The 69384-nt window shown below is 44.2% G+C and overlaps 1 protein-coding gene across 2 annotated transcripts; it reads left to right on the top strand.

Moving 5' to 3' along the window:
• Positions 1-11792: 11792 nt before the first annotated feature.
• Positions 11793-52239, top strand: ABRAXAS2 (abraxas 2, BRISC complex subunit). 2 transcript variants are annotated; one of them, XM_027855913.1, is made up of 10 exons: positions 11816-11894; positions 15742-15832; positions 22588-22624; positions 23240-23363; positions 25579-25645; positions 32919-33109; positions 38966-39085; positions 39794-39878; positions 41587-41701; positions 50042-52239. In XM_027855913.1, the coding sequence occupies exons 3-10, from the start codon at positions 22600-22602 to the stop codon at positions 50500-50502; spliced, it is 1188 nt and encodes a 395-aa protein (XP_027711714.1). In that variant the 5' UTR covers positions 11816-11894; positions 15742-15832; positions 22588-22599; the 3' UTR covers positions 50503-52239. The 2 variants fall into 2 exon arrangements, with proteins under 2 accessions (XP_027711713.1, XP_027711714.1); XM_027855912.1 differs by lacking the exon at positions 23240-23363 and having other exon boundaries at positions 11793-11890.
• Positions 52240-69384: the final 17145 nt, after the last annotated feature.

Below are 69384 nucleotides of genomic sequence, written 5' to 3'. Positions count from 1 at the left end.
TGCTCTAAATCACTATTGAGTAGAGAAATGCAAATTAGAATAACTCCGAGGTATCACCTGATACCTATCAGATTGGCTAATATGACAAAAAAGGAAAATGATGAATGTTGGAGGGGACGTGGGAAAATTGGGACACTAATGCTCAAAAAACAAAAAGGAAAAGGACCCATATGTACAAAAATATTTATAGCAGCCCTTTTCGTGGTGGCAAAGAATTGGAAACTGAGGAGATGTCCATCAATTGGGGAATGGCTGAACCAGCTGTGGTATATGATTATGATGGAATACTATTGTGCTATAAGAAATGATGAGCTGCACATCAAACAGATAAGAAAAGGTTTTTACAGTGGAGGGGAAGTGGGGGAAAGTGAGCAGGAATGAGTGAATCTTATTCTCATCGGATTTGGCTTAAGGAGGGAATAACATACACACTCAATTGGGTATGGAAAGCCGCCTTACCCTACAGGAAAATAAGAGGGAAGGGGATAAGAGAAGAGGGGGATGATAGAGAGGAGGGCAGATTGGGGGAGGGGTAATCAGAAGGAAACATTTCTGAGGAGGGATAGGGTCAAAAGAGAGAATAGAATAAACGGGGATGGGATAGGATGAAGGAAAATATTGTTGGTTTTCCACAGCATGACTACTATGGAAGTGTTTTGCATGACTACACAAGTATAACCTGTATCAAGTTGCTTGCCTTCTCAATGAGGGTGGGTGGGGTGGGAGGAAGGGAGAAAATTTGGAACCCAGAAGTTTTAAAAACAAATGTTAAAAAATTGTTTTCATATGCAATTGGGAGATAAGATATACAGGCAGTGGGGTATAGAAATCTATCCTGCCCTACAGGAAAATAGAAGGGGAAGGGGATAAGAGAAAGGGGGGATGATAGAAGGGAGGGCAGATTAGGGGAAGGGGTATTCAGAATACACAGTCTTGGGGCTGGGGGAGGGACGAGATGGGGAGAAAATTTGGAACTCAAAATCTTGTGGAAATGAATGTTGAAAACTAAAAATAAATAAATTAATGAATCTTAAAAAAAAAAAAAAGAAAGAGAAAGAAAGAAATGATGAGCTGGCTGGTTTCAGAAAAGCCTGGAAAGACTTACATGAACTGATGCAAGGGGAAGTGAGCAGAACTAAGAGAAGCATGTGCATAGTGGTAGGTTGTTGTCCTTTGTTCTCGAAGAGGACCACAATGACATCACTGTATTACAGTCAAGTTCCAATGCGTCTGTGTATATAGTAACAGCAATAGTGTCCTATGGTCTATGGTGAATGACTTAGTGATTCTCAGCAATACAATGACAATTCTGGAGGACTTCTAATGAAAACTACTAACCACCTCCAGAGAAAGAACTGAAGGAGTCTGAATACAGACTGAATGCAGAAATATACTTTTTTAACTTTGTTTTTCTTGGGTTTTTTTTGTCTGTATTTTCTTCACAACATGATCAATATGGAAATAAAATAACTACAAAATCTTCAGCCTAGTGTTTAGTAATAGCTAGCATTTACTTAGCACTTTAAGGTTTGCAAAGCACCTTACAAAAGTTTAATATCACTTGATCCTCACAACACCCTTTAGGGGTAGGTGCTATTATTATCTCATTCAACAGATGAGGAAATAGAGGCAGACAGAGGTTAAGTAATTTGTTCAGGGCCACATAGCTAGTAAACGTCTGAGGCTATTTTTGAACTCATGACTTCCTAAACTCCCACCCAACACTCCAGCTAGGTGTACTACCTAGCCACCTCTAGATATATAAAAGCCTAGACAGCAGGACACTCACCTACTTTCTAGTATTTTTTCATATTATCCCGTTGATTATGCTTCGTGCTTCATTCAAGCAGGCCTGCTAACTATCCTCCGCAGAACATTCCATCTCGGGGGCAGCTAGGTGGCATAATGCATAGAACTCCAGCCTTGGAGTCAGGAGGACCTGAGTTCAAATGTGGCCTCAGACACTTGACACTTAACCTTAATCGCCTCAGCAAAAAGGAAAAGAAAAAAAGAACATTCCATCTCCCATCTTGGTGCTTTGGCCTGGGTCCCAGGCAATGTCAAGAGCGTGCTCCTTTTTCACCTCTGCCTCTTGGAATGCCTGGCTTTATTAAAAGCACCGCCCACTTGCCATAACCTAAAGGAGCCTTTCCTGATTCCTTGGTTATTGTTTTTTCTCTCTTCAGATTATTCTGTGTGATGGGAGTTTAAGAGGGCAGGGCTTTGGTTTCCTCTCTCCTCACTCCCCTCTTATACCAGCCAGTTATTATCAATCAATACACATGTATTAGCACTTCCTATGTTCTAGGTACTGTGCTACGTTGTGGAGATACAAAGAAAGAGCAAAAATAATCCCTACTTGTAAAGAACCTGCACTCCAATGGGGTGGGGTGAGGAATGTAGATAACTTGGACATGCCAGATAAATATTGAGTAAATGGAAGGTAGCCAGTGAGGGTTAGGCACTAGCCTCTTTCTCTCTCTCTCTTTTTTTTAGGCAATTGGGGTTAAGTGACTTGCCCAGGGTCACACAGCTAGTAAGTGTCAAGTGTTTGGTCTGAGGCCGGATTTGAACTCAGGTCCTCCTGACTTCAGGGCCGGTGCTCTATCCACTGCACCACCTAGCTGCCCCTACTAGCCTCTTTCTCAAAGATGGCATCACCTTCCTGAGGAGCCACCTTGCAGACCTGTGAGCTGAGAAGGCAGGTGCCTATGGGGCTCCAACTGGTGTATGAGTCCTGAGAGGCTGTGTGCTTGGTGACCCTCTAGAAGCAGGCCTGCAGGTGTGGAAGGAAGAGGCCTCGCCCTGCTCTTCAGTTCAGAACATACCTAGGAATTCTTACTGTTCCTGATCCATGCATCTAGTGGTGAGGAGGGGCCCTGTTGGTTGGACTCGGGAACTGAGAGTCAGATGAAAGACACCCACTGGGGCAGCCTGCCCTCTTTCCTGCCTGGCTGGTTCCAGTGAGGAAAACCATTAAAATGGGGGCCCAAGTCAAGAGCATAAGAGAAGAACCCCCCAACTCAGAGCCAGCCCTAGAACGCTGAGGAGGAGACGTAGCCAGCCTCACTATGACGCACCCAACATCTCTGCGCTCATTGGCGTAACTGGGCTATCAAGGCTACATTTGCATTTACTTGCCTGGGTAGATGGTCTGTCCCCTCAGTGGGCTCCATGAAGGCCGGAAGTGTTTCGCTTTCCTCTTCATGTCCCTGGTACCTTACACATAGTAGGTGCTCAGTTCAGGCTCTGCCTCACTTAAATCCTGTTCACTCTCAAGTCAAGACATCGCCTTGTGACGTCACTGGTCCCCTTTGTGCTGGCCCCCTCCAAAGGGAGTCAGTCCTCAGATCAGGCTCACACCTTTGGCTTTTGTGTTTTTCTGGGAAGACCCAGGTGAGCGGCAGAGGAAGGAGTGGAGCTCAGTCTCAGATAGGGGAGGTGAACGTTCTTCCCTGGAGTCGTTACTGACTGACTTTGAACAGAGGCACAGATGCAGGGTGATGGGAATGAGGATCGTCTTTCTTTTTTAAAATTAATTAATTAATTAATTTTTAGTTTTCAACATTCACTTCCACAAGATTTTGAGTTCCAGATTTTCTCCCTATCACTCCTACCCCAAAACAGCGTGCATTCTGAATACCACTTCTTCTATCACACTTTCCCTTCTCCCCCTTCCCCTTCTATTTTCCTGTAGGGTAGGACAGATTTCCATACTCCTTTGCCTGTACATCTTATTTCCCAGTTGCACATAAAAACAATTTTAAAAATTTTGAGTTCTAACTTCTCTCCCTTCCTCCCTCCCCACCCACCCTCACTGAGAAGGCAAGCAATTTGATATAGGTTATACATGTGTAGTCATGCAAAACATTTCCATAATAGTCATGGTGTGAAAGACTAACTATATTTCCCTCCATCCTAAGAGGATTGTCTTTCTTGAAAACCCATGTTTCTCAGACTAGTCCAAATCACCACATGGTATTATGAATGTGAAGAATTTTGGGACATGGGGAAAAGGGGGCCTCACCAGAATGAGGGGAGAATGATAATGACCATTTATGGGTTACTCTCAGTCCTTAAGGTTTTTTTCCCCTTTTCTGTAGGACAGAATAATAGATACCCTTTATCTGACATATGCAATTACTTTGGATGCTTGCACTGAATTTGGGGACCTATTTATCTACCTATGCATAAGCTATATTGGAGCTATATTCTGAAACCTTCCACAGACAACTCTGAGTAGGGGAAAAGCCATCTGAAGAAAAGAGCCCCTTTTTGGGATAGCACCCAAGACTGAATTCACTCATCCTGCAGAAACCCAGCGCTGGAGGGTTCTGATCTATGAAGTCAAACACAAAAAATATTAGAATCATTTCTATACCTCTTACATTCATGTAACTTTACAAGTACCACATGTCAACAGGCAAGATATTTCACATATGTGTGAAATGAAGAAGTGGAGGCCAGGAAATAGGTGTGAAGTAGGAAAAAACAGGGAATGACTGAATGCCTCAAAAAACGGGAGGGCATGTTGCATGAGGCTCTTATTTCAAAAGTATCCCCCAAACTGCCCAGGCTCCTCAGGATAATGAGAAGAAGGTTGTGCTTCTGCAAACAGAAAACTTGAAAACTTTGGCAACCATCGCCTCTTACTTCTCTATAGAAAAATCCGTGAGCTCTTCATTTCAGGCAACATTCTCTGTCTCTCTCTCTCCGTCTCTGTGTCTCTCCTTCTATCTCTCTCTGTCTCTGCGTCTCTCCTTCTCTCTCTCTCTGTCTCTCTGTCTCCCCCCAGACTTGCAGCATCCCACCAGTTAAGAGCAGGTAAGTTCATTTAGTCTTTTTCAACCATCAATCATGTACAGATGATCTTGAAACTTCAAGAAAATACGAAGACTATCAAGTTCATTATGGGATTGCAAGGCTTTCTGCTCCCAGGAAACAATGGTGTATTGTGCCCAGTGCCCAGTGGTTGAGCAAATCCAGCAAATGTTGACTTCATCAAGAAGATAAACATGGGAGGCAGAACTGAAGTTAATCTGTTTGTGTAGCTGGGCTGAATCAACACCCAGAAAGGAACGAAGGAGGGGATCCAGTCACTCTCGAGAGAGAGAGAGAGAGAGAGAGAGAGAGAGAGAGAGAGAGAGAGCCTCGGCTACCTTGGTGCTGCTCTGCACCTTGGCTAGAAACACGAATTAGGATTCTATTTAATAAACGTGTATTAAATGGCACTCCTGGTCCTGAGCCAAAGGCTCTAGTTCAACACTTTGGTCCAGTTGGGGGGGAGGGGGTCCTCCCAAATCATTCTCTTTGGTGTCTTTTGTTTCTGCTCAGAGTTCCCCCCCCCCCCCGCCCCGGGGAACATAATAATCTGGCCTCTGAGTCCCTATCAATCAATCAACAAGCATTTATTAAGGACCTGTTATGTGTCAGGCACTGTACTACTTGCTACAGATGCAGAAATAAATGAAAAGATTGCCATCTGCAGAGAGCTTGTGTTCCATTACAAGAAACAAGAATATATATAAGTATTGCACCCCAACCCCCAGTCACTCTCCCATCCCCCACTAGTACTGGCAGGCTGGGTCCCCAGAGGACTTTTGACTACTCCTATCAAGGTTCTGGCGATGTGGATAGAGCGCTGGACCTGGGGTCAGGAAATCTCATCTTCTTGAATTCAAGTCCAGACTCAGACTTTTATTAGCCATGTGACCCTGGGCAAGACATTTAACCTTATTTGCCTCAGTTTCTTCATCTGTAAAATGAGTTGGAGAAGGAAATGGCAAACCACCCCAACATCTTTGCCAAGAACACCCCAAAAAGAGTAATAAAGAGTCAGCCATGACTGATCAACAACCACGCAAGGTTTGATCACTGGCAATCCCGAGGGGCTGGAGTATCTACCGCTGTCACTCACAAGCCCCCATCTAACGTACTGCCTCCCCTCAAAATGAATCAAGCAGTTGACATTAATCAGCTTTTCCAAAAGAGTATTTATTGAGAAAGTATAGCAAGGACAGAAACCCTAAAAATATCCCTGTACTTCCCAAGGGAGCGCACGTGTCCAAGTTTAAAGTATTTGGACAAAACATTCCCCTGCCCCCACTGCAGAGCACGCTCTTCCTCCTGCACATGTCAAAGGTCTCTGGGGAGAATGGGTTCAAACCTGAAACCCAAAGGCACTGAGGCACACACATAGGAGGTACCTTGAGATTCCTGGCTATCCCTTGGAATCTTTTTCTCCTCTCAGGGAGTCCCCACCAAGCTTGATTCTGGGTGTGGCATCCCCAGTGGATTAGTCAATCCCTTCTTCAGCTGGGTGACTCCTGGCAGGATGTGATATCTTAGTTTATTGCTTCATGTGCTGTTGCTAGTCTCAGTGAAGCAGGCTGCTCCTTGGTGCTGGCTCCTTAGTGGACTCAGCTCCAGCTGCTACCTGCTCTGGTGGTCTCTGCCAAGGCTCCATTTGCTGAGGAGACCTCTGATACGTCCTTTGGACACTCACAAGGCCATAACCTGGTCTATTCTGTCTCTGGATACTCATTCACCTAGGATCAAGAAGGAATAAACATAAAAGAAGAGGCAACATGCATTAGGGACACAAGGTAGCTGAAATGACTGCCCTTCTTTCCACCTGGAGTCAGTTTTCCTTACTGGAAAGCTGCCATAGGCAGAAGGGGGAGCCAAGATGGCAGAGTAGAAGACAGCAAGGACTCACAGCTTTTGTATGCACTTTCAGTTCTGGCTTAGCCTGTCCATCATCGGTACTGGCTCTTCAGTCAATGGAAGGATTCTTTCTCTTCAGAGTAGCTGTTCCTCAACCACTCGCGACCATGCTTCTCTGCACTGGATTGGTAGGAGGCACAGAATATTGCTCAGCCTCTGAACTACCCATCAAGAAGGGAATATCCACATATGTTTCAAGGGCTGGCTAGGCTCTCTTTTGGCCAGTCATCCCCTCCCCCTTACCCAAGGACAGAGAATAAGTAACAATAAAAAAGAGAATAATCAGATACAGATGATTTGAGAGGATATAGAAGGTAGCGCTCGAGGTGAATTTTGAAGGAAGTGGAGGCATTCTGTGACGCAAGGGTGAGGAGGGAGGGCATTCCAAGCACAGGGTATAGCCGATGCAAAGACTTGGAGTTGGAGAAATGGAGAAGGTCATTTTGGCTGACCTTAGAGTCTGGATATAGAGTAATGTATAATGAGGCTGGAAAGGTAGAGTGGGGCCAGGTCGTAAATATCTTTAAAAGCCAAACAGAGGAGAATATATTTGATTCTTAAAACAATAAAAAGCTGATAATTATTGAATTGGGAAGTGACACAGTCAGAGCTATCTTTAAAGAAGACCATTTTGACAGTCATGTGTAAGATGGACTTACCTGATGACAGTCTTGAGGCAGGGAGGCCAAAGAGGAGGCTACTGCGATAACCCAAGTGAGAGGTGATGATGGCCTGAATTGAGGGAGCTTGTGTGAGGGGAGAGGAGTCAGATGTGAGAGAAAAGATAAAAGGATCCTCGGTTCTCACGTAAGCACTTTGAACGTAAAATGGGCTGTATTTTGTGGTTGTTGTTCAATTGTTTCAGTAGCATCCGACCCTCCATGACCCCATTTGGGCTTTTCTTGGTAAAGACATTGGAGTGGTTGGCTATTTCCTTCTCCAGGTCATTTTACTGATGAGGAAACTGAGGCAAACAGGGTGAAGTGACTTGCCCTGCTAGGAAGAGTCTGAAGCTGGATTTGAACTCAGGTCTTCCTGACTTCAGGCCTGGCACTCTATCCGCTGTGCCACCTAGTTGCCTGGGCTGTGTTTAATACCCCCCAAAATGTGAAAACCAAAAGGGACTTACAATCTAGGCCAGGAAAAGTTTAGTAGTTTTTCTTCCCTCTCTGTTGATGCTAAGTTGCCCTCCAGACTTATCTAGAATTAAAGATCCCCTCCAAGGGGAGGCTCATGAGTCACGGGTCATCCTCTTTCTCCCTGGACCCACACCATCTGTATCCCTCACAGTCCTAGTGGCACTGTCCTTGGGCACAAGCTATGGTAGCCTTCAAAGGGCTTAGAATCACGGGAGCACCAGGGAAAAGGTCACATTTATAGCAGCAGGGGAAGCCCCAGTGAAGATGCCCACCATGAGGGCAAACATCCATGGGCTTCAATGGACCAATTAGGACAGTGCCTTCTCATTCAGATCGCCCTTAAGTGGGCAACCCAGAGAATCAGCAGGTCTCAGGTCCTCATGTTAGACGAGGCTCACCAGGCAGAGAGCTGAGGTTGTTCTAGGGAGTGGTTGCCTTCTCTTGGGAACTTCATGTCATGGTTCCTTGGAGTAGCTGCATGTAACCAGAAGGTGTCACTGTACAACAAAGCTGGTTGGAAATTTTTTTTAACTCCCTCCTCCCTTAGGAATTTGGAAAGGAGCTAAATCCTCCTAGAGTCCACATTCCTGACCCCCACCTCCACCACCACCACCACCATTGGGCAGCCCAAGGGGCATGCCCTTCCCTTGGCCTACACCTCCACCCCAACTCCTCCTCCTTGTTCTGAGCCTGGAGAATTGCCATTTGAAACTGGATCCGTAAATGACTCCTTTTCTTAGCCTAAGAGAAATATAGCCCTGGTCCATGTGGTGCCCTTCCTTTGCTCTTTTAGGGAGCTTAGAAATAAAATTAATTCACTTTAAAGATCACCTTAAAGTTCTCTCATGCGTATATAGCTCTTGAACCCCCAGGTCAGGATCAAATTCTGACCATCACTCAACAAGTCAATCACTAAACATTTATTAAGTACCTACTTACTATGTGCTAGGCACTGTGCTAAGCACTGGAGATACAAAGAAACGCCAAAACCATCCCCAAATTCATAGAACTCACATCCTAATGGGGAAGTCAACATGAAAACACTTGGGTATAAACAAGACCTATACAGAGTAAATCGCAGGTCATTTCAGAAGGACCCTTAAGGGGGAACAAGTAAAGTTTCCTATGGAAGGTAAGATTTTAGCTGAAGAAAGACAAGGAAAAGACAAGGAAGCCAGGAGGCAGACACATCTCTCCATCAGGATAAAGTTCTGATCCTCTGACCCATTTCCTTTAGATCTATGTAACCTTTGCTGTTGAGCTGTTTCAGTCCTGACCCATTTGGGATTTTCTTGGCAAAGATACATTTCCTTCTCCAGCTCATTTTTTTTTTTTTTTTTTGGTGAGGCAATTGAGGTTAAGTGACTTGCCCAGAGTCACACAGCTAGTAGGTGTGTCTGAGGTCGGATTTGAACTCAGATCATCCTGACTGCAGGGCCATTGCTCTAACCACTGTGTCACCTAGCTGCCCATTTTTACAGATAAGGAAACTGAGGTAAACTGGGTGAAGTGACTGAGTCTGAGGCTGGATTTGAAGTCACAAAGAGGAGTCTTGGCTTCAGGCCCAGAGTTCTATTCACTTCGATACCTAGCTGTCTGATTCTATGCAGCCTCGCTGGTTGCTAATGTCTCCTAACATAGAATGAATACACAGACATTCATAATTGGCCACAGATTTGATGTGAAGCAAAATAAGAATACAGAAACAACTTAAAGGCACAGTAAGAAAAGCCAGAAAGGGTGCCTCCTGTCAGCAAAGTGGGCCCGAGAAGCTCAAAGTGGAGAAAGGAAAGCTTTCCCAAAGCCCTGCAGGGACCAGCATTCTGGGGCTGTCACTGCTGACCCTCTTTCTTCACTCCATCTCTCACAAGTGGCCTTCCTCTGACTAGTTCTGTCTGTGACGGTGCAGACTCGCTCAAAATCTCCCTCCAAACCGTTTCCACAACAGTAAATCTGCCCCCCCCGACCAAAGATGGCCACTATGCCCATCTTTGTCTGAGACTACCAATGAATGAATGTGCTGAATAATCAAGTGTTTATTAAACTCTTAGTATTATGTGCCAGGCACTGTGCTAAGCACTGGGGATACAAATATAAGCAAACAAGACGCTTGCCTTCAAGGAGCTTCCATTCTAATGGGGGAAGATAATAAATCAAGGGGAGCTAGAAAGTGTGAGGGGGATATAGTATAGGAGGGTCAGCATATGCCCAGTAGGTTGGGAGTGAACTGAGTAGGGTGGCAGGTGTAGAAGCAGCATGGTCTAGAAATCATAATATAATGATAACACTCAGCACTTAAAAGTTTGTAAAGCAATTTACAAATACTATCTTATTCAATCTTCACAAGAACCCTAGGAAGTAAGTCCCTGTTATTATCTCCATTTTACAATTGAAGCAGAGAGACATTAAGTGAATGGCCCAGGGTCACATAGCTAGTAAGTGTTTGGGGCTGAATTTAAACTCAGTTCGTCCTGACTGTAGTCAGGAAGTGTTCTAACGACTGTGCCGCGGATGACCTGGGAGGGAGATCTACGCCTGTTCCTGGGCAAAATGAGATAAAAGCCCACCTAACAGGGCCCAGGGACTAGTATGGTTCTAGTGGGAGGGTGGATGGCCAGAGTGGAGGGAAGTCCCAAGGAGGGCTCAGACCTTCCTTGAGCGCTGGGTAGACAATTCCTAAGTGGCCCAGAACCTCCATTCTAGGAAGTGTCAAGGCAGCAGTGTGTCCTTCACTCGTCCCCTGGCCCTGCTCTGGGCTCTAGATCTTTCCATCTCGTTCTTGTGGCCTTCTCACCCTGGAAAATCCCTCCATTCCTGCTTTCCAATTGGTGACTTCCTCCTGGGACTTCCATTTTGAAGAGGTGCCCAAGCTCCCAACTCAGTTCTTGAATCTCCAGCATTGTCCCCGAGAGCATATCTTCTCCTTTTGCTTTGTGTTTCCCTTAGGATGTAAACCCGAGGGCAGGAACTGTCTCTTTCTGCTTGTATTTGTATTCCCACCCCTAAGCCTAGGGCCTGGCACCTAGTAAGTGCTTAATAAATGCTGGTGAAGTGACTGACATGCTCCGGGAATGCCTTTACACTCACAAGTGCAGTCTTCTCCAACAAGGACGCGATAGAGGCTTAGTACAGCCCTTCACCTAACTGGGTCTCTCTGTTCCAGTTCTCAGTTTTTCTGGTGGGGTTTGCCCTCCTCTTCGGGAGTTGTCCTGGCTGGGCAGGGGCCCGGTTTCCCCTGTGGGGCATCTTGGGGAGGGAATGGGGGTGGAGGGGAGAGAGGGCCTGGCTGGGCAGGGGCTGGTCTCCGCTTTGGATGCCGTCCCAGCTGGCCAGGGGGCCGGTCAGGGGGCTTGTTTCCCTCGCGGGAGCAATCCTGGCCAGGCAGAAAGCTGGTCAGGGGGCTTGTTTCCCCTTCGGGGGCATCCTGACTGGGGGGGATGATCTCCCCTTCCGGGGAGTCTTGGCTGGGGTGGGGCTGGCTGGGCAGGGGGCCGGTCTCCCCCTCGGGGGCCGTCCTGGCTCGGCAGCGGAGGCTTCTTCCTGGGAGGTGGCAGGACGGCTCTTCGAGTGCGGTCTCGGGTCAGCGTGCAGGAGGACCCATCAACACGCCGTTATCCCTCCTACATTACCCCCTGGAGCTACACCCGAGCAACACACAACAGGCTCTTCCCCGTGACAGCCTTAGGACCTGGGGCTGAATCAGAACCACAAGCCTGGAGAGAGCGCGGGGCCGCGCGGACACCTCTGAACGTGGGGTCAGTGCACCTGGCTTACCTAACCTTTCTGAGTCTCTGTTTCTTTATCCTTAGAGCTCCAGTCCTGGCCTAGACCCCTCTGCAGACTACATTCCCCAGGATGCCGCGCGCGCCGCCGGCGGAAGAGGCGTGTGCGCGTGCGCCGCGCCCCCGCCCCCGCCGGCGCGGTGCATCGTGGGAGAGTTGGCGATCTCCATCATGGCGGCTTCCATTTCGGGCTACACCTTCAGTGCGGTGTGTTACCACAGCGCCAACAGCGACGCGGACCACGTAGGTGCCCGCCGGGGCCGGGGAAGCGGGGAGGGGCCCCGCGCGGGTCCGAGGGAGCGCCCCCCAGGCCGGCCCGGCCTCGCCCCGCCCCCCCCGGGGCCCGCCCAGGCCCGGCCCTGCCCGAGGCGGCGGCCGCTGTGGTGGCGGGGAGTCCGCCCCGCCCGGGCCGGGGGCGGGCGCGGGTCCGGGGTTGCGTGGGGTGCGTGGGGAGCCGAGTGTCTGCGGGCGGGGGCGAGTGTGTGTGTGTGTGTGTGTGTGTGTCCCCGTCCGTCCACACCTGCGAGTCTGTGCTCGGGTGCGTCTGTGTGCGTGTGTCCACACCGGTGTGAGTGTGCCCACGCCCGCGTGTCTGTGCCCGGGTGCGTGTCTACAGTCGCGAGCGGATGCCCGGGTGCATGTGTCTGTGTGTGCCCACGCCCCTGGGTGTGTGCTCGGGTGTACGTCCACACCCGCCAGTGTGTGCCCGGGTGTGTGGCCACAGGTTCGCTGGGGACTCCTCGCGTGGGTGCCCGTGGGCCTAAGCCCGAGGAATGTCTGCGGGAGGCCGGCTCTCGCTGCCCCAGACGGGGAAGGGGTGAAAGCTGGGCTGTGGGGGAGCGATCCCCTCCACAAACGACCCCCCCGGCCTGATCCTGGGAGGAGGGGGAGGGTCTGCGGGACTGGGGGCGCCCCGTGGGCTTTGCCACTGGAGTCTGGGCAACAGGTGCTCAGGGTGTGAAGGAGGGGAGCCTGCTGCCGTCCCGGCTCTGGGGTCCCTTCCCTTCTGCAGGCACCCAGTAGGCGCCTCGTGAATGCTTCCTCCCAATGTTATGGGGGTGAAGGCTACTGAAAATGACGGCAGCCTAATTGGTTTAGCCAGTGGGCGAAAGAGGTCGTTAATTGAGACCTGTTAGTCTTAAAAAATTATGGGTGCAATCTTGGCCGTATTGGGTGCTGTGCACAGGCAGGAGGAGGTGTCCCTTTGGAGAACTGAAGAAAAGCTTCCCCCCTCCCCCCAAAAAAATGGGACCCTAAGCATGTGGGGTGGTGTTCCTAGAGGGAAGCGTCACGGAACCTTGATAGGTGCTGAGAAGTAACTTGGGATAAGATAGGGAGGCAGGAGGAAGGAGAGGCCGTACTTGGAGGGGGAAACACCAGACTCTCATAGATAGTAGGTGCAGCCTTGTGGAGCTGAACTGGCAATAGTGTGATCTTCCTCAGAGGGCTCGGAAATAAAACGGGTCTTAAAGCATTGACCTGAAGCACTTCCTGGAAGCTCACGGGTTATTGTGGGGAACATGTTTTGTAACCGCCTGAGTTGTTGTTAGTCACAGAATCAAAAATGGGAGAGCCCAGAAAGGACCTTGGAGGCCCTCTCATGGGACAGCCCCTTTCTGAGCTTGTTTCCTCATTTGTGAAGTAAGAGTTGGTCCGCCTGTGGAGGTCTTCCTGGCCTTAGATCCCATAAGCAGCTGGTGGCAGTGAAATCGGGAAGTGGGGGGGGGGGCCTGAACCAGCCAGCAAGAGATAGAGTCAGAGACTAATAAAGTTTTAGAGCCAGAGAGACTTAGAAGTCATTTTATTCAACCTCCTCAGTTTACAAGCAGTCATAGCCTCTGGGGAGTGGATGAAAATCTTTCTTAGAGGAAGTTTTGGCTTTAGTACGTAGAACTTTTCCTGAATTGAGTCCATAAATCATTTACAATATAAAAAACAACTGGTGCGTACTTTAAAATAAGTATTTACATTGTATTTCATTGTAAAAGAAGTATTTTGTTGTATCAGTATATCAAAGCAAAAAGAGCACTTCAAATAGAGTTTTTGGTAGATGTCTGGCACTGATGGGAAATTGGTGTAATTGGTGAGCTGAAATAGTGAAATACTGTTCTTTTCGCATGATGAGGGTAATGATTATGGTAAATGACAAAGTCATTAGCTCTATGGTTCCAAAGTCAGGTAACTTGAGGTGAGTCATTTAACCTTTTCAAAGTTCCATTTTCCTCATCTGTAAAGTGGAGATGGTGTTTTCATTCCCTGCCTAGATCCTAGTATGTTAGTGTTGGAAGGGAGCTGAGAGGCCACCCGCTCCTACTCTGGCGTCTTCATTTTCCAAAGGAGGAGGATGAGGCCCAGATAGAAATATGTTGGCCTGGGTCACCAGACCAGTGAGACTCAGAACGGGAATTCCAACTTGAGTCCTTAGCAGTTGTGATTTCTCCTGCACCCACACAGGGTGCTTGGGAGAAAAGAGCTCTACAAATGTGCCCTTAATAGAATGCTTTGGACTCTCCTCTTCAGCTGTTAGGCACCATCATCAGGAACCATTTACACTAGGGGAGTTGTTTCTAATTTTCTTGAATATCTGTGAAAGCTTAAATAGGGTGAGAGATTGTGGTTAGGTCTTGTATTTCTGCAGTGAGCACTTAGTGGTTGCACAGCTATTGGACAGAATTGACTTCCAAGGGGAAAGTGAATGGTTTAAGCTACACTGAGAACAAGGAGCTGTAGGTAAAAACCTAAGCTCACTTGAGAGCTGCTGTTGATCAGCTGTCTTCTGTCTTACATTGTTCTTCATAGTTAGGGTTGGTTAAGTGGGGAGTTTAGAATGGTTAGAATAATTAAAAGATTTAAACTTTTTCTGATTGGACAACTTGAACTTTGAATCAACATTATTTGCTCTTAGACTGCAAACAATTAGAGACAATACTCAGTATTCTGAACTGATGGTGAATGGCAGTGGCTTAGAAATCCAAACAAGAAAATAATTGAAATTCCTTCTGTGTTAGTGTTTGGAAGGTGTTTTGAATGTAATGGCGGTTTATAGTACTAAAATTCACCCTACTCCAGATCAGATCATGAAACTGTACTGTAAAAATCTGTTCATTTGAGCTCCCTGGTTCCCTGCTTCCTTTTGGGAATGGAGTTCATGCTAGGAAACCTAAGGTCCTGCAAAGGACCAGGTGGACCCTCTGGACATCTTGCTGGCTAATTTTTTTTCTGCAGGGAAGTTATTTTGGTGTTTATAGACTCTTCTAACTTTTGTGAGGCCAGAGCAAAGTACTTAAACCGGGGATGACTTACTAAGTGTTCCAGAGTTTTGTAGAGTAGTAATGCTCTCTCACCAAATGTATAAAAAAAGTATTCCAAATGTATAAAAAAAGTATTCTGGTTTTATGAAAGTCAGAACTCCTGTACAAGCCATTTGAAGTTGATTTGCTGAGGTCTTGATTTTCTAAGCCAAGTCAGAAGAGGAAATAGCATTTTTAGAACTTTGAAAGCCAGGGTGGTATGATGGAAAAGGGCCAGATTTGGAGTCATACAACTTGAGTTTGAATTCTGACCCAGCTCCCTGGGTTGCCTTGGGCAGCTTGTGCTCTCTGAGCTTCATTTTCCTCCTCTGTCCATGGAGGGGTTTGGCTAGAGATCTCTAAGATCTCTTTTCTGATCTAAATCCTACGATTCTTCGTAATTTTTATCTTTTGTTGTGCCTTCCTCATTGGCAGTGATTTTGTAATTATGATTTATAAGTGGTAGCTGTTATGGCCAGAAAGAGGATTGTTGCTTTCTGCAAGTATGTGTAGATAATGTAATTTTATTCTTGTCCTTTATCAAGTAGTTTTCATTTTAATTGAATATTTCCTTTTAAAAATTTCCTAATGTGGTATCACTGCTTTCAACCATCCACTTACACTGTAGGCTGACCCTCAGGCTACCTTGGTCAGTTTTTCAGAGACTGTTTATAATGGACTTGCTTTGATTATTATGTTTAACAAATTAAGATTCACTGTACAATGACAGTGGATTAAGTTACAATGTAAGTTTCATTCTTATTTTGAATCTAGAGCGAGTTGTTTTTTTTAATCACTTTTTAGGAAGGATTTTTGCTAGGAGAGGTAAGACAAGAGGAGACATTTAGCATCAGCGATTCACAAATCAGCAACACTGAATTTCTGCAAGTAATAGGTAAGTAAATTTAACTTTTACTTTATGGTTGTTTTTGCACGTCAAATCTTTGGCTTATTTCTTATCTACCATCATATTATTTTGAAGAAAAGCTCCATGAAAATGAGCTTTGGATGTTTCCTGTTTCCCCCTGTGCCCTTCATGATTTATGCCTTAAGATTTCTGGGGACTGAAAAGTGCGCCTGCCAACCCAGTGACCTGATGCGTGGGACTGATAGAGTAAAGTTAGAGCCTGTGGTTCTGGTCCAGATCCTGAAACAAGTGCAGCCCACACAGGGCACAGTTTGCCTCTCTAGACCTCTCTAACGTGAGGGCTGCTGAAGGGACCTGTGAAGGTGGTCAGATCTTGTCCCTTGTGTCACTTGGTGTTGGGCTTGGGCAGTCTGGACAGCCCTGGTTAGCTCTGCATTTCTGATAGTCTGAGTTATACACAAATCGTACATTTGTGCCATATGTGCATGTATGTGCATGCGCACACGCACACACACACACACACACACACACACACACCCCAGATGTTTTTAAACGGCATCTATGTTTGCATTTGTGGTGAGGAAGAGGGAGCATGGAGATCAGGGGTTCTGGACTTGGTCACTCATTGTCTGACCTCTTCCAAGGCACTCCCCAATCTGGGCCCCTACGGGTGGAGTTTGGAATAAGTGACGGCTAAGGTCGCCTTCAGTTCTGCTAGACTAATTTAAGTTTTACATTTAATTATAATGATAATAGCTAGCATCCTTATAGTGCTTTAAGGTTTGCAGGCACTTTACAAATATTATCTCGTTTGATCCTCATGATAACCTTGGGAGGTAGGTGCTTTTATTGTTCCCATTTTTACAGATGAGGAAACTGAGGCATAGAGAGGTTAAGTGACTTGCACAAGGTCATTCAGCTAGTAAGGCTGGATTTGTACTCAGGCCTTCCTGCCTTCAGGTCCAGCACTCTGTGTATCTGTGTCACCTCACTGCCTTTAATTAATGATATCAATACTAGGACTGTTTATTATTTGTATATGTGGCTTAGCAAGTATTACAAGAGGAAAGGTGACTTTGTGGCTGGAGCCAGAAAGCTCTGTGTCCACACCCTGCCTCTGGCCCATCCTGGCTCTGTGATCCTGGCCAGGGCTTTTAGCTTCTCAGGGCCCTGGGCAGCTTTTCCATTTGCATATCTGCTTTGGGAAAGGGAATGCACCATGCCCATGATGCCACTGGTCTAAATGAGATGTTATAGGTTATACCTATTTCTGAGCAATCTCCTCTGTGGGTTGCTATGGTGTAATAGACAGCATTGGATTGGGAGACAGAAAACCCTCGCTTGAGTCCCCACTGTGGCACGACATCAGGGTGCCAGCCATGCCCCTCCTTCCCTGGGCATGGGACCCCCTGGCAATGTGAGGGCTTTGGCCAGAGAGTTTCTAAGGTGTATTCTGGCTCAGTCAGTCCATGAAGCTAAGAACTATAAGGTCAGGTACTCAGCAAAGGGCTCACAGCTGACAGGCCCCATTCTTAGGCTTTTTGGTTTCTGAATTTTAATTTTTTTATTCTTAACTTATCAGACACCACCACCCCCACCCCCCCAGGCAAGCTACAGGCATTTCGATGTGCAAAGTCAAACACAAAAAGAGAATCATCTATGTTCTGGTCTCTACTATTTGTTTTTAAAGCATGTAAGAAGTTCTCCAGGTCCCTTTCACACACCTCCTGCTTGCTTGTGCTTTCTTCTGAGTGTCCTCTGTGCACTTTAAGATATTTCAGAGACCCGTCTCCTTTTTCTTTTGGGCATAGTCTGTGAGAGGCCCTGGTCTTCCCCACCTCCCTCTGCATTAAAACAACAGAAAGTCATCCTTTGTAACAACTGTGTGTGATCAAGCAAAGCAAGGCCAGCCCAGTCAGTGCTCATTCCCAGGACATCTGTGTCCTCCCGCCCCTTCTTGAGAGGAAGCAGGTAACATGCTTCACTTCAGGTCTTCTGGAGACGTGCTTAGTCATTGGGGGACCTTGCTGTGATCAGGGTCTCTAAGTCTTTCAGGGTTGTCTTCCTCTGCAATGTTGTTATCCTTATATAAATTATTCTTCTGGTTCTGCTCCTTTCCCTCTGCACCAATTCATACTGCCCAAGGTTCTTTGACATTGTCTCTTTGGTCATTTGGTACAGCCCCTCATCCGTTCATGTTCTGTTACTAGTTTACTTAGTTTATTTGCTGAAAGTCTTTTCGTGGCAATTTAGCAATCAGTCTTAGGTCCAACCCTGAAGATTTTATACACATACCTGCATGTGTGCTCTCTCTAAATCAATCTCTCTCTCTCTCTCTCTCTCTCTCTCTCTCTCTCTCTCTCTCTCTTCCTCTCTCTTCCTCTCTCTCTCTCTCTCTCTGTCTCTCTTCCCTGTCACTCTGTCTCTCGTACACCCTGTTCCGTATGTAAGATGCATACACATATCTACATGTGTAGACACACACACACATACACACGCAGCCACTTCTGCTTCTCCAAGTGTTCAGGCATCTCGGGATTTAATTCTAGTCCCAGGTTTCAGCAACAAACAGTATGATCCCTTAGACCTTGGAAGAAAAGAAACAGACTGTCAGAGGTGCTGTGAACTCCATCAGATCATTAATTTTCAGCCTCATCCTCTCAGAAAATACCGAGAACCGTGAGAACCTGTGGGGAGAGGTGAGGGCTCATGAGAGGCTTGGAAATGGATCAGCTCCAGCCTTAGGAGAGAGTGTAGGAAAACCTTGAATCAACCAGAATATTAACTTTTAAATAAAGACTTTCATTATGACTGTGTTCAAATTATCTAGCTCCTGCACCTCTAGGAACAACCTTCTGTACACTATGCTCAGGGAGAATCCCAGATGCAGTTGAGCGGGAGGCCACCACTGATGTAGCCTTGGTCTAGTCAGTTTATCTCTCTTGCCCTCAGTTTCCTCATCTGTACTTAGAGAGACTTGGCCTCGGGCACCAAGATTCCCTCTAGTTCTAAGGCTGAGATCCTTGTCTTTGGGAGCAGCATTGTGTGGGTCGTGTCAAGTGACGGGACTTCAGGTAACCTCTGGAGCAAGAGTTTGACTGCATGGGAAAAACCAAATGGATGAGACCAGCAGAGAAAGCTTGTCCCTCAGTGTGTATCTTTTGGGCTGCTGCTGCTGCAAATGGATGATGAATTGAGCCCATAACTGAAAAAGGGAAAGAAGCTGTGTTGTCTTGGAGAAATGGCAGTATTTTGTTAATGATCCTAAGCTCTTCCTGAAACAAAGGCTCCTCTTCTTAAGGCCGATAATCTTCTAGTGATATAGGACTCTGAGTCATGAAAAGTCTTAGTGTCTAAAGAATTGAAATTTAGGCTCATTCAAAGGGCCGTGGGGAGACCTATGGCCAGTGGGAGCAGACTGGATCCCATTACAAACCAGGAGTGGCATAGGAGAAGCAGATCCTCAAAGAAATTGCATGGCCTCAAAAAAAAAAAAGACAGCTGGTCACAGAGAGAGAGAATAAGGGATAATGAAGTGGTGGCCAGCCCACATATTCCATTAGCACTTACTCAATGTCAGGAGACCTAGGAAGGCCTCCAGCTCTTTGGAGGGGCCCTCCCTACCCATTACTCCCCTTGGCAGATTTGAGGAAGGTCATGGACAAGGGTCCACAGGATGGCCAGGAGGGGAAGATTCTGATCCATAATATTGAAGGAAATACCTACAGTGATGGGAGGGTGGTGCTGTTGTTATCCTCATTTTACAGATGGAGAAACTGAGGCTGAGATAGGTTAAGTAACTTGTCACACAGCTAGGAAGTATCTGAGGCAGGATTTGAACTCAGGTTCTCCTAGCTCCCAGCCCAGTGGTCTCTTGACTGTGCCACTTACTTATTCTGTGTCTCTTTGATAGAGGCTGAGGAACAAGAAAGCTTTTATTTTGTAGGTTATGAGGATAGGTTTTAAATAAATCAACGTTTATAATTTATTGATAACCAGAGAATGAGCCCATTTTGAGAATAGTTATGGGTGTGGGGTTTCCCGAGGTTCTTAGTCTTTCGTGTACAGTGGCAGTGCCCATATATGCGGCAACTGCCAAGTTCTGAGGGCCCTATGAAGAGGAATAGAGCAAGTCTGTTCTCAAGAAATGGAGCACCCAGGAGGAAACATGAGGCTTATTCACAAATGTAAGACAACGTAGAAGTAGAAAACACGGAAGAGAGGCACAGAGAGGGTGTTAGAAGAGTTCAAGAGAGGGAGGGAGTCTTTCCAGAAGTGGGGCTTTTTATTTGGGGTAGGGAGGTGATAGGGAATCAGGGCAGGCTGAAGGGAGGGGAGGATATTTCAGCTGGTGGAGCTGCAGAGGTGACCAGAGGCCGGGAGGTGCAGAGTGGGGTGTAGTTAGGAAATGGTGGGTGGTCCTTTTTGGGGAGTGTATTAGATAAGACTACAACATTGACTTAGAATCAGATGATGAAGGGCCATGGCTGCTGAGCAAAGTCGGGTAGGATTTTGGGAGAAAACAGTTTGAGAGAAGGATGAAACTAAAGTGAATAATAAATAGTGAAATGTTCACCAGATGGAGGTAACTGGAGAGGATTTGGGAAGGTGAGGTCTGTGTCCTAGCAAGCCGGCAGAATTGAAGGAATGGTTGTGGTCCCTCAAAAGCCGCCTCCTGAGCCTGTGAGGCCAGAGCAGATACGCAAGGTCTGAGGCCTAAAGGAGGCACCATAGAAGTTAGCACTCTGTCTCGCAGGGTGGTCACGTCATTGACTTTCCTTGACTCTCCCTGGAGCAGCGCCATCATACATGCAGCTTTGTCACGTCCGGGAACACTCCTCTGGGGTTAGTGGCCTGGTAGCTGGGCCTTCAGGGTCTAAAGGAGTGGGGTAGAGGAAGTCTCTGGGCAAGTGATCTGTAGATCTCTGGATTTCCGGCACATTTTTAACCCGTTTGTCAATCATAAAGGAACTAGTGGATCTAGTTTGTGACAGAAAGGCATTTCAAGTTCAGCATCAGCTTTGGGGCGGTTTTCCTGAAGCGCATCTCCTGTCCTTGAAGACAGAAGGCAAGTTTCCTAGGGTGCGCAACTGCAGGACTGCAGCACAAAATGGGCTCGTTGGCTTTATTTTTCAGGTGATTTTTGCACAGTTTAGGGCCACATGTTGCGTGCGAAGCTTGGGTTAGGAATGGGGTCTTGGGCTTGAAAAGAATTAGCTGTTTCTTCATTAATTTTCGCAGCTGCGATATTGCAGCCCTAGCCAAAGATGGCAAGAGCTGCTGTTTCTAGACTGACAACATTTTCACACAGTCTTCTTGGGCAGTGAAGCTCGAGTGGAACCCATCGTTCTTGAGACCCTAGATTTGATTCTGATTGAGCTAAAATTGCAGTCTTGAGCACAGAGGGTTTGGCTCTTTGGACGTAAGTGATGAGTCACTCCACTGTAGAATGTATGAGATGGAATCACGGTCAGGTTGGCCAGGATTTCTTTTGCAGAAACACAGTCCTTGAGCCTGTTGACGAGGTGGAAGTCTGTTCACTTTGGGCAATCAAATTACTTCCTTTGAAGTCAGTAAAGATCTGTCTAGTAAATCACTGTTTCCCTGGGGATCCAAGTTGTCTCTGAGATGGTTAATATCCCTCAAATAGGAGGAAGCTGTTTCGTCCTTCATAACATCAGGCCCACCGTTGGAGATTTCCTCACAGAGGCCTGTTTCCAAACTGAACATTTTCCCCATCATTTCTGTTTAGTCACAAATGGAAGAGGGGCAGCTAGGTGGTGCAGTGGATAGAGCACCAGCCCTGAAGTCAGGAGGACCTGAGTTCAAATCCGGCCTCAGACCAAACACTTCATACTTACTAGCTGTGTGACCCTGGGCAAGTCACTTAACCCCAATTGCCTAAAAAACAAACAAACCCAAAAAGCAAATGAAAGAGCAGTTGAGATACATTCTTGCTTCATCAAACTCTTGAACATTTCTGTCTGTTTACCGGCTGCAGCATTAGGAATGAGATCTGGTACAATACCTTCTAAATAGAGATGGAGAGAGTGAGGCCCCAAGAGGTTAGGTGATTTCTCCAAGGTAACCTTGGTGCAGGTGGTAGAACTGAACCCACCTGGGGGCGCCGTGAGTACAGCTCTGGGCCTGGAGGCCTCAGACACTTACTACATGGGGGACCCTGGGCAAGTCCTTTAACCCTGTTTGCCTCAATTTGCTCATCTGAAAAGGGGATCACAATAGCACCTACCTCTAGGGTTGTTGGGAGGATCAAATGAGATAATGTTCATAAAGCACTTAGAGCACGGTGTCTGGCACATAGTAGGTGCTTGTTCCTTTCCCCAAATGCCTTGCTCCTGTCACTGTCCTAGGACGTCTTTGCTCATGATTGAATGTAGGCACATAAATCCCTGGATGGCAGATGAAAGGCTATTGGCAGCGTGTACTCATCGAATGCAAAAAGGGGTGCTTTAATACCTTAGTTACTTTTGCAGTGAAAATATGTTCTCGAGTGCAGGCAGGTAGGAGGTAGCCCTGTCTTTGTGAATGACCGACATGGGCCTCGAGTGAACTTCGGGACCCTCCTTGTTGCCACTTCTCCCCTAAGGCAGCTCAGGACCCTCCTTCGCCTTGGCAGGCAGTCTTTGTTAGTACTTAGGAAACAGAAGAAGCTCCTTTGAGTTTCCTGAGACTTACATTTCAAAGGGGCGTGAGCTTCTCTCTAGCTGCCTTTTCATCTTTTGTGACTAACTGAAATGACTGTATCTTTTCTCTAATTCCAGAAATCCATAATCATGAACCTTGTCCAAAGCTGTTTAGGTAAGTTGTCTTTCTTCTCTTTATGACATAGCAGGTAGCTCACATTTATAACCTGTTTGATTAGAGCCTGGGTGAGTTGAGGCCCATCTATGATTATGGAGTTCTAGGAGTTAGAGATAGAAAGGTCCTTAGAAACCACCCTGTCCCAACCCCTCCTTTTACAGATGAGGAAAACAAGGCCCAGGCAGTGAGGTGGCCTGGCCGAGATCTCAGGGGACAAGCGCAGGCCTTCCAGCGGCCTACATTGTGTGGTCTGGAGGAACTGAGCCCTGCCTACCGTCAGTGGCATTCTAGATGACCCCCAAGCCCCTCTTAGGTCACCAGTTTTATAGGTGATGTTTCTTTGAGTTCCTATTCAGAGGGAAGGGCTGTTGGAGGTGGAAGGAGTCGTCTTCCAGTCAGGAGATGATTAATCTTCGGAAAAGGGGAAGAGCTTTTATTCTGCCAGCACTATTGAACCATAAAGGAGAAAAAAAAATCAGTTTAGTGCCACAGAGAAGTAAAAACTTTCTATAATTTTGTTTTTGTTAGAAATATGATTTTGTTTACCCACCTTTTTAAAATTAATATGAGGGAGCATAACCTTTTTTGTCTTATCTATTACATATATTTCAGTTCCATATTATGGTCAGCTAAAGGAGAGACAGATGGGGAAAGAGAAGGGAGGAGACCTAGAGACATTTGAAGGGAGAGAGAAGCCAGATGGAAGAGAATGTGAGAAACACCCAGAGGGAAGAGGGTGAGAGATGAAAAGGCCCCTGCCTTTTACCACGAAGGTGCCCCTCACCACCATGCCAGCCCCGCTTCTGCTCCAGGGCCTCTTCCCTGGCTTTCCCACCGGCCCCCTAACTGATAGCTATGTACCCTAGTGCCCCTCCAGAGCCCTTGCATCGCCTTAAGATCTCTAGTCCCTTGGCCATGACGATATCACCTCTAGCCTTGACCCAGTTCAGCCAAGCGCTTTTGACCAGCTCTCTCCCCACTCCCTCCTTAGGGGCCTGCATAGGCCACCAAGCTGGCCTTGACTTTGACCTTGACCTATGACTTCTAGCCCTGAGGTTTGACCTGATGACCAAGCTAACTTTGCACTCCCCAACTGCCCACACTATCAGTGTGGCTTCTTCCAGCCTCCTCACATGGTCAGGGGCCCGTGTCCCCTTTCATCCTCTGCTGGGGACTTGCCCCCCTTTGCGCAGCTAGGGACACCCTGCAGAATGTATGGGGACTTAACTTGGACCCAGAGGTTTTACTTAGCCCTTTGGCAGCAAGTTCTTTACCCCTCATCCTAAGATCACAGAAATCTAGAGCTGAAGAGACCCTAGAAATTGTTTAGTTGAATGAATGGGCTTCTTGTTTTGTAGATGAGGAAACTGAGGCCCAGGAAGGGAAGTGACTGGTCTGAGGTCATACAGGTACCAAGCAGGAGAGGAGAGCTCCCTTTAGGATATTCCAGAAGTTAAGGATTCCTTCTTGGCCAAGTGGCCTTTGCCTGCTGTTCCTGGGACACGAGGCTCTCGGGACACTTCTCTTCCAGTGTCCATGGTGTTTCTTCTTGCTCCTCCTGGGAGCTTCCCTATGGGGTGGGTACGGGTGGCTCCTGACCCAGCAGGTTCTGTGTGGAGCTGCCTGTTGCCCTTGTACCAGCTGGACCCTCCTCTGGAGGAGCCCCTGAAAGCTGGTAGGATGCCTCTCCTGGAGGAGCACAGGTCTCACGCTGCTTCGGGAGGCCCCGCCAGGAAGGGCCCCCACTTTAACCTAAGCTGAGCTGAATAGCTGGGACACTGTTACACGCGCTGGGCTTTTGCTATTTAAAGCAAACAGCAGATACACAGTGATTTGTAACAGTCTATTTTGTAACGGAGCTTTTGTGTAATAGTGACAGATGAGTGAGATGTATCAATTTCCATCTAAGAGTTCTTTGAGATAAAACATATCCTCCATTATTAGGACATTTAAAATAATTTTTATCTAAGATAACACGTGGAGGGGAAACAGTTTTTCACTTCAAGGGTTGGGGTCATGGAGATAGCAAAATCTGCCTCTTGGAGTTCAGTGTAGCAGACCTTTACTGACCGTCTCCCATGGTTCAGTTCAGTTCAATAGGCATTCGTAAGGGCCGTCCCCAGACCTGGCCTGGCTGGCAGGAGACCACGCGTACACGGACAGAATACCTACAAGGAATGGGGAAGGGGAGGCTGACTTGTGATTGACCAGTAGGGGAGCTTCCTTCTGCCCAGGCTCCTCCATTTCCAGTAACAGAGTCAGACTGCAGTCAGCCTCTCTTGGTGTGGTGACAATGAGTGTGGACATGAAGGATTTTCTGTCGGTCGCTTTTAATGACTAAGGATTCACCCTCACTCCACTCTTCATCTCTTGTCCCTCAGGGTATCACCACCCCTAACACTGGGTGTGTGATAGGAGGACTCCCCAAATTGCCAGACAGGTGTGGATGCTTTGACCACATCTTTGGGTTAGAATAAAACAGAGCATTTACTCTGCCCTTGCAAGCAGATGTGCAACATTTACCGTTGTCTCATAAAATGACCTCAACATGAACCCTCTCCGGTGTGTCCCTCCGCTGTCCTTTTGACATTTTTTCTCTTTCACCCCATCCTAGCTTTAGTAGGTTTCAATTCAGCAGTCATTTATTAAACTCTTAACATGGGCTGGCAACGGGCTTCGTTTTTCAAAGGTGGAAAATGAAATTGTCCCTACCTTACTTCAAGTGTCACCAGCCAAAAAGAGTTCGAGGTGGGGAGGACTAGGCGGAAGCATGGATGGGGCTTCGGTGAGGTACCACTCCGGGGCTGAGACCTGGTTTGAATGTCATTGAAATTTGAAATGTAGCATTTGAATTGTTTCGTTCATGGCTGTTAGCTAATTGACAAGGGGTGTTCTTGTGAGAAGTCGTTTGTAAACTCTGTCTCACTTTTTCTTTTTTTCTTGAACTTAAGCTTTTATGATTATGCTGGGAAAGTTAATGAAGAGAGTTTGGACAGACTTCTTAAAGATCGAAGAAAGGTAAGTTTTATTCCTTGTGCTCTTGTTACCTCAGGGGATTGAATTAAACCTTGAGGCTCCTTTTAGCTCTAAAACTGTCCTCTTCTCATCATAGACATCTCGCTACAGCAAGAAAGGAGCTGAACAGTTCATTTGTTGTGTTTCTCTTAAGAGTTTCAAAAGGAAACTGTGTAATAGAGTTTAATGCTCAGCTAAAAGTTGGTCACAGCATCTTTTCTGTTGATGTCACTGTGAGTGAATGACAGTTATTCTTTTAATCCCAATAAAATTCAAAGCAAACTATCACTCTCTTACAGTAGTCTTGATCTAATAGTCTCATAAGCTCTTAAGCAAAAACTAACTTAAAATATTAAATATTAATTTTGAGGAAATTAATTGGTTGTAAAATGACCATTCCAAAGATTTTGAGAACGTAAGAAAGGAACATAAGATGGAATGCACACAGTGCCATGCCTGGAGGCAGGAAGGCTCATCTTTCTGAGTTCAAATATGGCCTCAGACACTTACTAGCTGTGTGACCCTGGGCAAGTCACTGGATCCTGTTTGCCTCAGTTTGATCGTCTATAAAATGTCTCATTTGAACCTCACAGCCACCCTAGGGGGAGGTGTTATCGTCCCCATTTTACTGATGAGAAAACCAGCAGGGAAAGGATAAGTGACTTGCCCAGGGCCACACTGCTAGCAGGTAGCTGAGGCAGGATTCCAGCTGAAGTCTGGTTTCCTCTCCAGTATGCCACCTATTTTCCACAATAGTTCCCTCATGGTCACTCAAGCAGGAGAGCTGGGATTTGAACCAATTCCAGTGTACTTTCTGCTCTGTCTTCCTTTACTTTTGCCTGTGTCTCCCAAGAGGATTACAGCTAAGTTTTTATGTATGTGATCAGAGACCAGCACTGTCTTTTGTATTGTGTGTCACTATGGGAGCACAGCAGTATTTTATTGGCTGGCCTAGAGTATTATGGGAAAGCATAAAAAAATAAAAAGAAAGGAAGAAATGGATGAGAGAGGGGAAGATCGGAAAGAAATGAAGGATACGGTGCTCTGCAAATTATTCTCAATAGTTGAGTATGAAAGCAGTCTCTTTATATGACATATGATAATAATACCTATGCAATGGAGGGCTAATCAGAGAAAGAAAATTGGAGATCAATTTCACTAACAATTATTCATGCAAAAAATTTTAAATCCTAACAAAAAGATTATACCAATATATCTACAAAATTATTCACTGTAACTAAGTTGGATTTATGTCAGGGATGGTTCAACATTAGGAAAACAATATAATCACCTTAAAACAAAAACCACCAGGATAATGTGTGAACAAATGCCTTTGACAAAATGTAACACTTATGCTAAAAATCTGTAAACATAGGAAGACCCTTTTTTAACATGAGAAAAAGTATACATCTATACTTTTATTTTTTTACTTTTTTACATCTATACTCTGTACTTGCATCACTTGTCATAAAGAAACACCAGAAACTTTTCCAGTAAATACAAGAGTAAAGCGATGTTAACATTTTTCTAGAAATGTTAGCAGTAAAAATGCGATGAGAAATCAAAGGCATAAACACCATCAAAGAAGAAGTGAAATTATTCCCTATTTGCAGATGGCATGATTGTTTGCTCAGAAGGTCCCACAACACCAGCATACTAATTGAGATAATTGGTAATTTCAGTTAAGAAGAAGAATACAAAATGAATCCATTAAAAAAAAATTTCTGTAGGGGTATAACAAAAACAAAGAGGAACTGACGAATAAACACCGTTCAAAATAACTTTGAAACAAATATTTGGGAGACGTTCTACTAAGACACTTAAGATTTGTATAAATATAATTACAAAACAATCTTTCTAAAATGAAGGAACATTTAAATAACTTAAGCCACTGCTTTTGGTTGAACTGCAACAATATAATAAGAATCACCACATGGCTAAGATTTGGAAATTGAAGGAATGCCCATCAGTTGGGGAACGGCTAAACAAGCTGTGGTATATGATTGTAGAATATTACTGTGCTATGAGAAATCACATGAACTGATGCATAGTGAAGTGAACAGAACCAGGAGAATGTCGTGGGTGGTAACAGCAACATTGTAACAATGATCAACTGTGAATGACTTAGCTCTTCTCAGCAAGACAGTGATCCAAGACAATCGCAAAGGACTAATGATGAAACATGCCACCCGCTGCCAGAGAACGCCCTGATATTGTTTGAATACAAACTGAAGCCTGAGATTTTTCACTTTCTTTCATTTTTTTTCTTTTATTTGAGTCGTCTTGTACAAAATGACTAACATGGAAATGTTGTATGTAATTGCACATGTATGACCTATATCTGATTGCTTACCATCTCAGGGAAGGGGGAGGGGAGGGATAGAATTTGGAACACAAAACTTTAAATAAAAATGTCAAAATAAATAAATAAATGGCTCACAAATCAAAAGACAGGGAGAGGTAATCCTACCTGAGCTAGCTATATGCAGTCTTTTCCTTACAGCCACCACCTAGAACAGCAATTTCCTCACATTCTTTTTGAGTTTTGCAGGCATGTGCTTTCCAAAATAAAGAAAGAATTTTTGCATTTATAGGAGACTTTATGATGTGTAGAATAAAACGGTGATCCTGAAAAAAAAAATCACCATACTGTCTAAAGTGACTTAAGATTTAGTACTATACTAATTAAGTTACCAAGAGGTTCCTTCATAGTTGGGGCTTGGGACCAGACATGTGATTGCAGTGTTATAAGGAATTCCCTGATGAGGAAGCTGCCATGGGGTGGTTTTTGTTTCTTGGTTTTGGTTTTGGTTTTGCAGCTGATAGTCTTCGTTGCCCAAAGCACAGAGAGGTCTAGTGTTTTCCCAGTATTACGCGGTCAGTACATGTCAGGCAGTCTTCTTGTTCGTGAGACTTGATTCTCTGTCACTGACCGTATCCATCCAGTTCTAACTTCTGTCCTAAGCCGTGGTCTCTCCTCATCACCTGTTTCTTGGTGTCTCAAACTGGATGTTCCAAAGGCATCTCAAATTTAACATGTTTGAAACAGAACTCATTATCTTTCCCCACAACCTTCCTCTCTCCTGCACTCGCCTCTTACTGCTGAAGGCTCCACTATCCTCCCAAGTTACCCGGGCTCAAAACTTTAGTATCACCCTCAGTCCCTCCCATATCGTTAGTGCATTGCCACGCCTTGTCTCTACTCTCACAACATCTTTCCTGTGTGTCCCTCTTGCCGCTCCCCTGCTACAGGCCCTTATCACCTCATTGCCAGACTCTTTTGTTTTCACCCTCAATTTTTTCAGTAGTCATGTTGTGAAAGAAGACACAGACCCAAAGAGGGGAAAAAACCCAGCCTGAAAAAAGTGCAGAAAATGAAAAGTAGAATGCTTTGATCTGCATTCAGACTCCTCCCGTTCTTTCTCTGGAGGTAGATATAGCATGTTTTCATCATGAGTCCTTTGAAATTGTCTTGGATCTTTGTATTGCTGAGAATAGCTAAGTCGTTCACAGTTATTCATCATACAGTGTTGCTGTTACTGTGTACAATGTTCTTCTGGTTCTGCTCACTTCACTTTGTATCAGTTCATGTAAGTCTTTCCAGATTTCTCTGAAGTCTGCCTGCTTGTCATTTCTTCAAGCGCAGTGCTATTCCATTACAATTGTATACCACAACTTATTCAGCCATTTACCAGTTGATGGGCATCACCTCAGTTTCCAATTCTTTGCCACTACAAAAAGAGCTACTATAAATATTTCTGTGCAAATAGGTACTTTTCCTTTTTTTTTTTTTTTTTTTTTTTGTTTTGGTACAGTTTTATAGCACTTTGGGCATAGTTCCAAATTGCTCTCCAGAAGGGTTAGATCAGTTCACAACTCCACCAGAAGTATGTTAGTGTTTCAATTTTTGCACATTCCCTCCAACATTTATTATTTTCTTTTTCTGTCATATTAGCCATTCTGATAGGTGTGAGGTTATCTCAGAGATATTTTAATTCACATTTCTCTAGTCATTAGTGGTTTTTTCATGACTATAGGTAGCTTTGATTTCTTCATCTGAAAACTGCCTTTCATATGACCATTTATCAATTGGGGAATGACTTGTATTCTTATAAATTTGACTCGGTTCTCTGTGTATTTGAGAAATAAGACCTTTATCAGAGACACTTGGCTGTAAAAATTGTTTTCCAGCTTTCTGCTTTCCTCCTAACCTTGATTACATTGGTTTTGTTTGTGTAAAACCTTTTAAATTTTTTTTTTTTTTTTTTGGCTAGGCAATGGGGTTAAGGTCCACGGTCACACAGCTAAAAACCTTTTAAATTTAATATAGTCCTAATTGTGTATTTTACATCCAGCAATGCTCCTTGGTTTATATATTGGACTTAGAGCAAAACATAATTGTTTTTGAAGGAACCATCATCAGAAAGTGTGTCAGTCATTCCAGGAGAATTGATTAAGTCCTACATGGCCAGTCACTGTACTTGGACCTGTGGAGAGATGCAGATAAAAAGGATGCACTCTTGACCTTAGGGGACTGATGCTCCATTGAGTGATACAGCCTCCTTCTAGAGAAGTACATACAAGCTGATTGGAGACCCTTTGTGGCGGAAGCTCTGCTTTGGGGTGGGAGTGGGGGGATCAGGAAGCATCTCATGAAGGAGCTGGCCTTTGAGCTAAGCTTTGAAGGAAGCTAAGGATTCAAAAAGGTGGCCATGAAGAGGAAGAGCATTCCAGGTGGGCCAAGGGAGAGTGGGGGTGGGGCCCCCAAATGAGGACAGTGGAAGGTGGATGCTCGGTAGAGGGAACAGCAGATGGGCTAGTTGGGCTGCAGTGTAGATGGCATGAGGGGGTGCAGCGTGTAAAAGCCTGGAAATGTAGACCATAGCTGGATTGTGAAGGACATTCAATGCTCCAGAGAGGAGTCTGCATTTTATTTTAGAGATAGCAGGTGATATGGTGAGACCCAGCTTCAGGAATATCAATTTGGCAGCTACGTGAGAGAGGGATTAGAGAGAGGAGAGACTGGCATGTCAGGGAGGTCAGTTGTTGTGCCGGTAGAGTCTGCCATTGATCATTTCATCATCGATCTTATGTAAGTATAGGCCCAACAGGGGGATTTCTGCATCCAGTGGTTCTAGAAACTGCTAAGTCACTTGTCTCCCATCATTCCAGTTTCCTGTCATCCTGGCAGCGTTGACTGTTTTTGGTTTTGGTTTTTGCCTTGGCCAGTTTCATGGGTGTGAAGGTTGATAGCTCAGAATTGTTTTAATTTGCATTTCTTTTAGTAATTTGGAGCCTTCTTTTTGCGTGTTTGAGAACAGATTGCACTTCTTTGAGAACTGTCTGTAGCCTGTGGCCCCTTATCTGTTGGGAAATGTCTTTTAGCCTTATTTGTGTAAATTTCCTATGTATTTTGGATGTCAGACTTTTATGTAAAGTTTTCTCTCTTTTTGCTAGCTTATCTTCTTGTTCTAGCTGTATTTTTTTTCTGTACAAAAATTTAAAAAAAATTATGCAGTGGAAATTGCTTTATCTTTTGAATTTTCCTCTTTCCTTTGTCATCTTATAAATTCTGCCTACTTGGTACCTTCTTCAGTTCTACTCTAATTGTTTAAAACTGCTTTGCCCTTGTATAACTTATCCAGATAGTTTGGAGCTTATTATGATATGGTATAAGATTCTGATAGCACCCTTTTCGCATGGCAAATTTCTGCCCCCACCCATGATAGTAGTACTAGTTGGATCTTTGAGAAAATAAATAGACAAAAAAGCCACTGTGAATTCAGTAACACATTGAAATGAATATTATAGTACAACAGCATCTACACATTTTGAAAAATAGTAATATAATTTCAGACATATTCAGGCTACAGATGGTGGACTTGCTTACTTATAGATTCCTGGATCCCTTAGTAGTCCTTCTGAGGTCCCCCAAGGTTGTGAAAAACTGCCCCGGGGCCACCTTTGTTCACAAACTGTCTGAGTCATTTTGTTGTTGCTGGCTTTGTAGGAAGTGTACGCTGCCTGCCTGAGATAGGTCACCAGGCTAGGAAGTTATCACGTGACTGTCATAAGAAGTGAGGTTTCCAGAAAAGCAAGGCATTAGGTTCTACATACTGTGTACAGGGAACATAAGTTAAAGTATATTTGTCATTTGGACCATCTGAAATTTTTTTGGTACTTTTTTAAAGTAAGTTAATTTGATGCTTTGACCTTCTTTAAGTAATCTGCTCGATGTTATTACCTTGTTCTAGTTCAAGTCAGCAAATTTTAGTCCCGAAAGAAAACGGGCAGAAAACAGGAAATCAGCATGTGTTTCGATTCCGTTTTCTTCCGTTTTCCTGTGTAGTTTTCTAAGGCTTGTATTTTCTTCCTGCTGCCTCATATTATAAAGAGCAAGGAAGACGAAAGATGAACAGTCATAAGGCTAGCTGTTGTAAGAGAAAATCTTTTAGGAGAACATTGGCAGTGTTTTGGCTGTTTCTTAATTGAATGATTTACAGACGTCACCCAATAATAATTCAGTGTTGAAGAAACAAAAATGATGTGGTTCCAGCATCAGTTGGTTTATGTTGCTGATATTAAATGTAGCCCATGCAATGTCATTAGTTTTAACCCAACCCTCCTTTAAAAAATTGTTAACATTAGATTTCTTATCCTCTATATGATTATATGAGTTTAACTGTTCATTTTAAGAGGAGGCTAAGAGTTTAAAACTACATTTAACTTTTTAAAATTTTGTTTTTGTATAAAAAAACATTTTCAAAAACATTCACCACCCAAAAACCAATGTCTGCCATACCTCTTAATTCAAATCGATCTAACTGAAGCTGCCTCCAGGAAGGTTTTCTTTTCTTTCTTTTTTTTTTAATTAATTAATTTTGAATTATCACCAATCACTTCCATAAGCTTTTGGGTTTTAAATTTTTCTCCCCCTCCCTCCTCACCTGCCTCCCCAAGACGGCGCACAATCTGATAAAGGCTATACACATACATTCCTATTAAACGTATTTTCACATTAGTGATGTTGTAAGTAAGAATTAAAACCAATAGGAGGAACCACCAGAGAGAGGAAACAAAACACAACAGAAGAAAAAAAATAGCAAATAGTACGCTTTGATCTGCATTCAAACTCCATAGTTCTTCGAGGAAGGTTTACTAAGTTTGCTAATTTATCTTGTTCGGTGACCTTGTAGTTAGAGATGACAGGTGCTCCGTCATCTTCTTTCTCTCTTTTCTTCATACTTTGTTTTCCTTTCGTGTGTTTCCGTTGCAGAACGTCATTGGGTGGTACCGATTTAGGAGGAACACTCAACAGCAGATGTCCTACAGGGAGCAGATACTCCATAAACAGCTGACACACATCCTGGGAGCACCTGACCTCGTCTTCCTTCTCGTCAGCTTCATCTCCACTGCAAATAATTCCACTCATGCTTTAGAATATGTACTTTTTAGACCAAACCGAAGGTAAAGAAGGAAGATTTTCCTCCCAGTTAGTTGTGTCTCGTGCTGACGTCCATTGTGAGAATATGTACTGTTGTGTATTTTAGAGCATAATTCAAGAGAGGCTTTGGTTATTTTAGAGACTCTGATATGTCAGTAGATTGATATTCATCCTCTGACAGTTATTACGATTTGGATGATAGAGATATAACCATGAGAAATGTTTTTTACTGTCAAGTTCAGATTTTGAAAAAAAAAATTTCTAAAACCAGGTAGAAATCAGGTCTTCTGTATTACCGTTAGTAAGGATACATCTTATTGCTGTGGTTGTCTCTTGTTATAATAGTCTGATTAACAATTGAAATGGTAGATTTAGGAAACAGTATTCTAAAGTGCATCCACCGACTGAATAACGAGGGTTTTACGTGATTAACTTGTGAAAGCAAAACTACGTTAACATTTTAGGGATCTCTGATTTCACTGGTATTGATACTTCCTCCTGGACAGAAATACCGTTTGTGTTAGTATTTTCTCCACCTCCCTGACGATTTTACGAGTTACTGTGGCCACCCTGTGGCCACTGTGGTAATGAGCCTGTCCCAATTTAACGAGGTTGGCTTTCGGATGACACGCAGTCAGTCCGTCACGGGAGCCATGTGCCCAGCTCTTCCAGCCTGGTGGAGGACCTAGGAGAGATTGGGCTCTGCTGGTGTAGCCTGGAGAATCTGGGATCACCTCCATTCCAGGCTCAGGGAGGGGGACTTGAGTCTTCTTTTTGCCCTCACTAAATATGATAGGGCAGGTTTGCAGAGAGGCAAAACAATCACAAAATTGCCATGTCCACAGGAAATCTACACGTAATAAAATAAATCTGCATTGTCTAGTGCAATGATGATGTTGAAATGAGATAATATATGTAAAGTGCTTGGTAAACTTTAATGTAGCCTACAAATAACAGTTGTTCTTATCAAATAAGTAAGTCTATCAGCTAGATGAAGCCTTCACTGAACATTGTGTGTTAAGCATTGTTCTACTTGCTGTGGGGTTACAGAGGAAATACACTGATCTTACCCATAAGGAGTTTACAATTAATGTCTGCTTAGCTGACCGTGACTTACCTTTAATTCACTTGTGATCTCATTAGCCTAGGTACTCTTTCCAGCAATGCAGATTTCATCCCTTTCTAACTTTTTCCATCCTGTGCATCTCTTTTGTCCTCATGTGTATCTTCCACGTCAGGTACCCCAAGCAGGCTGGGAAGATATTTGTGTCTGTTGACGTAACGTGGCTACACTGGAAAATGTGGACTGTCTGTTGATTCTCCCTTGCTTCCATTATGGTGGCTGGCCCCCCTCCTTCTCTGGCCATACTTCTCTCTGATGGTCTGCTTTGGCTCAATTCTTCCTCGGTAATAGGATGCGGGACACTTGTGCCTACGGTGGCCTCTCTGCTGCTCTTGGGGTGACCCACAACTCTTAATTGTTGAATGACTGGTGTTCCTTTTCTCCTACCTATTCAGAATCACTGGAAAATACTCATGTTAAAAAGTTAGACCTTCATTTCAGGGTCATTTAAAACCCTGCACAATTTCCCAAAGTCAGTCCAGCCTTCTCAGGCCCTCCAATTCTGGGCCCATTTCATTGTTTATGAGGTAGTAGGTAGTGATATAAATATATAATCCACCTCTGTGGGTTACCTATCCAACTGTATATCATAGTTGGACAATAGACATTCTTCATCCACTTGGTTTTTCCCACGTGAATAGTTAGGCCATACTCTTTTGAATAATTAAAGGTCTCATTGTGGGGTTAGGGTTGGGGAGTCTTACACTGTGCTGGGGCTTTATGCATTCATATCAATGTTCTCAGCAAATAGGAGCGTCTGCAGGACCTATCTATTGGAAATATCGCTCTTTCATTTGGATTTTGCCCTGGTTATTCCCGCGTAACAGTGGTAAATATCTTTGGCAAGTATATGTTGCCTCAGTATTAATAAGTAGAGGGTCATTTAGTAATATCTGTTGTTACATCTTTCATAGAATCTTTTATGTTGGATTCGATGTCAAAGGACCTGGATTTGAATCCTGACTGCCACATTCTGTTTGTGTGATCTTAATGTCTGGTTCTCAGTTTCTTCGTCTGTAAAATGGGATTGACTGGGTGTCCGTTAAGGTCCCTTTCTGATCTGAACCTGTGACCCAATGATCCTGGGATGCTGACAGAAGCACAGGAGGCACCTTGTTGGTAGAGAGCCCTTGCGGCAAGCCTGGCTCCATTTAGGACTAGAAAAAACTTTGAAACGAGAATGGGCTGCCTAGAGAGAGATTGGGCAGGGACCACGTAACAGCCAGCCCCTCAAGCAGAGGTTGGACCGGATGGTGCTAGGCCCCAGCTGTCCCCGAGGTTCTGTGGTTGTGTCATGACGATATTTTGCTCTCCCAAGACACCTACTTTTTTACAGTCAGCAGATGGGAAGCCTAGTGGAATCTTGTATTCTCTTTACGTTTCGGACCAGTGTGGGACTGTAAAGATGTGGTCTGCTGTGGATTTGGGAAGGCACCTCTCCTCCTTCGCTCACAGCTCCACAGAGGACCCCTCTGTGCCAGTGTGGTGTTCTCCTGAGGATTTGGTAGAGAGGGGAATTTTAGGCCCATGTGTTGGCAGTGAGGGATAGTTTCTCGATTCCCCTTTTTTTGTCCATGATTTTTCCCAAGCCTTTGGTTCTTAGTGCCCTGGAAGTTTCTATTTCCACCACAGACCTCTGCGTCTTTATTGTCTTTAAGGCCATTTGTTGTTTCCCGTGAAGCACATAGGACTGTGATAGTAGAATCCCAAAGTGATGCTTCTACTGTCATCAGGAGGGAGATGAGTTTATTATAGGAATAGGGACTGATCTTTTCCACTTTTTGCGTCCATTTGTTGTCTTTCCACGTTCACCCTTAAATGTCCTTGATGAGATCCAGCTTTGTCAGATCTTTTGCCAAGATTTCTGCAAGTTTTATTTTTCCTCTTCTCCTTTGCACTCTCAGGAAACCATACTGTTCAAAATATCACACTGTAATATTAAATAAATGCATCTATGGTCTGAGCTGTTGTCTTTGGCTGATGTGATTTATGCTTGATCGTTTTATTTTGCAGTTTATTTACATCACCTTAGGAAACAATGATAGTCTGTGTAAGTGTCTTTTTTATCCATTTCCTATTTGGGAGTATCAGTAGCTCTTTAAAATGTATCAGGTTAGGGTCGCCTTATTTGTATTCTTTCATCTCATTTTGATTTTTCTAGCTTGGTAATGATTTTAGTCTTTGCTCCAACAATCAGCGTCCAGTGTATACAGGAAACTAGTTTGGAAATGACTCATTGATATTCAGTTATTTCCTGTTTGTTAATGTGTAGTCATGTTATTTTTTGTGCTGTTATTTGGTATTTACTGGGTCCAGTTTTATCCAGTTCTTTTCTTGAAGAAAACATTCTTGATCCTTAGGTGCAAGGCTCCTGTATTCTCTAAGCTTTTCGTCGCTCTCATTTCTTACTCCCGAACCATGTTCTCCAAAGTATTTTTTGCCATGCTACTCTATGCCCACCTTTGCTGTGAATTCACCAAGGATTAAAGTAAATGTTGATCTAATTTGAAGAATCTTTCTGAACTCTTCATAAAATTTCTTTGCCTCCTAATCTTCTGCCACAGATATTAGTTGATAAGTTGCCATTTTTTGTGGTGATCTTTCTGCTCATACTGATTTTGAATCCCAGGTGTCCAGTGAAATGCTGAGTCTAGTTTCCTTGCGGTAGACAGTAAATCAGATTTGTCCCCCCTCATTATTTCTGTGTCCAAGGAGAACCCATGGTCCATCCTTCCACTTAGCTGCAACTTGCATTAATCTTAAAAATATATATTGATTTTACTAGCTTCCTTTGTGACATGACAATCGCTTTCCAATTCTAACTACGTAATACCTTCCCTTAAAAACAGTTCAACAAAGCCATCTTATATAGTGATGGCAACGGACGGAGCATTTAATATTTGGAACTAATTTTTTTTTAATGAACTTATTTATTTTTATTCTGAACTTGAATACTGAATAAAATGGGCATTTCCGTGTATAAAGTAGAACAGAAAAAGAAGATTGTACATGCAACTGCAAATCTCTATTATGTATAACTTGCTTTTCTTTTTAAGTGCATAATAAATTCAACCTGTAGCTTTCAAAGCTTCTTGTTTGTTTGTGTTTCTTTCTGGCCTTCCTTCTCTTCTCTGTATTTTTAAAAAAGACCCCTTGGTGGCCCTCCCTCCCTGCTTTCCCTCCCTTCCTCCCTCCTTCCCTCCCTTTCTTCCCTTCTTCCCCCCTCTTTTTGTTGCCCTTTCCCTTTCTGCCCTTATTCTCCTACTCAGTCCTCCCCGCCTTCATCGGAAAGCTCTTGTAGCACATAGGCATCGTCAAGCCAGAGCTTCCCACATTGTCTCTGTGTATTCTTGTTCTTATGTTCCATGTTGAGTCCATCCCCTCTCTGTCAGGAGATGGGTGGCTGTGTGGCATGTATCACCATCAGCCTTCTGGAATCATGGCTACTGAATTAAAAGTTTCTTAAAGGAGAGGAAGTGTGTCAATCAGTCATCATCAGTCATCTGGAAGCATCATTCGTGTAGGTCCCTCTGTTTTCGTTAATGTTATCATCGTCGTTATTAGTATAGTTCTCCTGGTATTGCTTTCTTCATTTTGCATCAGTTTGCTCACATCTTTCCGTGTTCCTCTGCATTCTTCCCAATTCATCACATCTTATGATGTGATCATATTTTATCATATTTGTATGCCACAGTGTATTCAGCAATTCCTCAGTCAATGGGTGCATATGTTCTTTCCAGCTTTTTTGTTGCTACCAAAAATATTGCTACAAGGATTTTGGTGTTGATGGAACTTTTCTGTAGTTGACCTCCTTGGGCATAAACTCACTTATGAGATCACTAGGTCAAAGGGTCAAATTAATTCATCTCACTTAATTTCAAGTTTTTTTCTAGTTTGATTTGTAACAAGAATGTCAGGATGGATGAGAGTCAGTTCTTTGAGTAGCGTGTGTACTCATTGGTCAGTGGACAAGGAGCTTACGTTTAAAGGGCCAAGAACAAAACTAAGGTTTTACAGCAGATATTCTTGCCCCTACAGTCCATAAACTTGTATTTTGAATATTTTGAGAACTGTGTTTCAATATAATTGATTTCCTTTCTCATTCTCCGTATTTTATTTTATGCATTTAAAAACATGACTGTGAGAAGGGCTTTGTGACACAAAGTTCACCTGTGTTTTAGGTGGTCTCACAACAGTATAATTTGTGTACCGTTTGCCTTCTTTTCTAGCACTCTGCCACTGTTATTGCCAGAAATTCAGGGGGGCTACTCAGAATTCAGGTTGTTTTGCATTTTTCTTTGTTTCATGAATTGTTACGAAGAACAGAATCCCATTACCACAGGGCCAGCTTCTTGCTGAGGATCCTGTCTTGGCTCAGAAAGGCCAGTCATTGGAAGGCAGGCGTCGTGTGTTGTGGAGATCAAACTTTGGAGACTTTGCAGCGTGGTGGAACTTCCCTGAACTTAACCTTCCACTGGCATGGCCTTGGAGAGCCCAGGGTCCGGCCACGAGGAGTCACTTGAGTAGGATTTTTTAGAAGATTGCTCTAAGTCTTAGAGTCTGAGAGAAGGAAAAACTGACTTAGAAGTATGAGGCTAATTGGATTGTCTGAAGAGATGGAGGAGTAAGCCCTTCTCTTATTTCTCCCTTTGAGGTCTCTCATGTAGCCCAAGAACAAAACTCAGGTTTGCAGAAACTCAAGGCCAGAGAAAAAGCCAAGCCTTTCATAAGTCACCTTTCTGAAATTTTCCTGCAGGTATAATCAAAGGGTGTCGCTCACTATCCCCAACCTGGGCAACACCAGCCAGCAGGAATACAAAGTTTCTTCAGTGCCAAACACTTCTCAGAGCTATGCCAAAGTTATTAAGGAGCACGGGTAAGTCAGAGCCTGAGGGACGGCTTTATCTCACGGCTATCTCTCATTGATTGAGAAATTGGACATAAAATTGGTTTTCATTACCATGTAGGAACACTTTTTCTTATTCACCAGCAATTAAGGCAGTTCTGTGGCCCACCATGATTTATACAATTTTATTTCTTCTTCTTCTTCTTTTTTTTTTTTTTTTGGTGAGGCATTCAGGGTTAAGTGACTTGCCCAGAGTCACACAGCTAGTAAGTGTCAAGTGTCTGAGGCCAGATTTGAACTCAGGTCTTCCTGAATCCAGGGCCGGTGCTCTATCCACTACACCATCTAACTGCCCTGATTTATACAGTTTTAACGATCTCATATTGAAATTATAGCATATTGTTGCCAACATTTGAATCATTTACAAGACTATTTGAAAATTCTACAAAGCATATGGATAGAATGAACAGTTTTTTAAGGACCATAAAATAGAATGTTCTTTAAAACAAATGGAAGAGTTTTCTTTTCATTTTCTTACCCTAAAGTTGGTCATTTCACCTTCCCCGCATTTTACCAGCGGATTCAGTATCTCTGCTGTTTTGCCTGGATAGTCACCTTAGGGTCCCCGCATTTGGCAGTGCAGTATGGGAGGACAAGATTGTCCTATTGGAGAAGTTAAAGAGATCGTTAGCATGGCAGCTTTCTAACTAATGGTTTTTTTCTTTGCCTCTCTTCTAGTACTGACTTTTTCGATAAGGATGGAGTGATGAAGGACATCAGGGCAATTTATCAGGTGTATAATGCACTTCAGGAAAAAGTCCAGGTAACTCATAACTGTTTTAAAATGAGCTCACTTTGGTGGCTGATTTCAGTTCAGCTTGAATTTTAAATAACCCATTGCTGTAGAAGAATGCTCTTTGATTTTGTACTCCAGAGGACCGAGAGAAAGTAGGATTAACAATGGTTTTTGAAAATACCAACAATGAATGTTAACCTCTAACTTAATGCATGCTTCATGTGAGAGAGTAAACAAGCAAATGCAACCCCCCCAACCAAATTAAATTTATCCTATGCCAATTTGACATGCTTACTGTATGAATTGACATTTCAAGGTTAAAAATCTTCCTTTTCCATTCCCAAGTGATCTTTACTTACCTGAGAGGTGTATTTATGGCCTCACTTTCCTAATCTGTAAACTGAAGAGACTGACCCTGGGTCCTTTCCAGTTCTAAATCTGTGACCCTGGAAGCCTACTCTTCTTCATCTGGAACCATACCTGGGAGAAGCATTGAGGCCTCGCTAATTGTGCTTTGAGGAGGACAGTACTGGAGACTGGGGCGGAGATGAAGTCTGCTCAGCAACCACATTTGAGATAGGAGCTGGGAAATCGCTGCTTCCTCTTAGCTCCTCAGCAGCCACCAGTAAATGAGCTCCTCATGCAATGAGGATGTAAAAGGCTGTATTCAGAGTTTGTTTGTAAGTTGGTTGTCAGGGATTTAAACTGTCCTTTGCCATGGATAGATATGAATGGTGGTGATGTTCTTCAGCAAGTCGACAAAAGTTTATTGAACTCATACTATGTGTAGCCAACGTTATGGGTCACTATGAAAAGAACCAAAAGGAGGTTCTAGACTAGCAGTAGATCCTGGAGAGAAGATGGGCAGAAAGACATGGAGAGGAGTTCAGGAGGCCAAGAAGGCCCCACTTAGGGACTACTGACCCACCTCTGGTGTTCCTGCCCTCCCTAGAGCTTGGAGCCTTGCGTGGTTCCTTTTCCCTTCCCCTTATCAGCCCCTGGGGACGGGCTGAGGTCATAGCTGTATCCTAGGGCCATTCTCTCTCTGTAGGAGGAAGGCATCATGAAGCCAACAGCACTTTGTCCCAAGTCCACAGTGAAATGTGCATCCCTTTCTGCCCTTCATTTGAGATTACCCTTTGCCCTTCTCACAAAGCAAACACAAAAAAGGCTGTGAAGTAGGATGCTAGGAAAGGGGGTCTGGTCACTCAGGAAATGTAATCATTTAATGCTGAATTTTTTTAATGGGTGGAGTTGTAGAGAGCCTGATCTCAAATTGTTCTTTATCTGGTTTGATGTCAACTCTAAAACTTTACATTTTTCAATGCAGTATAGACTTTCCACAAATATTGACTAATTTGTTTTGATCATTTTGGAATGTTAAGTGAAATTTGAAACGATTTAGTTCTTAATTTTAGAGGTTTTAATGTGTAACACTTTGTAGGCTAACCTTAAGTTCCCCATGATAGTTGTTATTTCTTATTCGTTGTGTAAGGGAAAAGATGATCCAAATGATTGATGAGGTGAACAAGAGTCAGTCTGCTCGTTATTTACTTGAAGAGAATCGAGGAAGTGTTGCTGCTTTGGCGATTTGACAGTTGGCCTGCTTGGCACGGCTGTCCCTGGGTCTGGTGTCCAGTGTCAGCTTCCCATGTGCTCCCCTTTGTGAGGGAGGCCGTTCTGGGGAGTCCTGCGAGGCCTGAGGCTTGATTGTTCCTGTTTTACTTCTTCCCAGGCCGTGTGCGTAGACGTAGAGAAGAGCGAGCGCATGGTCGAGTCTTTTCAGGCAGAGGTGAACAAATTAAAAAGACAAATCACTCACAGGAAGAATGAAAAGGAGCAAGAAATAAGTAAGTTGTTTGTTTTTTTTGTTTTGTTTTGTTTTTTGTTTTTTGTTTTTTTAAATTAACTTGGGCCTGTCAGGAAAGTGTTTTATGGCCCATCCATTTTAAAGCTACGTTGTATGGGAAGGAGTATGGGGCGAACCCACTTCATGATCTGAGGAGGGATGGGCATGTCCTTTTCCTTCCTCAGAGTGTTTATTTTGAATCTTTTTGATGAGGGGAAAAAAAGCAAATGAAAGCAAAATATCAACACAGAGTGGTTGGCATAGGTTTGAGTTCTATAGGGCACAGGATGTGGTCACCCAAGATGGGCTTTGGATTTCATTCATAGTCTTCAAGGAGCATCTGCGTGTTCAAGGCCCTGTGGAGGGAGGATACTCAGAAGACAGCACAGTCCTCACCATCATCAGAGACACAAGTGTGAGAGAAAGTTGGTTGTGAAAGTGGGATGAGTGAGGAGAGGCCCAGAGGGTTGTGGGAAAGGGATCTGATGGTCAAGCAGACCGAGGATGTGAGCTCCTTCATCTGGGGCCCAAGCTATTTCTTCATCCAAGTCCCCTGCCCCCAGCCTCAATCTATCTGAATTGTTTAGATTTGGAACAGGAGGTAGGATCCTTGGAAAACACTTGAAATGAATTGTTAGTTGAAGACTTGACTGTCCCTGGCCTCCCAGTTTCTCACTGTCCTCAGCACCCAAGACCCGTATGTGCACTCCACTTCAGCCATCCCCAAGAAAGGTCAGATTCTTGATCTCGTGATCACTCATCACCACCGTCGTTTGGAACTATCTCATTCACTCTTTGGTCACCATCCCCTGCCCTTTCTCTTCTCCTCCTCCTTCCTCCTTTGATGTAACTTAAATTACTAATTCACCTTTGTGGCAGCCTGTTCTCCCAGTCTGTCGCCCTCCCTGCCCCACCCTGCCTTTCCTTCCTTCACAGTTGGACTGTACGTTGTCCTGTAGCCTCACCCCCCTACAGACCCTGGCGCACCCCTGCCAGCCTGCTTCTCAGCTTGGCACACTGCTGGTGGAAGTCGCTGGACCACACGGACTGGGTCTCCTGCAGATTCATGCTGTTTCACGGCGACTCCCTCCCTCAGTGTCTGCTCTCAGCCTTCTTTTTTAAAATCAGTTTTTATTGGTGTCTTCTCTCTTTTTCATCCTCATTGTTTTCCCTAGTCTAGTCTTCCTCCTCCTCCCACTTCGGGAGAATCATTCCATGTGACCGAAAAGAAGAAGAAGAGGAAAAAACACGTGCCACCTCTCCGCACCCTGGGAAAGTCCGACAGCACGTGCAGCAGGCAGCACGAGCAGGCCTCCCCGTACTCGGAAACAGGGTGGGGGTGGGCTGGGTCTCTTCTCCGTCCTCGTCCAAGGCCTCCTGGCTCTTTGTAGTTTCATTCCATTCACTTTTTATGTTCTTATTGTCATTGGGTATATTGCCACTGACTCTGGTCTGCATCCATTCACATCAGTCTTTCCAGGCTTTTACGCAAGCTTTCTTTTTTAAAACCTTCAGTGTTACCGCAACCTCTTGTCCTCCCTGGTATATCCTCATTGCTTATTTTACTGAAAATGTTGAACTTTGTTGTGCAAGCCCTCATTTCCTTTGATTTGAGCTCTCTACCTTTCAACTTCTCCTTTCTTTGTTTACTACAGTCCTGGCCCTGCTTCTTGGGAAGGCAAACCACTTCTTGGACCTTCTCTCCCATATCCTCCCATCTCCTCTGGGAGCTTGTCTCTTCTAGCGTTCTGCCCCCCCCCACCCCCCACTTTAATCTCTCCCTAACTGTTGGCTGCTTTCCCACCTCCTACAAACATACTCAGATGTGTCTCATCCTTAGAAAACCTTCACTTGACCCCCTCAGCCTCCTGTATTATTGTCATGTCTCTCTCTTCCTTTTCACTGCCAGATTCCTAGAAAGAATCATCCTCACGGGCTATCTTTTCTTCTTCAACCTCCCGCCCCGCCACTTCTTAACCCCTTGCAGTCTAACTTCCAGCTCTGCCCCTCTAATAAAACCACCTTTCCCAAGGTGATCAGTGGTTTCTTATAGATCTGATGGCCTTTCCTTATTTCCCAGCCTCCTTGGAGAATAAGCATATTTTGACAAATGCTTTCCCTTTCTTTGGCTTTCATGACACTGCTCTGTCCTGGTTCTATGCCTACCTGTCTGACTGCTCCTCCTCAGTTTCCTTTGGTCTCGTCATCCTTCTTCCAACCCCTTAAGTGTGGATGCCCCCCACCTCTACCCTGTGCTCTGTCCTAGGCCCTCTTTCCTCTGGAAATTCTTTTCCCTGGTGATCTTATCTGTTCTTGTGGGGTCAAGTATCATTTCTATGCAGATGACTTCTAAATCTGTGAAACCAGCCATACTTTTAACTGCCTCTTCAGTTGTCTACATGACTATCCAGTCAGCATTTAAAACTCATGTCAAGAAGGGAGTGCTGTGTTTCCCCCAAAGCCTGCCCTCCCTCCAGACTCCCTGTCTCTGGCAGGAGAGCTGAGGTGGGGACTGCTGCTCAGGGTCCTCATCTCGGCGTCATCTTTAACCTTTCCCTTTCCCTTACATCCCACGGCTGATCACTTGCCGGATCCATCTGTTCCCAAGTCCCTGTTTGGAATGACATTGCCCAAGTATAGGTTCTCATCTCAGAATGCTACGAGAGTTTGCCATGGAATTTTCCCACCTCTTGAACTTGTAAGGAGACCAACTTGTATTTCACCTAGTACTTGGCACTTCTGTGCACTCATTGTGTATTAACATTTTTTATGTTTATTCCATCTCCTCCTGTTAGATTTGAAGTTCCCTGAAGGCAGGAGCCATATCTAATCAAGTTTTGTGTTTACCCCAGTGCCTCGGACAATGCTGGTCATACGATGAGTGTGGAATAAATAGAGAATGAAATTTCCAAGAAGCTCAAAAAGGCAGCTCAGTTCAGATAATTTATTTGGGTTAAGTGGAAACAGGTACTGGGAGATAGAAAGAGAGATGGATGGCAGGTATCCTGCCGGGTTCTGGGCATACAAAGATGAAAAGTGACGCAGCCCCTTCCCCGAAAGAACTTCCATTCTGCTAAGGGGAATATGGGGTTTGAAACCGTAAGTGCTATTGGGTGTAAATGATGTAAAACTTTGGGTAAATGGATAAATTTTAATTTTCATTAAGTTGATGTTGGCAGCTTTATTGTCACGGTCATTAGGAATAAGCAAAGTTGGTAAAAATTTGGAAAAATGAAAGGAAAATTGAATAATGCTCTGAACTTAACATGGACCTTTTGGAGTCTTAATGAGAAAGAATTAGATCAGAGCTGTGATGGGAGTTGTGATTCGTTTTTTTAGGTGACATGACATATATTGATGTAATACTGGTGGGGTTAGTTTAAATTCTTTGCAATCAAAGCTCTCAGTTACTGATTTTGCCAGAAATAAATGGGAACATAACATTTCAGATGACAAAGACTATGCCATTCATCTTTTAATCCCAATATACCACATCTTAACTTCAATAGCGTGCAGTCAGTGTCTCTCAGTAGCAGATTTATCCTTCCAAACCCCTTTATTAGGAAGAAGGAGGAAAACTGAATTAGTTAAACGTACATTAAAAAAAGCTAGAAAAGGAGTAAACCACCTAACACAAGTGGAAGGACAGCAGGGATGATTTTTAACACAATCGAAAACAAAAGGACGATTGAAATGTTTAAACTAAGAGTTGGTCAGATTGTTTGGGTCTTCACGAGAGACCCAATGATATCGATAAATAATTAGCAAATTAGTCGACAATTAGTCAAAAAAAGGACAACTCAGATTTTCACAATTAGAAATGGGCAAGAAGAAATCACAGGAATGCAAAAAAAATTAGAGAAAGGATCAGAGATGACTGCTTCTAGTCACTCTTTTTCTTTTTAATTAATTTATTTTTAGTTTTCAACATTCACCCCCGTAAGCTTTTGAGTTCCCAATTTTCTCCGCCCTCCTCCCTTCCTGCCTCCCCAAAATGGCATGCAATCTGATATAGGCTATACGTGTACATTCCTGTTAAACATATTTTCACACTAGTCATGCCATAAAAAAGAATTAGAACCAATAGGAGGAACCGCAAGAAAGAAGAAACAAAACAAAACAGAAAAAAAAAAAGCAAATAGTATGCTTTGATCTGCATTCAAACTCCGTAGTACTTTCTCTGGATGTGGATAGCTTTTGCCATCATGAGACTTTTGGAGATGTCTTAGATCCTTGCATTGCTGAGAAGAGCTAAGTCTGTCAAAGTCAGTCATCGCACATTGTGGCTGTTACTATGTGGCTGTTACGTTCTCCTGGTTCTGCTCATTTCACTCAGCATCAGACCATACAAGTCTTTCTAGGTTTTTCTGAAGTCTGCCTGCTCATCATTTCCTATAGCACAATAGTATTCCATTACATTCGTATACTACAACTTGTTCAGCCATTCGCCAATTGATGGGCATCCCCTCAAATTCGAATTCCTGGCTCCCACAGAAAGAGCTGCTGTAAATATTTCTGTACATGTGGGTCTTTTTCCCATTTGTATGATCTCTTTGGGATACAGCCCTAGAAGTGCTATTGCTGGGTCAAAGGGTGTGCATATTTTTATAACCCTTTGGGCATAGTTCCAAATTGCTCTCCAGAATGGTTGGATCAGTGTACAGCTCCACCAATAATGCATTAGTGTTCCCATTTTCCCACATCTTTTCCATATTTATCATTGTCCAGTTTTGTCATGTTAGCCAATCTGATGGGTGTGGTGTGGTACCTCAGAGTCATTTTGATTTGTATTTCTCTTATCAATAGTGATTTAGAGCATTTTTTCATATGACTATAGATAGCTTTAATTTCTTCACCTAAAAACGGCCTGTTCATATCCTTTGACCATTTATCAATTGAGGAATGACTTGTATTCTTTTTTTTTTTTTTTTTTTTTTTTTTTTTGCTAGGCAGTGGGGTTAAGTGACTTGCCCAGGGTCACACAGCTAGTAAGTATTATGTGTCTGAGGCCGGATTTGAACTCACATCCTCCTGAATCCAGAGCCGGTGTTCTATCCACTGCACCCCCTAGTTGCCCCTGGAATGACTTGTATTTTTATAAATTTGACTTAGTTCTCTATATATTTTAGAAATGAGGCACTTATCAGAGACACTAGTTGTAAAAATTCTTTCCCAGTCTGCTTCCTTCCTAATCTTGGATACATTGGCTTTGTTTGTGTAAAAACTTTTCAACTTAATGTAATCAAAATTATCCATTTTGCATTTCATGATGTTTTCTAACTCTTGTTTGGTCATAAATTCTTCTGTTCACTCTTTTCTTATAAATATGTGCTAGAAAATAGAATGCGTCGCCACATCATCATCATCATCATCATCATCATGTATGATGATCATCACCATTACATAGCACCTACTATGTGCCAGGCACTGTATGCTAAGCATTTTACAAATATTATCGCATTTGATCCTCACAACAAACCTAAGGGGTGCTTTTCTTAGCTTGTTTACATATAAGGACTCTGAGGCAAACAGAGATTGTGACTCGCCTTGGGCCACACAGCTATTAAGTGTCTGAGGCCAGATATGAACTTGGGTCTTTCTGACTTGGTGCTCTGTCCATTACATCACTGAATATCACATAAGTGACATAATGGATTATCACAGGGAGCCATGGCTATCCCGAATAGACCAGTCTCAGAGGGAAAAGTTGGGCAAGCCACTAAGGATCTGCCCTGTAAAAGTCACAAATGATTTTTTTCTAACTTAAGAAATCCCTATATTATAGAAGTTGTTCATGAACAGAGAAAGTATGGTATGCTACCCAACTATTTTTATGGAAAATACAATTTTTAATATCAAAATATGGGGAAAATGCTGAGAGAAAATTATGGACCATTTTTATTGAGTAATATAAAAGTTATGATCTCAATAGATGCATGAAAGGCCTTCAGTAAAATACAAAATCTATTTATGATGAAAAACATGAAGAGGCCCCCAGAATATCAAACTATTGACAAATCACACACACACAGCCAAATAAGTGGGTTTTTTTGGTTTGTTTTTGTTTTTCTTTTTGGCTAGGCATTGGGGTTAAATGACTTGCCCAGGGTCACACAGCTACTAAGTGGTATGTGTCTGAGGCCGGATTTGAACTCAGGTCCTCCTGAATCCAGGGCAGGTGTTCTGTCCACAGCGCCACCTAGCTGCCCCGAAATACGTTTTTTAATAGAATGCAAGGATAGTTCGATATTAGGAAAAGAGTTGATGTGACAAATTATATTGACAAGACAGATCATAAAAATTATAACAAAAATAGTTGCAGAAAGGGCCTTTGATAAAAACTTAGCATTTCTTTATAATCAAAACTATGAAAAAGTAAAGGAATTTTTCCTGAAAGATAAAAAGCATCTATTTGAAACCAAGAGCCAACATCACACATGGTAGGGAAGCATTTGAAACATTCCCATTTAAGCCTGTTGATGGTGCACATTTCTCTGCATCCTTCTGTTAAGGCCGTGGAGGGAAGCTCACCTTCCCCGTCCCCTTCATTGCCCAGAATTAGCCTCCCTAGAGAGAGGAACTTGGGCAGCCTCTGTCTGGCAGGCATCTAAGAAGGGGCTTGAACTCGGGCCTTCCTGACTCCAGGTACATTACACCACACTGTCTTTTGTCATTTTTAGTCAGTGTGGTTTTAGAAATGCTAGATGTGCTAATAAGGTATGAAGAAATTAATAAACGAAGCACTGATAATGAAGAGACGATGAGGTTTCCAATTATAGATGACAGAGTTGAATATCTCAGAAATCCAAACTATTGACTTTAGTAGGTAACTTTAGTAAGATAGTGGATTAACCACTCCCCAAATCAACCACATTTTAAACACAGTTCGGTACGCTAGGATTCTGTTACTTTGTGGGTGTGAAAACTGTCCCATCCCTGTACGGCCTTACCCCACTCCGGCCCACCTCAGATGGGAGGCCTTTGGAAGTCAAGCACATGGGAGAAGGGCTGGTCCTGGGCGCAGAGCTGGGAGCCACCAGGGAAAGCTGTCAAGAGGCCACTTTGGGCCCAGAGGCAGGGAGCGTTCTGTTGTTGAAAGCTGCCTGGGGACTGTTGGGTGAGGGTGGGGGCTATAGAAGTGTTGGTTGTTCGGATTATGCCTGACTCATAGACCTGGGGGTCTTCTCCTACTGGAGAATTAGTGATCTGATTCTCTCTTTAATGTGCTCTGTCCTTCCCCCTGGTTAGAGTGCACACTTCTGTTGGGCAGTGACTGTGTCCTACACAGTTTTGCATACCCTAGTGTCATTAACAAACCAAGTCCACAAGTGTTGATTAAGGACCTGCCATGTACCCAGCCCTGTGCTTGGCACGGAGGCTACAGAAAAGGGCAAAGAACAGTCCCTGCTCTCCCGGAGGAATAACCTGCGAGTAGTACGTAGCTAGGATGAGTTGGAGGCGTCAGCTGAGAAGAAGCAGTAGCCGGAAGGGGGCAGGGAAAGGCCTCTTGGAGAAGGGGAGGCCAGGAGGCAGCCAGCTTCCAGAGAAGGCCTGCAGTCTGCAGATGGCATGTCTTGTTTGAAGAACAGCCGTGGAGCTGGCATCCATGCATCCCAGAGTATTTGGGGAGGAGGGTGCCAGCTTGTGAAATGGCTTTGAGTGTCAGAGAATTTTGTGTTTGATCTAGGGTCCTTGGAGGACCCCTGGAGTTTATTGACTGGGACCAGTTGGGGTGGGAGGGTTGGACCTGAACTTTAGGAGAATGAAATTTGGCAGCCAGGTAGAGGATTGTGAGTCCAGACTGAGGTGATGAGAGCCTACCCTGGGGTGATTGCTCTGTCAAGGAAGAGGGGGACATAGAGAACAGGTGCTGGGAGTGAGAAAGAGGTGCTGAAGATGACACCGAGGGCCTGGGAGGGTGGCATTGCCTTGAGGAAGATAATTGAGTTTTGAACATGTTGAAGGTGAGATGTTGGCAGAAAGGTCAGAACTAGACAGATCTGAGAGTCTTCTGCACACAGAGAGAGCAGAATCCATGGGAGCTGATGAGATGACCAAGTAAAATAGGAAATAGGGAGAAACAAGAGGGCCCATCACTGCCTTGTCTATACAAGACGCATAAGTATCTGATTAATGTATGAAATGGTCAATGTAACGGCTTTTCTACTTGAGTCTGAAATTACGCGAAAGAAGTTCAAATTCAGCGTGAATTACTAGTTAGCAAAGAACACTGCTAGTTAATTAATAACATTTACCACAGCTGGTCTGTTGGGCTTCTTAATGCATGGGGTGAAAAACAGGATAAACCATAGGATGTTAACACTCCTCTGTTTCCACCTAGGATTGCAGCAGGCCCTGTTAAACAGGCAGTTGTCTGCGGAAAGTTCGGAGCCAGTGTTCAGTGCTCGGCTGCCATATTCTGGGTTTGAGGTGGAAGGCAGTGCCCTTGGAGATGCCGAGCCCTCTGACCCACCCCCTCCTTATTCAGACTTTAACCCAGCCTGTCAAGAGAGTACTTTGGGCCATTCTCTCCTGGAGAGTAGCGTCTTTATGCCTCGACCTCAGGCCGTGGGCTCCTCCGCTTTTGTTTCCACAAATGCAGGATTGAAGTATTCTGGCAACGGCGCAGCCCTGCCTCTGCCCCTGCCCCACAGAGCAGTGGGAGACAGTGTGGATGACTCAGAAGACAGTGATTGTGGTCCCGCGGGGCCCTCTCCTAGTGAGTGCTCACACGCTCGGGGTTCCCGGCCGACGACACATCCCGACGGAGACTCCAGGAGCGCTCAGACCTCTCAGATATGAGGGCCCGCCACAGACTCTCAGCGTAGCGCTGCTTTTCTTGACTGTTGTCGAAAGTCTTTTGGGGGTCTTAATTTCCGAGGAAAAAACCTGCTTTGCAGAAATGGAGACGCCTGGAGGAGGCTTCTTGTGCACAGAAGGCACGCAGAGACTTGCCCTATGCGGCTTTACCCGCCTCATGATGCAGTTTGCAAGCTTCATAACGGAATCGTTAGGATAATCAAGTTGTACTAATACTGATGAAATCCATGGATGTCTTGGTCAATTAGGCAAAGTGAAATTTATAGAAACCTTTTAGTTTTGGTCGCCGTATTTTCATTAAAATAAATTGGGAATTGGAGACTGAGCACAATTAGTCTATAAATGTCCTGTAAAAATCAAAAACTTACCTCTTGCACTATCATGCCTTGAAATTTAGTTTTTGAAAGGGAAGCAGGTTCAGCAGTGGCCTTCAAAGAAACTTTCTACGATGAGCCAAATTATTCTTTGCCAGAAAAGAAATTTTGATAATTCTAAGAAGCCTGATTGGAACACATCGGATGTACCTTCTCCAAGCTGCATGCCCTTTTGAGATCGGAAGGGAAGGGTTCTGTTTCAACTTTTTTACTAGCCGGATGTGTGTATCACTTAAAATGGTTGCCTTTTTACATAGGAATACTAATTCCCAGTAAACAATCACCCACGGAAGTAGGTCCCAGAGTTCTTGGTGTGCGAGGACAAGATTGAGGTCGGTGGGCTCCAGTGGCGATGCCACTGCCTGAAGATGGAGGGCACACAGAGTACAAGGAAAGAGCCTTGGGAATATTACCTAGGTTTTATAACAAAAGATTCCAAATGTGATTTTTTTTTTCCAGAGATTATGTATAAAGGAGGTAATTGATTTATGCCTTCGGATGAAATTATTAATGTAGTTTTATGGAAGGCCTATGGGGAATGGCCTATAATGGAAACAAATCCGTTTCATTATCTTGGTGATTAAAGATTTGTTTTACATTTGAAGAATAGTATTTATAAGGGAAAAAAGTTGCCATTTTGGAGACAAAGTGGTGTGGGTGTGTGTGCGTGCGGCTGTGTGTGCGTGTGTGTGTGTGTGTGTGCGCGTGCATATAGATTTTTATATTGGGATGCACTTAGGCTGTTATTTAATTACTGCTTATCTTCTCATTTTGCCCAAAAGATGTGAAATGGGGCCCCTGAAGGCCCAGGGGCTTTTTGGTTCTGAGCTTGCAAATAACAAAACCTGCCATTAACCGTGAGGTGAGCACCTGTGTCGGATGCTTTGAAACATAACTGCCTTTCCTTTGACCTCCACAAAAGTGACAGAAGCAAAGATGTCCCTAGAGAGACTGTTGAAAGAGGAGGCTCCTCACCGGTCAGCTGGCCCTGCTGGCCCCCGCTCCTGGGCTGGTCAGACGGCGTGGCCCAAAGAGGGACGTGCACCAGCTCAGGCTTTGCATGGCCCCTCTCCATTTGTCGAGATCGCATTCTTTGTTCGCCTTAACACGACTGCAGTTTAGCTTGGGATATTGTAGGCCATTTTCAGACAGACTTGTTTGGTTTCCCTGTCTGCTCTCCACAGACAGCTCTGGGCTGGTAGATGGGAGGAGACATGCTGCCACCCTCCCCTCAGGTCAGTTTTCTTCACCATAGGAAAATATTTTTATTTTGATGCCGCACAACAGTCTGCAATGTATGCCTGACAAAGCCGTGAATGTGACAATAAAAGCCTATTTAATCCTGTTCCTCTGGTCTCACTCTCTCTCCTCAGCATCCAACCAGGCCTCTCTCCCCTGTCAGCTCCCTCGCTTTGCTGGCCTCTTGTTCCAGCCACCAAAGGGAGGCCTAGGAGGAGCCTTCCACTGCTCTGGACAGGTACGTGCTGGTCTGCAGGATGCAGAGGGAACTTAGTGTCACAGAAATGTGGGACTTACCTTGCAAAAGGAGAGCACAGAGGAACTCGTCTTGTTTAAAGCGACTCTGCAGCCATGAATTTGTAAGGCCTTGGAGGTTTTTGTCCTAGAATAGGAAAACTCCTTTACACATCAGGGACGGAACACACACTGTAGGGCCAGGCTTGGTATCCCAGGCCTGCCGCTTAACTCTCTGTGTGATGTTAAGGCAGTCATTTCTCTGTGGGCCTCCATTTCTTCATCTGTAGACCGTGGAGTTGGGAGGGAACTCTTCAGTGTTGTGGGATTTATTGCATTTAGCTCAATGTCATCTAGAAGACCTTGCTGTCCACAGAGAATTTCTCTTCCATTTGGATTCCACACTGGACATGTTCTACCACCATAGCAAACGCTTTTGGCAAGTGTATGTCCTGATTTGGCCAAATTAGAAGCCCACAGACAAGTACTAGGCAAATGTGCTGTCCAGAAGTGGAAATATTTATTGTTTAACTTTGTAGTTGTAACAAACAGATTGGAGAGAGTGTGGGCGCTGAACAAAACTGTTGGTGTATTGGGCGCTTTGGTGATGCCAAAGTAAGGGAGAATATTCCCTACAGCTCCCTCTGGCTCCAAACTAGCCAGATTCATGCCAAGTCCAAGGCACTTTGGACGGTGGGTACAAGATCTTCTCGGCCCGATGGATATCAGCTGGTCCAGTCCAGTTTCTGCCTTTGTGTGACAGATATTGCAATCTGCATCAATCATAGTCATTCAGATTTCATCGAATAGGTCATCTTTTTTGAATATACTTGAACCTTGACATGCCCCCTTCTTCTGACCACGAATTAAGGTAATTCATTATTCAATGCGCAGTTAGTGACGCCTGCTGGGCATTAAGCTAGGCATTGGGGACACAGAGACAAAAACAAGCTAAGGCTTGCTGGCCAGCCTCACAAAGCTTTCCACTGAGGAAAAGATTCTGAAAGTATTTTTGAGTTTGCTTCTGTATTCCACATCTCTTTAATTCCTCTAGTCTTTGGGCCCATGCAAATAACTATTGGTGGCAGCAGTAGGGAGTTTTAATCATATCACCCTTCTCATTCTTCACTTCGTTTCCAGACAAAAACCTCTTTTGTTTAAAGTTTCCTGGACGTTTTTTGTAAATCTGGAAACAATTCAACTTTAAGTTTTTAGCAGTCACTTAAAACTTGCTTTCAGAGAAGTAAGGACGTTCAAAACGTAAAACAGTCATTGACAGCATTTGTCCAAGGTCTGAGTGGGGAGCCTTTCCAGGTTACTGTGAGATATGTTCAGTCCTGTGGTTCTGGAGTCAAAGGAGAGAAGGCTGACTCATTTTTACATAGGCTTTTTTCCAAAGTCCACTTTTTCCTTGGCCATCAGTTTCCAAATATCAGACTTTTCCTGCCCGTGGAAGGATTAGCATTGTGACGAGGCTGTTTGATTACTACCTCAGTATTTCTTTCCTTTTGTGAGGCTCTTGGTTTGGGTGCTGTCCTCACTAGCACAGGTGGCAGCCCAGCTTTGCCCTCTTGTCCCATGTGACTCATTCCTATTTTCTTATGAATCTTGCAGGAGGACCCTGCCCCAGTGTTCAGGACTCCTTCTCAGCATCCAGGTAGTCCATCTGCTATCCCACCTCCTTTTCCCATCATGCATTTCCATGATGATATCTCTTTGCTTCCTGAATTCAGAGTATTTTGGGGCATGGGCTATAGTCTGCTTTACACCCATCATGTATCTCTGTAGTCCCTTTGCATCACCCACAATTTTAGTTCTTTGGAGACAAAGATACACACATAGAGGAGGTCTGGTTTTGTCAGTTTGGAGAATTCCCTCCATCAGCCCAAGCTACCACAGTGTGATAGGAAGTGAATGTCTGGGGCACGACTCAAGCCCCTCTGTCCTCCTGACTCCCAGTCCAGCATTCTGTCCATTGTGCCGTGCCAAGCTACCCCATTGCTGCAACGTGCAGCTTTCAAAAAAGACGAGTTTCTGTTGTCAGGGAGTGCTGGAGACACCAGAAGAACACACATAGTTACGTATTTATGATGCTCGAGCGTGAGGCTTCTGAGTGGCATCTTGCACAAATTGGTTCTGAGCTTTATAAATGACCAAACCCTGTAGTCCCCATTGCATTCACATTGCTGAGGATCAAAACACACGTTGGCTTGGCCTGGGGTGTCTTGCAGAGCTCTCTCTGGAATTTCTCTGCCTCTTCAAACTCTGCAGCAGATTTTGGCACATAAACCACCAGGCTTCTTGGTAGGGTTTTTGTTGCTGGTCCAGTAGAAACTGAAACCCCAGCAGACCAAGCATGTCATGAAACGCTTCTTACGGCCTTTGGGCGACAGACTGAAATGGTCTCTGCCAGTTTCACTTCCATCAAGACTCATCGATTCTCTGGTCCCTGGACAAAGAGCCCACATTTAGAACACCAGCAGTTCAGGGAAGGCTGATTGCTTGTCTACAAAGGGATTCTCAGCCCCTCCTTCCCCATCACCCAGCTCTCCCACTGTCACTGTGCATGCAAAGGAGGCTGAGCTGGACTGGGGCCATGTTGTATTTGTTGTTTCTTGGGTTGCCATGGCCAGAGACGGACCTCGTCTCACCTAGTGGTCGACCCACTGGTGATGAGTCTCTCCTGGAGCCACAGCATTCTGTCACTGGAACTATCTTTGGGGCCTGTCCACCGCAGTAGATTCTGCCAAAATTTGTCCTCTATTGGTGTGGACTTTGAGAACCCATGGGCACTTCCACTAAGAGTAGAGTGTTTGGTACAGTGAGTGTCTAGGGGGTGCCACAGAGCACTGGGCCTGGGGTCAGGAAGACCTGAATTTAACGCTGTGTGTGACCCCGACCAAGTCACTTACCCTATGCTTGACTCAGTTTCCTCATTTGTAACATAGGGATAATAGCAGTGACGACCTCCCAGGGTTGTTGTCAGGCTCAGATGAAATCATAGTTGTAAAATGTTTAGCACAGTGCCTGGTACACAGTAGGTGCTATCTAAATGCTTACTCCTTCCCCCTGCCACTGGGTGGTGCAGCATCAGGGCAGTGCTCTTGTGGAAGAATTGAGAGGGACGTGTGAATGAGCCTATCTGGCTCAATGTATCACAGGATGCATTCTGGGTAATAGGTATGTAGAATGTGTCTAGGACTAGATTGGAAGTGTGTTTATCTAATTTGTCCTAAGCCTGATGTACGTGTTCTTCCCTGTGGTTGGGATCGCTGAGGGAGACCTCATGTTCAGTGAAAGGCACAGAGACCTCTTCAGATGGTGTGCTCATGTGGAGGGCAGAAACAGCAGACACACCTTGGGCAAACCAGCCCGCACAGGAAAGCATTAGAAAGAGGCGCTGCATGGCCTTGGGTCAGTCAGTTGAAAAGCAATTAATAAACTCTGTCTATGAGCCCTGGAGACACAGACAAAAGTGAAATAGTCCTGCCCTCGATGAGGTGTCCACATAAAGTACATACAGAACAGATTCAGAGTGAATGAAAAGTAGCTTGGGAATGGGGCTCAGTGGCGGTCAGAAGGAAGGACCGGGGCTCTGCCTCAGGCACGTACTGATTGTGGAGTGAGGAGGGAGGTCACTTAACCTTCCTGTGCCTCAGTTTCCTTATCTGCAAAGTGGGGGAGGGAGTCCTCAGTGGCCTCAGAGGTCGTTTCTAGCTCTCTGGAGAGGTGGGAGCCAAGTGGATGAAGATTAGAACTGGTGAGTGACAGCCGTGGAAAGCTAGACAGGAAGCCAAAGATTCTGTTGCCAAGTGTGGTGGCAGGTAGATATGGAATGTTTCATAACACTTTTTAAAAAGTATTGTAGTGTAATACATCTTAATAAAACTAATAAACAAACGTACTAAGTCTTAGTGGATTATTATCTAGCATACTAAGCTCTTCCTTCACTGTTGCTCACCCTAACTGCATTCAGTTCACTGAGCATCTGCTAAGCACCTGTTGCCAGATACAGGGCCCTGGAGATATGCCAGAATAAAAATGGAATGGTCCCTACTGCCTCAAGGAGCTTCCATTCTTTTGGGAAGTTGCAACATGTGGACAGATGAATAAACAAAGTATTTGTAGCACTTAGGGCACCCCATTTCTTGCCCCCAACTCCCAGATTAGGTTCTCCCAGACAGGGCTACTTCGGGTTCAAGATAACACTGTGGGTCCACATCCACTCAAAACTATGGCTCCCAAGCCTCTCACTAATGTTCTTAACCAAAGGAAGCAATTAATTCAATATCATAGGTAAGAAAAACCTCAATAAAACACTTCCCTTGTTACCTTGGGGACATGCTTTCCTGCAGGTATATACACCAGTGAAGGGAGGGAGGGATTCTGTGAGTCAGAGGTGAGGAGAATTGAGGGTGTATAGAGAAATAGAGAATACTTTTCTCCTAAGAAAGTGTTTAGGTGGGCAGTTAGGTGGTGCAGTGGATAGAGCACTGGCCCTGGAATCAGGATGACCTGAGTTCAAATCTGGCCTCAGACACTTGGCACTTAACTAGCTGTGTAACCCTATTGCCTAGACAAAAAAAAAAAAAAAAAGTTTATGGATGCCAGGACTTGATAAGTTTAAACACAGTTGGAATCTACATCAGGAAGTCTGTACATAAGTTAGTAGTGCAGTCTCATTTGATTATCTGGGTAACGTTTTTTTTCAAAGGTTCTCTGTTTTTTCCATTTCACTAGAAAAAACTGTTGGGGTCTCGTACTGCTAATGACAGTGGAGCACCTCTCGTGAAGACTGGAAATTAGCTGAAAGAATCTGTGGTTGCACAAATTCAACCTTTTTAGAAATGGCCCCAACTTCAAGTTGCTTGGTTTTTGCTCAGTTTGAAAACTTCTGCTTGAAAATGATGTCAAAAACCATGAACTCAAACTAGACATTAAAAAAAAAAGCCAACCAAATAAATGAGCTTCTGAAATTTGTTATTCCATCAGATGAGGGCATTAATGTTTGATTTTGAGAGTAAGAGAATAAAAAAGCATGCCAACCATGGCAGGGACAGGTATGGTAATCTACAGCAGTTAAGACCAGGCAAGCCACTACTCTCCTCTGGGCCTCGTTTTCCTTATATGTGAAAGGAATGTGTGGAGCTTAGTGACCTCACGGGTATCTTCTAGCTCAAAACTCGTCATCCTGGTGATACTTTGAATTGGGCGGGAAACCCAGTGGCCCTTCCCAAAACTTAGTGGATTCCCCCTTCCTTGACAAGGCCTTGAAGTCCATCTACTTCATATGCTGTTATTTTTTTATTCTGAATAAAATGAACACTAAAAACCCCATTTTCCCATACAAAGAAGAACTGGAAAATGGGATTACGTGTGAATTGTGTGTGAAATGTAGTTTGCCTTCAAAAAATCTGCTAAATTTCAACATACTTCTTTCAAAGTTGTCCTGCTTTGTTTCTTGTAGAGCTTTTCTCTGTTTTCTTCTATGTATTAAAAAAAATCCTCCAATGAAACTTTTTTCTTATATTTTTGAAAACCTCAACTCTTAACATCCCTCTCCCCACCTTATCCCCCTTCCACTCCCCAGATTAAAAAGTAAATAAAACCTGAAGCAAAAATAATGAAGCAAAAAAAAAAAAAAATCCACGAATATTTACCATATCAAAAAATGTGTACCTAATGATGAAACTTAAGTCCATCTGTGCCCCCTTAAATCCCTTCTGTCAGGAGGTGGGTAGCACGCTTACTCTTCAGTCCTCTAGAGCAGTGATTGTTTCTTGGATTGATCAAGGATCTTAAGTCTTTAAAAGATGTTTTTGTTATACAAATAACAAGTGTTCTTGTTATACTATAAATCATCTTGGTTCTGCTTACTTCACATTGCATCAGTTCATGAAAATCTTTCTAAATTTCCCTGAAATATTCCTTTTTGTCATTCTTCACTGTGCAATAATATTCCATTACATCCATTTCTTACAATTTGTTTTAGAAATTCTCCAGTTGATAGGTACACTTCTCTTTGGTTCCAGTTATTTGCTACCACAAAAAGCTGCTATAAAGTTTTTTCTTTACGTGTGTATCTTTTCCTCGTTCATCTCTTTCAGGGGCATACCTAGTGATGGTATTACTGGGTGACAGTTGAATGTCTTTTGGCACGTAGTTCCAAAATGCTTTCCTGAACTGCTCAACCAATGTACAGTTTTACCTCCACCCCCTCCAACATTTGTCATTTTCCTTCTTTGTCAACTTTTTCAATCTGATGGGTGTGAGATGGAACCTCAAAGTTGCTTTAATTTGCATTTCTCCAATTATTATGGATTAGGATTTTCTTTTCATATGGCTATTGATAGCTTCGGTTTCTTAGAAAACTGCCTATTCATAACCTTTGACAGTTTATCAATTGCTTTTGATAATAGCTCTTATTCTTATAGATTTAACCAGTTCTTTGTATCTCTTGGAAATGAGAACCTTATCAGTGAAACTTGCTGCAAAGATTTTTTCCCCTTTCTAATTTTAGCTGCATTGGTTTTGTATGAGCAAAATCTTTTCAATTTTATATAATCAAAAGTGCCTGTTTAGTCTTCTGTGATCTTCTCTACGGGGCAGTTTAGTGGCACAGTGGATAGAATGCTGAGCCTAGAACTGGAAAGACCTGAGTTCCATTGTGGCCTCAGACAATTACTAGCTGTGTGACCCTGGGCAAGTCACTTCACTTTGTTTGCTTCAGTTTTCTCCTCTGTAAAATGGGCAGAAGAAGGAAATGGCAACCCATATCTTTGCTAAGAAAACCCCAAATGGGGGCACAAAGAGTCAGACACAATTCAAACAACTGAACAATAACAATCTCTGTTTCTTGATTGGTTATAAACTCCTCCCATATCCATTGCTCCAAACAGTATTTTATTCCTTGACCTTCTAATTTTTTTTAAATGATGTGACCTTTCATGTCCAAGTCTGTTATTCATTTGGAACTTATCATGGTATAAGTTGTTGATCTAAACTTAATTTCTGCCAGACTGCTTTCCAGTTTTCCCAGTAGTTTTGTCAGATGGTGAATCCTTGCTCCGGTAGGTGGGGTCTTTGGATTAATTGAGCACTATGCTTTCATTTTTGTTTGTTCCAATGTGTGTATACTTAAATCTGCCCCATTGATCAACTGCTCTATTTTTAACCAATACCAAATTGTTTTGATGATTACTACTTTGCAGCATAATTTATGATCTGATGTGATTTGTAGTATAATTTGAGATCTTTGTCTTAATAAGTATTCTAAGTATTTTCTGCGTTCTGTAGTAACTGAAGGGGACTTTTCTTTCCATCTCATCCCACTGAATTTTGTTGGTAATATGTAAAAAGCTAATGCTTTGTGTGGATTTGTTTTATGTTCAGCAACTTTGCTGAAGTTAGTCATTGTTTCGATTAAGTTTTTTTAGTTGACTCTAGAATTCTCTATGAAGGCCATCATGTCATCTTTGAGAGTGATGATTTGGTTTCTCTGTATCTCTGCTTATCCTCTCAACTTCTTTTTCTTGCCTGATTGCCTGAGTCTAGCACCAGATTGAATAATAGTAGTGATAATACAGTATCACCGAGATGATGTGAATTTGTGGTTTTCTAAGTCAGTAAGCTGCCCCACCATTTCTGCTTGAGATCAACATCACTGGTTTAGCTCTTCATCAGATTCATTGGTCTTTAAAGCAAACAATCCAGCTGTTTGGACATTGATGGTAGAAAATAGAGCTAGGAACTGGCAGGAGAGGATCAGAAGATGGAAGTAGAGGGGACAGAAGCCGATGCCTTTTGTGCCTGGAGTATTGTAGTAGCCCACCCCCTACTCATCTTCCTGATAGTTTCTCCTCTGGTCCATGGTCTGTATGGCAAGCACCTCTATGAAAGTGACCAACTCCCAGATCTCTCTATCCAGCCCTAGGCTCTCTCCTGAGTAACAGTACTTGTCCATCCTAGCTGTCACACCAACATCTCAGATTCAGTGCATCAGAAACAGAATGCATTTTTTCTCATACTGACCTTTCTTAAGAACCTTCATGGTGCTCTCCTTCTCCCAGTTACCTTGACTCCCAATCTCAGCCTTATCCTTGACTCCTTTTTCTCTTCCAGTATAAGTAATTGTTGCCAAATCTTATTTCTGCTTTCACAAGATCTCCCAAAGATCTCTTTTATCCACTCCCACAGTCACCACCCTCGTGCCAGTTTTCATCCCTTCTTGTCTGGCTGCTGTCAGTAACCATTTCAAGTGTCTCCCTGCTCCAATACATCCTCCACTCAGCCATCGATGGATTTTTCTCAAGTTCAGGTCTGACCACGTAAAATCCCCCTACTCAATGAGCCCCTTACCTCTACAACCAAATTTATAAGAATACAAGTCTTTCCCCAACTGATAAATGGTCAAAGGATATGAACAGGCAGTTTTTTGAAGAAGAAATCAAAGCTGTCTATAGTTACAGGAAAAAAGTACTCTAAATCACTATTGATTAGACTATTAGATTAGATTGATCAGACACTATTGATTAGAAACTAAAACAACCTTGAGGTGCTACCTTACACCTATCAGAAATGACAAATGCTGGAGTGAATGAGGAAAATAGGTACAAAAAATTGTTATGGGGGGCAGTTAGATGGCACAGTAGATAGAGCACCGGCCCTGGTTTCAGAAGGACCTGAGTTCAAATATGGCCTCAGATACATAACACTCACCAACTGCCTGACTCTGGGCAAGTCACTTAACCCCATTGCCTAGCCCCCCCCCAAAAATTGTTATGGGCCGCTAGGGGGCACAGTGGGTAGAGTCAGGAAGACTCATCTATCTACCTCAGTTCAACTCTGACCTCAGCCTCTCATTAGTTATGTGACCCTGGGCATGTCACTTAACCCTGTTTACCTCTGTTTCCTCATCTGTAAAATGAACTGGAGAAGGACTTGGCAAATCCAGTATCCTTGCCAAGAATATCCCAGATGGGGCCATGAAGAGTCGGATATGACTAAAGAACAAACAAAAATAAATTGTTGGTTGAGTTATGAACTGGGCCAACCATTCTGGAGAACAATCTGGAACTACGCCCAAAGGGCTATAAAACTGTGGATACCCTTTGACCCAGCAATGCCACTGACCACTAGGTCTGTATCCCAAAGAGAGAAAAAGAAAATGATCTACAAGTACAAAAATATTTATAGCAGCTCTTTTTGTGGTGGCAAAGAATTGGATAATGAAGGGATGCCCATCCATTGGGGAATGGTTGAACACGTTGTGGTATATGATTGTGATGAAGTACTATTGTGCTGTGAGAAATGACAAGGAGGATGGTTCAAGAAAAACCTGAGAAGACCTCTATGGATTGATGCCCAGTGAAGTGAGCAGAACCAGGAGATCATTGTACACAGTAACAGCAATACTTAAACGATGATCAACTGTGAAAGGCATGGCTACTCTAATCAATACAGTGATCTAAGACAATGCCAAAGGACTCATGAAAAAATATACTCTCTACTTCCAAAGAGAGAACTGATGAACTCAGTGCAAAGTGGTTAATTTTCTCACTCTTTGTTTTGTTTTTGTGATGTGACTAATATGGAAATATGTTTTGCATGGGGAAAAAAAGTGTAAGTGGTGATATATAATGGGTTCTAATGTCCATGGGGTTCTCTTCAGCTTTAAGGAGCTTATTTTATTTTATTTTGAATAATATTTTATTTTTTCCAATTACATGTAAAAATAATTCTGTCCTTTCCTCCCTCCCCGCTGCCCTCCCTGTGACAGTAAGCAATTTGATGTACGTTATACATATGCAATCTTGCAAAACACATTTCCATATTAGTCATGTCTTTATTTGTTTTTGCTTTTTGGTGAGGCAATTGGGGTTGAAGGTCACACAGCTAGTAAGTGTCAAGTATCTGAGGCCAGATTTGAACTTAGGTCCTCCTGACTCCAGGGCCAGTGCTCTGTCTCCTGCAATTAGCCATGTTTGAAAAAACAAACAAACAAAACACAGACCAAAAAACAAGAACAACACAACAAAATAAAGAAAGTGAAAAACGGTATGCTTCAATCTGCATTCAGACTACATCAGTTCTTTCTCTGGAGATGGGTAACATTTTTCACCATCACTCTTTTAGAATTTTCTTGAATCGTTGTATTGCTGAGAATAGGTAAGTCATTCACAGTCAATCACTGTACAACACTGCTGTTACTGGGTACAATGTTTTCCTAGTTCTGCTCATTTTACTTTATATCAGTTCATCTAAGTCTTTCCAGGTTTTTCTGAAATCATCCTGCTAGTCATTTTTTATAGCATTATAGTACTCCATTATAATCATATGCCACAGTTTGTTCAGCCTTTCCCCAATTGATGGACATCCCCTCATTTTCTAATTCTTTGCTGCCATAAATATTTTTGTACAAATATGTCCTCCCCACCTCCCTTTTTAAAAAATCTCTTTGTGATACAGACCTAGTAGTGGTATTGCTGGATCAAAGGATCCATGGTTTGATAGCCCTTTGGGCATAGTTCCAAACTCTTCTCTGGAATGGTTGGACCAGTTTACAACTCCACCAACAATGCATTAGTGTCCCAGTTTCCCCACATCTCCAGCATTTGTCACTTTCCTTTTCTGTGTTATTGGCCAATCTAGTAGGTATGATGTGGGACCTCAAAGTTGTTTTAATTTGCATTTCTCTAATCATTAATGATTTAGAACACTTTTTCATATGACTGTACATAGCCTTGATTTCTTCATCTGAAAACTGCCTGTATATGGAGTGTATTTTAAATGAGAAGTTCTAAGACCAGTTGCTCTGAGGTAGTAACCTTTAGGCAGAGTTGGGCTCTCTGCTTAACTTTATTTTTATAGCCCTCTCTAGTTAGCCCCTGGCTTCTTTGCACTTGAAGTGAAATTCAGTTTCTTGGAAACATTTGGACAACAGCAAATTGTAGTGCCTGTGAGGAGACAGGCACCGAGAGGGGGAGTTTGAGAAAGAGCTGACCTTCTGGCAAGACTTCCCTTAGCCCTCTGCTTTGATGTGCCTAGGAGGCAGCGAGGTGGCACGGTGGGTAGAGAGCTTGGCCTGGAGTCGGGAAGTTCAAATCCAGCCTCAGACACAGCTGTGTGACCCTAAGCAAATCTCAGTTTCCTCAACTCTGAAGTGGGGCTAATAAGAGTGCCTACCTTGCTGGATTGTTGTGAAGATCAAAAGAGACAATATTTGTGCAAAGCCCTTAGCACAGTGCCTGGCACAGAATAGATGCCCTGTGAGTGCGATTCATCTCCTTCCTGTCCCCCCTCCCCATAGCACTGATGAGCCTTCTCAGCATCTCCCTTCTCTGCCATGACTCCAGCTGGCCTTGGTGCCTCAGCAGTGGGCTAGAAGGCCATGTTTTCTCATCTCTGCACGCAACTCTCCTGGGGTGCTGGGTGGGTGGCTTTCTCGAGTCTATCCCTTCCCCCATCTCTGCTTTGAAGGGTCATACCCCTAAAAGCTGCATGTCCCCTCAACTAACTGTCTCTGGGTCTGTCCTCTCTCTGTGCAGGTCAGTGCCCAGCTGGAGGCACAGCTTCTTTCTGAACCAGTATCTCTGATGACATGGTCAGTGGCAGGGAGGAGGAAAAGCCCCCCAGGAGGCATGGCTACCTTGTTTGCTCAGTCAGTCTTGCTGTTCTCTTCTGATCTGATCGAAAAGGCTTGGTGATCATAAAGGGGTCTACAGGGCTTAATGAATCTACTTACACATTAAAAGATCACCATGAGTGTGCTTTCTGGGATGACTTTAGCTGAGCTGGGGAAAGGGAATCATCACCACCACCAGCACCACCCTTAAAATTCAAGTCAAGTTAAAAAGCATGTATTAAGCACCTACTGTGTGCCAGGTTCTATGCTCACTGCTGGGAATATGAAGAAAAGCAAAACACCAGTCTTGGTTCCCAAGGAGCTCACAGTCTAATGGGGGAGATGACATATAAACAACAAGCTACATACAAGAGAAACTGGAGGTGTTCCACAGAGGGAGGACACTAAGATTGAGGAGGGGTGGGAAAGGCCGTGTGGATGGTGGGATTGTAGCTGAGGCTTCAAGGGAGCTGGGGGCAGAGACAGAGCAGGGCCTTCCAAGCATGGTAGAGCTCATTAAACTGGGTTGTGTTCACAGTGAGGTGTGGTGGATAGATGTAAATGCAAAGGATCTGTAATTTCCAGCTTCAGGAACATGTTGACTTGGCCACTAGAGTGCCAGCCAGGCAGCCTGGTCCCAGCATGGGCCAGGAAAGAGAGGGAGGCACTTCCAAGGTCACAGAAGCCTTGGACATTGCTCTAAGTGACCAGTTAGTCTGGCGTCGGTACCTCTTTGCAGAGACTGAGGCTGAGTCGGGATCACTGCCTGCCTTCTGGGAATGGCCTCCCTTTCCAGGGCCCACATAATAGGCTGTGAAGCTGGTTCTAGGAGCAAAATGAAACAGCCAAAGCCCATCACCAGTTACTATATCCCACAGAGTAACCAAGCTGGTTAATGTTGAGAGTAGTACCTGTAGGGGCAACATTTAAGCCATGAGGACAGACCATTGCTCTCTCAGGAGGGACTGTGCCATATGATGGAGGAAATGGCAGTAATAGCACATGTTTACGTAGCAATTTAGGGTTCGTAGAGCACTTTACAAATATTATTTCATTTGATCCTCACAACAACCCTGGAAAGTAAGTGTTATCATCCCCATTTTATAGATGAGAAAATAGAGGCAGAAAGAAGTTAAGGGACTTGTCTAGGGTCACAGAGCTAGCAAATGTAAATAGTCCCCTTCATGCTGACTTAGCCTATGTAGGGTAAAGTTGGAGTGACTGATAGCAAGACTTAAAGAGAATAGGACAGGACATTTTTAGATTTGGAAGTGATCTTAGAATTCATCTACTATAATCAAGATCTCTGTCGTAAAGAGAGTGCAGAGATGTGAGTGTAGCTGTAGAAATTCTTCACAAAGGCTCTCCTGCTCCATCCTGCTCCACTCAATCTTGCTAAGTGAATCTGCATGGTTTTAGTGTCAGCATTCAGGATCATGAGTCAGGCAGGTTTGGGGGAGCTGATTCTGAGAAATGGAGCAGTTCTGAAGACCTAAGAGACTCTCAATGTGCTGAATGGGTGTGGCTGTTGGTCTGACTCATAAAAGAGCTGAAGTAGCCCTGCACTATGAACTAGGCCCTTTCCCGCAAGCATTGCCCGCATTTCCAATATGAAGAGGCTGCAGAGCCCTGCACTTAAGTAGAAAGCCAGAAGATGGCAGCAGCAGCTCAGTGGAGAACCAGATGCACCCTGGAGAAAGCTACTCAAGCAAAGACCCCGGTAGCTAAAGCAATGAATAGTTTTGGAGGCATGAAGGTTTTCTTGCTGGGACACAGCTCACTTGGACATTAGGAATCTGTTGGAGAGTTTGTCCTTATGGCTTTGATGGTGGGGGTGGATATTTTTTATTATTTGCCTTGCTGTTCTATTTAATTAAATGCCTTTGCTTTGAGTTAATGTGTGCTCTGGCTTGGTCTGGGTAAAAAGAATAAAAACCAGTGGATAAGGGCTCCTGGGCTGAGGTTTTGAATACAGGCTGACTAAAAGCTGTGCTGGGTATTGCCTTTAGAATCTCATTTTGGGAGGGGCCGGCTGTAGAGGTGCTCCCTTTTCTGAATGTCCCCACGAGAAAGGACCAGGACACATGTTCACTGCCAGCTGAGCAGAGAATCCCAGAAGCACCAAATCTCAGAGTTGGAAGGGACCTTGGAGGCTGTTGAGTTCAACCCAGAGCTGAGTGGGAATCCCCTCAGCAACATCCCCAAGAAGAGGTCATCCTTGTCTCCAGCTCGAGAGTTGGAAATACAGTCACGCACTAACTTCAAGCTGCCCCTTCAGAGTGTATTGATAAATAGATGAAGCGTCACTAGTACAAACCAAGAGATGCAAGGAATCTGTATTCCAGTGCGCCCTGCTCTCTGTCCAGTTCTCAGCTGTCTGTCCTGATCCCTGAGAGACAAAACAGCACGTAAGATGGAATCGGGCAATCAATCCTCACATAGGCCAGGCCTCGCTGGTTGAGAGGAGTCCTGTTTGAAATGCTGGTGGGCTAAAATACCTGGAGACTTTTGTAAAAGCACCACCAGATGCCAGAATCCTTTTGAGTGTGCCAACCACGAGCAAACTGAATGAGGAGGCGTTTGGGGGAGGATAGAGTTCTTTCAGTGTCGAGTGGGGTTGGGGAACCTGGAAGTCCTTCTAGCGTTTCTGTCTACGTGGGTGGTGGAATGCTTGTCCTGGCCCTGCTTCATTATAGACATTGCTTGAAGTCTCCAGTGAGGTGGAAATCACCACCTGCCAAGACCTCCTGTTCTATTTCTGGACAGCTCCAATTATTAGGAGCTTTTTTCCTTACATCAAAGTTCAGTTTTTTCTCTATAACTTTTACCTAGTTCTGGTCTCTAGTCGAGGCTCTATAGAGAGCAATGGGGAGAGCTGGCATCTGCATGCTACTAAGCTTTTGGTTTTTGAGGTTAAATTACCATCTCACTCATTCACAAACATTTATTAAATGCGCACGGCATGTAATGTCAAGAGACATTAACTTCGGAATCTAGTGTAGGGTGGAAAGGGGGCTTGGAAACAATGGAGGGGAAGTGCCGTCGAAGGTCACCCAGAGAGTTCCTAGCTGAGCTGGGCCCAGTGTTCCTGAGCCTCTGGTGTGACTTTGTCATGATACTTTCCATGGTTGTTTACACAGGGAGGCATTTATGGATATGCAGTTTCATAATAATACATCTCCTATTTATGTGGCACTTGAAGGCATTAAAAATGCTTTCCTCACAATGAGCTTGTGATTTGGTAGTACAAGAATCCTCACTTTACAGATAAAGAAACAGAGGCTCAGAGAGGTTGGGTTATTTGTCCTTGGTCACACAGCCAGTGATCCCACTGAGGCAGGATTTGAATCCAAGTCTGCCGACTACAGGTCCCTGAATCGTCTTAATTGTCCATCTCCCTCACTGGACCTTTCTCCAACAAAATACTCCTCTTGGTTTCATTCTTCAGTGGGTAGCAGACGCCTGCTCTCTCACGCCCTTCCCATCCTAGTGACTCCGTACCCCTGGCAGCTGATGGACAAAGCCACTCCCCATCTCCAGTCTCCTGCTCCCACTCACCCATCCACACTGTCCCACTCCAGATCTGCCTGCCCCTCCCACTGGACTCTGTGGAATCACCAATCCATAACTAACAAACTCGTTTTCATCATTCACCTTTTCCTTTCTTACTATTGCCAGCTTTTGGCTCTCCCCGAAACCTGGCTCCATCTGGATGACCCCGTATTGCCAGTCACCCACTCTAGTACTGGCTGCACTTTCACCCCTGCTGCGGCCCGCCTGCCACTTCACTGGACAGAGTGGAGGACTTGAGATGCTTTCATGGCCACTTTCAGACTCTCCCTTTCCCACCATCACCCAGCACCCTCTCTTCCTTTGAGGGCCACACTGTTGAAAAACATCACCTAATCCAGATCTTTGTGGCCGTTATCTCCCGATCCGACTTAAGTCAGGCTCCTTCCTTTGTCAGTGAGTTCTATGTCTGGCTCACAGTCTTTTTCTCAAAGACGATTTCTGCTCTAATACTAGTGGCTTTAACATGATAATGTTCCCTCAAATACTCTGACCTCCCAGTTCCTCATTCAACTCATAACTTACCACTTTACCTCAATTGTACACAGAGATAGTCATAACTTTCATCCCCCTGTCTCCCCTAAGTGTTCCTCTTCTATATCCATGAACCCTGGAATTTCTTTATATATATTCATAACCTTTTATCACCCTACTTCACTCTGCCCTTCAATCCCTACCTCCTCTCTTCATCCTTACCATGAGTCTCCAGTCCCTCCCCCACTCAGTTCTTTCCCAGGCAATCACCCCTATGCTGGCTGCACTGGCCTCCTTTCCCCATCTCAACCCCTTGGGGAATCAGCTCCACTCTACATCCTTGTCTCTGCTTGAATTCCCTGCTCCTTGGTCCTATCTCACTCACACGCTGCCAAAGCCCAACCTTGGATTACTACCACCATCTACCTCCTTCGCTCTCATTAATAAGCTACTGAATGGAGCTAAAGAGTAATCGCAGAACTCTGCTACTAACCGGGTCCACTACACATGTGTGTTACATAATCTCAACTGGGCCCACACTCCAGCAAGGCAATCCTTTTCTTCTTCCCCAATCAACTTGCTCTTTCCCTGATGACTATAAACATACCCATGTCTCACCCATTCTTAAAAAAAACCCTCCATTGATCCTCCCATCTCCATTAGCTGCCCTTCTATATGTGTCTTCTCTGCTTAAGAGTGCTATCTTCCCTCTCCCTACAATTCCTTTCTTCTCACTCTCGTCTTCGTTTTTTGCAGCTTGGCTTCTGACTTCATTTAGCTGAAGCTCCAAAGATCTCTTAAATGTACAGCTAATGCCCTTTACCAATCCTCATCCTTCCTTATCTCTCTTTATTTTTTCTGTTTTTTGTTTGTTTGTTTGTTTCTTGGTTTTTTTTTTGGTTAGGCAATGGGGTTAAGTGACTTGCCCAAGATCACACAGCTAGTAAGTATTATGTGTCTGAGGCCAGATTTGAACTCAGGTTCTCCTGAATCCAGGCCTGGTGCTCTATCCACTGCGCCACCTAGCTGCCCCCTGATCTCTCTTTAGCCTTTGACACTGTTGACCGCCCTCTCCTCCTGGATTCTCTCTCCTCTATGGGTTTCCATGACACTGCTGTCTCCTGGCTCTCCTCTCACTTTTCCGCCTGCTCCTCAATCTCCTCTGCTGGATCATGAGCCCCCTAAACACGAGGATCTCCTAAGGGTCTGCCTGCACTTTTATCTCTATTAAATCAGAATTGACATATACATCAGTAGTTAATTATTCAATGTCTGTGTAATAAATTTCTTTATACAAAACCAATTCAGTCATCACTGTAATCAGGACCTCCTGATGCTTTCTCAAAGAAA

Source organism: Vombatus ursinus, unplaced genomic scaffold (assembly GCF_900497805.2).
Source record: "Vombatus ursinus unplaced genomic scaffold, bare-nosed wombat genome assembly UNPS02011353.1, whole genome shotgun sequence".
In the NCBI taxonomy this organism is placed as follows: domain Eukaryota; kingdom Metazoa; phylum Chordata; class Mammalia; order Diprotodontia; family Vombatidae; genus Vombatus; species Vombatus ursinus.
The sequence above is the reverse complement of the archived record's forward strand: the minus strand, read 5'-3'. Positions and strand labels throughout refer to the sequence as shown.

What these genes read in the sequence shown, in the direction of transcription:
- ABRAXAS2 (XM_027855912.1), top strand. Translation starts at nt 11,819, where the DNA reads ATGGCGGCTTCCATTTCGGGCTACACCTTCAGTGCGGTGTGTTACCAC. An exon ending in CCTTGTCCAAAGCTGTTTAG is followed by an intron (nt 22,625 to 25,578) that starts GTAAGTTGTCTT and finishes CTTGAACTTAAG; the next exon opens with CTTTTATGATTATGCTGGGA. An exon ending in TGAAAAGGAGCAAGAAATAA is followed by an intron (nt 41,702 to 50,041) that starts GTAAGTTGTTTG and finishes GTTTCCACCTAG; the next exon opens with GATTGCAGCAGGCCCTGTTA.